The 69,758-nt window shown below is 47.4% G+C and overlaps 21 non-coding genes and 1 pseudogene across 21 annotated transcripts; 11 read left to right on the forward strand and 11 right to left on the reverse strand.

The window, feature by feature from the left end:
* Positions 1-5,547: 5,547 nt before the first annotated feature.
* LOC138231426 (U4 spliceosomal RNA) lies at positions 5,548-5,696 on the reverse strand (annotated as a pseudogene).
* Positions 5,697-6,346: 650 nt separating this feature from the next.
* Positions 6,347-6,418, forward strand: trnag-ucc (transfer RNA glycine (anticodon UCC)). Its single transcript has one exon. It is a non-coding gene; the product is annotated as a tRNA-Gly (tRNA).
* An 822-nt stretch (positions 6,419-7,240) lies between these two features.
* Positions 7,241-7,382, reverse strand: LOC138231408 (U4 spliceosomal RNA). The gene has a single exon (XR_011186660.1). It is a non-coding gene; the product is annotated as a U4 spliceosomal RNA (small nuclear RNA).
* A 650-nt stretch (positions 7,383-8,032) lies between these two features.
* Positions 8,033-8,104, forward strand: trnag-ucc (transfer RNA glycine (anticodon UCC)). The gene has a single exon. It is a non-coding gene; the product is annotated as a tRNA-Gly (tRNA).
* Positions 8,105-8,926: 822 nt separating this feature from the next.
* On the reverse strand, positions 8,927-9,068 carry LOC138231423 (U4 spliceosomal RNA). The gene has a single exon (XR_011186676.1). It is a non-coding gene; the product is annotated as a U4 spliceosomal RNA (small nuclear RNA).
* A 4,294-nt stretch (positions 9,069-13,362) lies between these two features.
* Positions 13,363-13,434, forward strand: trnae-uuc (transfer RNA glutamic acid (anticodon UUC)). Its single transcript has one exon. It is a non-coding gene; the product is annotated as a tRNA-Glu (tRNA).
* A 3,986-nt stretch (positions 13,435-17,420) lies between these two features.
* On the reverse strand, positions 17,421-17,493 carry trnar-acg (transfer RNA arginine (anticodon ACG)). Its single transcript has one exon. It is a non-coding gene; the product is annotated as a tRNA-Arg (tRNA).
* A 1,624-nt stretch (positions 17,494-19,117) lies between these two features.
* trnas-gcu (transfer RNA serine (anticodon GCU)) lies at positions 19,118-19,199 on the forward strand. Its single transcript has one exon. It is a non-coding gene; the product is annotated as a tRNA-Ser (tRNA).
* Positions 19,200-23,080: 3,881 nt separating this feature from the next.
* On the reverse strand, positions 23,081-23,153 carry trnav-aac (transfer RNA valine (anticodon AAC)). Its single transcript has one exon. It is a non-coding gene; the product is annotated as a tRNA-Val (tRNA).
* A 6,820-nt stretch (positions 23,154-29,973) lies between these two features.
* On the forward strand, positions 29,974-30,115 carry LOC138231447 (U4 spliceosomal RNA). The gene has a single exon (XR_011186698.1). It is a non-coding gene; the product is annotated as a U4 spliceosomal RNA (small nuclear RNA).
* A 1,948-nt stretch (positions 30,116-32,063) lies between these two features.
* On the reverse strand, positions 32,064-32,137 carry trnan-guu (transfer RNA asparagine (anticodon GUU)). Its single transcript has one exon. It is a non-coding gene; the product is annotated as a tRNA-Asn (tRNA).
* Positions 32,138-33,297: 1,160 nt separating this feature from the next.
* Positions 33,298-33,370, forward strand: trnar-ucg (transfer RNA arginine (anticodon UCG)). The gene has a single exon. It is a non-coding gene; the product is annotated as a tRNA-Arg (tRNA).
* Positions 33,371-43,787: 10,417 nt separating this feature from the next.
* Positions 43,788-43,869, reverse strand: trnas-uga (transfer RNA serine (anticodon UGA)). The gene has a single exon. It is a non-coding gene; the product is annotated as a tRNA-Ser (tRNA).
* Positions 43,870-45,404: 1,535 nt separating this feature from the next.
* On the reverse strand, positions 45,405-45,478 carry trnan-guu (transfer RNA asparagine (anticodon GUU)). The gene has a single exon. It is a non-coding gene; the product is annotated as a tRNA-Asn (tRNA).
* An 889-nt stretch (positions 45,479-46,367) lies between these two features.
* Positions 46,368-46,439, reverse strand: trnag-ucc (transfer RNA glycine (anticodon UCC)). Its single transcript has one exon. It is a non-coding gene; the product is annotated as a tRNA-Gly (tRNA).
* Positions 46,440-47,092: 653 nt separating this feature from the next.
* On the forward strand, positions 47,093-47,234 carry LOC138231418 (U4 spliceosomal RNA). Its single transcript, XR_011186671.1, has one exon. It is a non-coding gene; the product is annotated as a U4 spliceosomal RNA (small nuclear RNA).
* An 833-nt stretch (positions 47,235-48,067) lies between these two features.
* On the reverse strand, positions 48,068-48,139 carry trnag-ucc (transfer RNA glycine (anticodon UCC)). Its single transcript has one exon. It is a non-coding gene; the product is annotated as a tRNA-Gly (tRNA).
* Positions 48,140-48,792: 653 nt separating this feature from the next.
* On the forward strand, positions 48,793-48,934 carry LOC138231419 (U4 spliceosomal RNA). The gene has a single exon (XR_011186672.1). It is a non-coding gene; the product is annotated as a U4 spliceosomal RNA (small nuclear RNA).
* Positions 48,935-49,767: 833 nt separating this feature from the next.
* Positions 49,768-49,839, reverse strand: trnag-ucc (transfer RNA glycine (anticodon UCC)). The gene has a single exon. It is a non-coding gene; the product is annotated as a tRNA-Gly (tRNA).
* An 8,150-nt stretch (positions 49,840-57,989) lies between these two features.
* On the forward strand, positions 57,990-58,103 carry LOC138231494 (U5 spliceosomal RNA). The gene has a single exon (XR_011186745.1). It is a non-coding gene; the product is annotated as a U5 spliceosomal RNA (small nuclear RNA).
* A 394-nt stretch (positions 58,104-58,497) lies between these two features.
* On the forward strand, positions 58,498-58,614 carry LOC138231469 (U5 spliceosomal RNA). The gene has a single exon (XR_011186720.1). It is a non-coding gene; the product is annotated as a U5 spliceosomal RNA (small nuclear RNA).
* A 6,866-nt stretch (positions 58,615-65,480) lies between these two features.
* Positions 65,481-65,553, forward strand: trnar-ucg (transfer RNA arginine (anticodon UCG)). The gene has a single exon. It is a non-coding gene; the product is annotated as a tRNA-Arg (tRNA).
* The last annotated feature ends 4,205 nt before the right edge of the window (positions 65,554-69,758 follow it).

Consider the following 69,758-nt stretch of genomic DNA (forward strand, 5'->3'; position numbering starts at 1 on the left):
ATCAGTTAACCCCCCTTTCCTGCCATAAACCCCAGCTTGTGACTTGAAAGTCTAAACCCCCTACAGAAAGGATTAAATTCAAACCCCCGTCTCCACATCTTTCTTCAGTATCTTAATAAAGTGAAGGAGCTGCCCCTTCGCCAAGGCGGCGTGGGGCAGAATGGACAACATAATGCAACTCCTGGAAACGAATGCGGTGCTCAGCTACCAGTACATTCTGCTGGGGCTGGCACCTACCGGACTGGACAGGGGGACGCAGTTCCTGATGTGGCTGCTGCTGTCCCTCACAAAGAAAGGCCTGTGGGACGCGAGGAACAATCTCATCCGGCACAACAACAAGTGGGGAGCGAGGGAGCTGGAAGAGAGGATCCTGGCGGACCTCAGGAGGAGGATGAAGCGCGACGTTGCTAAATGGGGTTTCCCCACGGCAAAGGAGCGCTGGAAAGGCCTATGGACCCTGTACAGGGATTAATGGTTTACAGCAAGCGGTAGGGTTTGGAGGGACTCTCATAATAGCGCAAATACGCCCACCCTTGCAAGGATTGATAACGGACAATCACCGCCGTTCCGCCGATGTTTTAATTTTGTGGAGTGTTATCGTGTGAGATGTTTCCTTTTGAGATGTGTTTTTTTTCGGAATAAAGTATATTTTATAAGAAAAAAAAAAGATTGTACCATAAAGATTTCCATGGAGAGGACTATGGTTTCCTGCAGGACTATGCCGGTAGGAGGACCAGGTTCCACAACTTCAAGGGGCTGTGTCGAGGCGATCCACAGTACTGTCAGGACCAGCCGTGGCAGTTTTAGGATTCCCATTCTGGAACATAGATGAGGCACATGGTACAGTTCCACTATAATTTTGAATATATTTTCCTAGCAGGACCTACAGTACAGTACCTAACTGCCTGCAGCTACAAAGGGGCACCCCCCTCTTTGATCGGGTTTGGACGTTTAACCCTATTCTGTGTTCTCCGGCGCCATTTGAGGTGGGCGATACAACCGGAGGTGGTTGCGATGCACCCACTTGTAGACCAGAGATTGCCTTCCCTTCTCAATCTGAATTCGATAAGCTACCGGTGATACCTTATCGACAATCTCGTGGGGTCCTGTCCAACTGGGTAAGTACTTCCGGGCCACCCCTGTGGGTTTGGCAAATTGGAAGTACAGGACCTTGTCTCCTACTTGGAGTTCCTGGTTAACTGCCTTTCAGTCATAGTATGCTTTCCTACCCTCTGCACTCCTTCCCAGATTGTTCTGGGCAAAAGCAAAGGTTGCCTGCAGATGTGCTCGCAGGTCTGACACATACTGATGGGCCGTAGCAGCCCCCGTCGTGCTCAGGTCCTCCACCCCATAAAGACAGTGTAGGGGAAGAGTCATCTTCCGACTTGTCATCATCTCAAAAGGTGGGACCCCCGTAGAGCAATGGGGCGTAGCTCGGATGGCCATCAGAACCAGGGGCAGCTTAATGTCTCAGTCCCTACTGCTGTTGGAGACAAACTTTTTGAGCATACTAACCACCGTTCGGTTTGCCCTTTCTGCCTGGTCCGAGGATTGAGGGTGGTAGGAGATATGCAACTGGGTCTTGACCCCAAGCATATTCCACAGGGTTGCCATTACTGTAGCTGTGAAATGGGTTCCCCGATCCGAGACCATGGTCAGGGGGAATCCCCATCGACTGAACACATGGTTCACCAACAGCACTGCAGTTGTCTCTGCCGTGTCGTTGGGTGCTGGGAGGCACTCAATCCATTTTGTGAATGCACACGTAACAGTGAGGAAATATTTGTTCCCTCTGGATGACCTCACCAGCGGCCCCACCCAATCCATTTGAAGATTGGACCAGGTGAATGTCATGCCCTTTTTCTGGAGTGGTGCACGGTGCAAGGGCCGTGATGGTTGGAACTGGCTACACGTCAGACACCCCTTTACATACGCGGCGATGTCTTGGCCCATGTGAGGCCAGAATGCCACCTGCTGGATAGTGTCGTATGTAGCCTTGATTCCCCGGTGACCCCCACAGGGTTCGTCATGAGCGTGTTGGATCATGACCCCCCGATGACAGTGGGGAACTACCCACTTTGGGACACCTTGTGCAACTGGTACACAAACCAACAACCCCTTTATAATTTTTAGGTTGTCTTTCACCTCTGCCAGCTCCTTCAGCTCCAGAGACTGGCTCAGCACCTGCTCCGAAAGAGGTTGACGCACTGGGTCAGCGATATGCTGATACATTTGCCCAATTGCTGGGTCCTGTTTCTGCATTTCCGCAAGATCGGTGTTAAAACCCTGTGACCCAAGCACTACAGATTGAGGGTCAGCTCCGACATCCTGTCTAGCCCTGCTTCGGGTGACCGCCTTGACCTCAGCCACGAATTCTGGGGGTAGCCATTCCTGCTGGAACTGCCAGGGTTCACCCTCTAAGGCGCCAGATTTGGCCAACCGGTCGGCCTCATCATTCCCGTCTTTGTCGGGTCCCTTCACCTGGGAGTGTCCCTTCACCTTCCTCCAGTAAACCATCATTCCAGCCTCGGTCGTGAGCTTGTCACTGGCCAGGAACAACTCTTTGTTCTTTACTTCCTTGCCCCGGGCATTTTTCATGCCGTTACCCTTCCAATACGGAACGTGAGACACGAAGCTATGTCGGGCGTAGTTCGAGTCACTACAGATGACAAACTGTTTAAGGCCATGTGTCAGGGCCTGCTGGAGGGTGATCAGCACCCCAGCTACTTCCGCATACTGACTAGTCTTTGGTCCTAGCTTATAGCGGGTCGGCCCACAGGGAGTATTGTCTTGCCAGACTACTCCTACCCCTGCTAGCACCTGCTGTTCGTGGCGAAAAGAGCAACCGTCAACATAGGCCATGGGTAAGCCCTGGCCCACGTTCTCATCATAGTACCGATGATTGTTCGGTAGCTCAGCAGCGGGAATTGTTTCTGGAGCTTCCATGTCAGTGTCACAGCCGTGACACACTTGGCCCAAAGCCAGGCCCTGTCCCAGGTACATTTTCTTGCTCTGTGCATAACGTACCTCTATCTCATAGCCTTGTAGGGCCATCATTCATGCCACAATCCTGCTATTTGACACCCTGCCCGCTTTCAGTCTCTGGCTATGCAGGAATGTCACAGGTTGGTGGCAGGTTTCGATGATGATCTTTTGTCCCCCAACATAACTACGGAAGTGTTCTACCGACCAGACCGTAGACAACAGGGCCTTCTCGCAGTCCAAGAACTTTTGCTCCACTGGGCTCAGGGCTCGACTGGCATATGCCACCACCCTTCACTCTTGGTTATATTCCTGACTCAGAGCAGCCCCAAGGCAGTGCTCTGAGAACCCTGCTTCAAGGTAGAAGACCTTATTTTTGTCAGGGTAGGCCAAGCTCGGCGCACTACCGAGTCTGCGCTTCAGCTCCATCACAGCCTGTTCTGGGGAAGGCCCCCACTCAAAGGGCACGTCTTTCTGCAACAGCTTGTGGAGGGGCCTTGCTATTTCAGCGTAATCCTCAATGGACTGCTGGGAATAATTACATACTCCCAGAAAGCTGCGCAGTTCAGACAGGTTAGTGGGCGACTTCATATTCTGGATAGCTTGGACTCTGCTGGACTGTGGCTGTATGCCTTGGGCTCCAACCAACAGTCCCACGTACTCCACTTGGGTCCTACACCACTGTCCCTTAGCCAGGGACAGTTTGGCCCCTGCACAGGAGAGCTGGGTCAACACATGCCTGATCTCGGCCATGTGTTCTTCCCAGGTCTGACTCCTCATCAGAATATCGTCCACATAGACCAGGTTGCCCCTGGCGGCTGCATCACTCATGGCTTTGTGCAGAAATATGTTGAACTCCGCTGGGGAGTTGGAATACCCAAAGGGGCATCGATTCCAGGTGAACTGCCTGTTTCCAAAGGAAAAGGCCAGTTTGTACTGGTCTGTTGGTTCTACCTTAAGGGTCCAGAACCCATTGGCCACATCCACTGTGGTGAAATATTTCGCTGTTGTCACCTTGGCTAACTCCTGATCTAGGTAGATCATTGGCCATCGTGACAAAGGAACCTGTTTATTCAGCTGCCGGTAGTCAATGGTCAGACGCCATTTACCATTGGGTTTCAGCACCGGCCACAGTGGGGAGTTATAAGTGGAGTTACACTCCCTTATGATCTGACGCTCTAGTAGAGCATCCAACGTCTGCTTTATGGACTCGTATGCCGTGAGGGGAATGCGATACTGCCTGACATAGGTTGGGCGGGCGCCAGGGGCCGTTGGAATGCGCACTGTGTTCAAATCCGTCACCCCGCAGTCATAGGCGTCCCGTGCAAACACTTCCCGGAAATCCTGGAAATTCTGACGCAGCTGCTGACGCTGGCTTTCCGTTTCCAGGGCATCTGCCTTGCCAACCTGTTCCTGTACCTGCTCTAGGAACCCCGCTTTTGACGGCATGGCGGTATCCCGGGTCGTACTCTCGGCTGAGTGGTCCATCGGAACACCTGCGTGTACTGTGTACACAACCATCTCATCCTTATCGCTAAGGTCCACCCTGCACACCTCCTGGTTGCAGAATCCCTCTATTGGCATAATTGCAATCATCCGCCGGGGGTAGGTGTAGTACACCTGCTCGGTTCCCCCCTCCCTGGCCAAGGGACCAGGGAGCTGCCCCAGTACTGGGATGGCTAGTTCGAAATCATAGAAACCATTGTCAATTACCAGTCCCATGTCAGTGCGAGCAGGGATTTTGACATCTTGTTTTGCTATGTTCTGCACCAACAGGCAGGTGGCTCGGCCATTCCGTTCCAGTCTGGGGGTACAACAGACTGCTAGGTTCAGTCTGATAAACTGAGCTGATGGTTGGAAGAAAACCATCTCAGCGTCCATTCTCTGTCCCTTCTTTAGGACAAGGCGTACTGGAAACCCTGCTGTTGACGCAGGAACGATCAGGTCCGATTCGTTTACTACCTGGCAGGCCTGAGGAATCGTCTGACCTGACCGAATGTTCTCGGGGTCACCGCTTAGAGAGTGGGCATCTGGGTCCACCCGTGTCCACAGCACACTGTTTACTGTGTCCAGCTGGGCGCCCAGTCGAACCAATAGGTACTTCCAATAGGAAGTAGTGAGCAAACTTCCTTTTTCCGATGGAGATGGAAGCTACACAGCTTCCTTTGCTCCAAATGGACCTATGAGATGGGGGTGCCCACCACAGAACCTGTGACTGCGTCACCAGGGTCACTTGACAGCTTGGCGACAGGTCCTCGAACAGACCTTCACTGATTATGGACTTCTCAGAGCTGAGGCTAAGAATTACATCATCAACCTGCACTTCTGCCACCTGGACCCCCTCCCACCACCATGGGGTGGTATTCCTGGACCCCCTGAGGTACCAGGGTGCACAGAAAGGACTCCCATTCATTACCGGACAGGGAGATCCACTCTTCTTCAGGGATGAAAAGGGGGTGTGCTTTACCTGGCGGGTCAAGCAGCTGCTTGGAGCACTGCTCCTGTAGTTGGGAGACCGTGGGAGTGCTGGCCTGGGCAGGACTTCCCTGTAGTTTTTGCCTTTCCTCTCATAAGACTTATGAGACTGTCAAAAATTGCTTTCGCCGATTGTATTGCAAACCGGCGGAAGCGGGGTATTGGGAAAAGTTTTCAACTAGCAATAATCGCGCCTCGGCTAAACCTCACAGGCTACGATACTGCCACTGCGCAAAGCTGACGGTTGCCAGGCAACCGCGGGGATCCTATGGAAATCGTTATCGATCGTCTCATGGCATGTCGTTGCGGTAACGCTTCATATTTGTCGTCTTCTTCTTCTAGCTTGAGGTTTTGAAGAATTTCATGACAGACAAGGGCTCCGTTGGGAACAAAGGGCGTTGTGAGAAAACCGTTGCTTATTTTCAGCAGCAGAAATACAACCCTTTAAATACAAGATGACAGAACAATGACGAAGGGCGTGCCGGGAGGAACTCATGCACTACAGAGGAAAGGGGGCGGGCACGTACAGTTCACATTCAAGCCACAAGTACTCTTCTCGGATGTTACACAAACAAATCCTAACGTCTTGAAAGCATTGCAGCATGTTTGTGTCCCACTTCCCGTGGCTGCAGGACGACTGACACGAACGGACAAACACAATCTGTGGCGTTTAGCGTGACATAGTCTTGCAGGCATCGTGCTGTCTCACTGCAATACTATACCGCTGGAGGAAACAGTCCATCTGGCCATGAAACTCATTTGAACGTCTAGCTACAGCAACTAACAATATCATGATTTATTCAGGATGTGTGGAATCAGCACGTCCCGGAGACAGCTTCCGAAATCGTGAGCATTCTCTGGTGGTGTCCTGCAGGGCGCCTGTGGGCGTGCGTTGGTGGTATAGTGGTGAGCATAGCTGCCTTCCAAGCAGTTGACCCGGGTTCGATTCCCGGCCAACGCAGTGCCGATTGGTTCCAAATGCTGTCATGAGCCTTGGATTGTGACTAGCAAAGCGAAGCCTTTTGAAAGAGCAAAACGGAATTGAAGGAGAATCTTACAGGGGATTCTGAGCGGTGTCTGCATACACGCAGTCCGATACGGGTGCTGAAAGCTTGAGCTACTCTCAATGTCATGCTGCCTTTCCCCGGAGTAAATCTGTTACATTGAAAGAATGCTTCTGGCAGGTTCAAAAAGGGACCCTTGTTAATAGGAGAAATCAATGATTTCGAATGAATTCTGTATGCGTTAAAAGACAGCTATACACAGAAAACATGCCGGACACTGCTCATGATGTCTCAGTGCGTTTTTCCAAGCCATCTGACAAAGCCCGCCCACTGAAAACTGCAGCACATCGTGTAAAGACGTTCAACTTTGTAACTACTGCACGCACAGGAAGCAGAATAAATTCCTCTTTTCAAACTGTCAAAGGTTTGCTTTGCGAACGCTGCAGGACATCGCACAATCTCTTTTGAACGGGGACAAACCATTTCTTATGGGGCGCAGTAAGTACAGACGTTTAAAAAGCTCCACTCATGCCGACGATGCAGCATGAAGAAGCGCAACCTAACGTTTGACAGACAAAAGCCGGGCGCCGCTACGAGCAATATGAAATCAAACTGACAGCACACGGCGTTTCGCGCTGACTCAAAAGTGATCTCGACAGACGCTGTTCTCTGCATAACGCTGAAAGAGCTAAAGAGCGTTTCTGTTGAGACGTAACAAGCTCGTTTCTTTCTACCATGATGTCACCATGACCAAATCTGTCTTTAAACACCTTGCTCAGTCTCTGACGAGACTGTCAAAAATTGCTTTCGCCGATTGTATTGCAAACCGGCGGAAGCGGGGTATTGGGAAAAGTTTTCAACTAGCAATAATCGCGCCTCGGCTAAACCTCACAGGCTACGATACTGCCACTGCGCAAAGCTGACGGTTGCCAGGCAACCGCGGGGATCCTATGGAAATCGTTATCGATCGTCTCATGGCATGTCGTTGCGGTAACGCTTCATATTTGTCGTCTTCTTCTTCTAGCTTGAGGTTTTGAAGAATTTCATGACAGACAAGGGCTCCGTTGGGAACAAAGGGCGTTGTGAGAAAACCGTTGCTTATTTTCAGCAGCAGAAATACAAGCCTTTAAATACAAGATGACAGAACAATGACGAAGGGCGTGCCGGGAGGAACTCATGCACTACAGAGGAAAGGGGGCGGGCACGTACAGTTCACATTCAAGCCACAAGTACTCTTCTCGGATGTTACACAAACAAATCCTAACGTCTTGAAAGCATTGCAGCATGTTTGTGTCCCACTTCCCGTGGCTGCAGGACGACTGACACGAACGGACAAACACAATCTGTGGCGTTTAGCGTGACATAGTCTTGCAGGCATCGTGCTGTCTCACTGCAATACTATACCGCTGGAGGAAACAGTCCATCTGGCCATGAAACTCATTTGAACGTCTAGCTACAGCAACTAACAATATCATGATTTATTCAGGATGTGTGGAATCAGCACGTCCCGGAGACAGCTTCCGAAATCGTGAGCATTCTCTGGTGGTGTCCTGCAGGGCGCCTGTGGGCGTGCGTTGGTGGTATAGTGGTGAGCATAGCTGCCTTCCAAGCAGTTGACCCGGGTTCGATTCCCGGCCAACGCAGTGCCGATTGGTTCCAAATGCTGTCATGAGCCTTGGATTGTGACTAGCAAAGCGAAGCCTTTTGAAAGAGCAAAACGGAATTGAAGGAGAATCTTACAGGGGATTCTGAGCGGTGTCTGCATACACGCAGTCCGATACGGGTGCTGAAAGCTTGAGCTACTTTCAATGTCATGCTGCCTTTCCCCGGAGTAAATCTGTTACATTGAAAGAATGCTTCTGGCAGGTTCAAAAAGGGACCCTTGTTAATAGGAGAAATCAATGATTTCGAATGAATTCTGTATGCGTTAAAAGACAGCTATACACAGAAAACATGCCGGACACTGCTCGTGATGTCTCAGTGCGTTTTTCCAAGCCATCTGACAAAGCCCGCCCACTGAAAACTGCAGCACATCGTGTAAAGACGTTCAACTTTGTAACTACTGCACGCACAGGAAGCAGAATAAATTCCTCTTTTCAAACTGTCAAAGGTTTGCTTTGCGAACGCTGCAGGACATCGCACAATCTCTTTTGAACGGGGACAAACCATTTCTTATGGGGCGCAGTAAGTACAGACGTTTAAAAAGCTCCACTCATGCCGACGATGCAGCATGAAGAAGCGCAACCTAACGTTTGACAGACAAAAGCCGGGCGCCGCTACGAGCAATATGAAATCAAACTGACAGCACACGGCGTTTCGCGCTGACTCAAAAGTGATCTCGACAGACGCTGTTCTCTGCATAACGCTGAAAGAGCTAAGGAGCGTTTCTGTTGAGACGTAACAAGCTCGTTTCTTTCTACCATGATGTCACCATGACCAAATCTGTCTTTAAACACCTTGCTCAGTCTCTGACGAAACTGTCAAAAATTGCTTTCGCCGATTGTATTGCAAACCGGCGGAAGCGGGGTATTGGGAAAAGTTTTCAACTAGCAATAATCGCGCCTCGGCTAAACCTCACAGGCTACGATACTGCCACTGCGCAAAGCTGACGGTTGCCAGGCAACCGCGGGGATCCTATGGAAATCGTTATCGATCGTCTCATGGCATGTCGTTGCGGTAACGCTTCATATTTGTCGTCTTCTTCTAGTTTGAGGTTTTGAAGAATTTCATGACAGACAAGGGCTCCGTCGGAAACAAAGGGCGTTGTGAGAAAACCGTTGCTTATTTTCAGCAGCAGAAATACAAGCCTTTAAATACAAGATGACAGAACAATGACGAAGGGCGTGCCGGGAGGAACTCATGCACTACAGAGGAAAGGGGGCGGGCACGTACAGTTCACATTCAAGCCACAAGTACTCTTCTCGGATGTTACACAAACAAATCCTAACGTCTTGAAAGCATTGCAGCATGTTTGTGTCCCACTTCCCGTGGTTGCAGGACGACTGACACGAACGGACAAACACAATCTGTGGCGTTTAGCGTGACATAGTCTTGCAGGCATCTTGCTGTCTCACTGCAATACTATACCGCTGGAGGAAACAGCCCGGGTTCGATGAGCCTTGGAATGTGACTAGGAAAGTGAAACCTTTTGAAAGAGGTAAAACACTGCTCAAAGGAACTGAGGGAGAATCTTACAGGGGATTCTGAGCGGTGTCTAAATAAATAAATTCTTCAGCGTCCGCGGATGGCATTTTGCAGCTGGAAACAGATGTCGACGCTTTTTGAACAGAGCACCAAAAAAGCGTCTTTTTTGAAGGTACAGGTATTGAGCATTGGTGGTTCAGTGGAAGAATTCTTGCCTGCCAAGTAAGAGGCTCGGGTTCGATTCCTGACCAATGCAGTGGCTTTTGCATGCTCACCACTATACCACCAACACACGCCCACAGGATCCCAGCAGGACACCACCAGAGAATGCTCACGATTTCGGAAGCTGTCTCCGGGACGTGCTGATTCCACACATCCTGAATAAATCATGATATTGCTGTAGCTAGACGTTCAAATGAGTTTCATGGCCAGATGGACTGTTTCCTCCAGCGGTATAGTATTGCAGTGAGACAGCACGATGCCTGCAAGACTATGTCACGCTAAACGCCACAGATTGTGTTTGTCCAAATTTGAACTTTCACAAAAGCATGCTAGCAGACAAATGCGCCTCAGAGGACTTAAGGCTGGCTTCAAGTTGGAATGATAAAGTCTCCCCGTCCGGTTAGGAAAAGGGAACTTTGTTAGACAGAAAGAAGGAAGTAACAATAACGGAGAATTGTGTGCAAGGATTTTAGAAGCTGCGCAGCCCTGCAGTTTCAATAGCCCTTTTATTCGTGTTAGATGCTGGAATTGCCTTTTTTGACGCTCTTACGAATGCGATGTCAACGAAAACAGAACAAAGCACAAAAAACCCTCAAGTCCTGCAGTTGGATAGTTGGATAGAATGCCGTTACGCGTCCAAGCCGTATTTTCAAGACGTGATTCCCTGAGTCCAAAAAATTTGTAAGTTCTTTGGATGACCTGTGGACCGATCTTTCACGATGAAGAATTCCTTAAGAAGAATAGATCTCGGCCCACCATCCCAATGCCTCCATCTCAAAACAGCAACCTCCCACTGCCCTTAGTCTGCAAGGCAGTCCTTTCAAGTGCGATGATGACGCCGGGACCTTCGTTGCCTATTGTACGAGCTGAACTTTTGTGCTCATCAATTCAACGCTCTTTCCATCAACTCATCTTGTCTTTTGACGCTTCGTGTTTTGTGCTCCTTTGACTATCGGCATATCGGGTGACTGCAAACACTGAAGTTCTTGCTTACGGAGTGTGGAACAGTGTTTTCAAGTGATCGCTTTTCTGTCATGTTGACGCCGAGTGAATCTTTCTTTGGCAACATGGGCAGGCTGACAGCAAAAGTAATGGCAAATTTCTTGACTTATTTCTGAATATGAATGTTCTTTAGAAAAGGGATGCGGCATTGCTTCTCCCCCGTGTAAAGGTCACGCATTCCAGACGTGGTTATGAGCGAACAGTTGCCGCAAGTGTTTGAAAAGAGCAAGCAGCCATGCCCCGTGTGAGGATCAAACTCAGGACCTTCAGATAAAGAGACTGACGCGCTACCAACTACGCCAACGAGGCCAGCTGCAGTGCACAGCCGGAAAGTTTGCCTCATATGGATTTCAGTCGCCCGTTCCCTAATCTTCAGACGCCCTCTGCTGGATGTTGCATTTGCCTTTTGATCTCACCGATACTTTTTTGGTCTGTTTCTGTTGCGAGTCCGTTTTTCAGATCTCACCTAGCACAAGTCTCTCTGGCTGAAGTGGCCTCTCTGCTTCAGCATCGTGCCCTCACTCAGCCATTAAAAACGTCACTCGGACTTCTGACATGCTGACATGAAATGTCAAGAGAGAGTGGCGGAGACGCTTAAGGCAGAGAGAAGATGAAGAGGGGGCGTGGCTGCGAAATGATTGACAGCTGCATGACGCTCTCCATGCAAGGTGTGACCACAGGCTAAAGGACACCTTTCAGCACATCAAGCTCTAAGCACACACCTGGAGGACGTGGGAAACGATCCCGCTACCTCTCGCATGCAAAGCGAGCGCTGTACCATGCAAGCTAAAGGTCTGACTGGACGAGCGAATGACGCCTCTCCCCCGTCCTCAAGCTCGCTGACAGGATAAAATAGAAAGTGCTGCCGTGGCTCATTGGTTTAGGGGTATGATTCTCGCTTAGGGTGTGGGAGGTCCCGGGTTCAACTCCCGGCTGAGCCCTTGTGTGCTCTTTTTGTCCTCGTCCACAAGACTGAGAACTGATATCCACATCACCTTGCAGCATCTGCTTATAGCAAACGATGGAATGTGACTAATGACTGAACGAGCCTGGTGAATACTCATCACGTGGCACAATGAGAGCGTGCAGTCAGCTGTCCAAGGCAGCAACCTCATTGCTCGTTCAAAAGAACACGTACTGAAAACTCATCACCACTATGTCGTAAATGAGCACCGCAATCGCTTGTTGTCATGCGTCCTTACTTGGGAAATGCAGAAGCAAAAACTGCCCTCTCTCAGCCACCGAAACGTGTGCGGCTCGCCTTGCACTCTCTGCGCCTCGCATATTTATGGAGCTGTCTGCTCTTCTTTCTGTTGAAGTACGCAAGTTACGGGGCGTACTGCAGACTATGATGTGCTCAATGACAGCTTTCAAGATTTGAAAACTATGAGCTTGATGGCTCAAGTCGAACGAATGTGGTTGTTACGCAATTGATGATCAAACGCACATATTCTAACGATTCGTGAGAGTATGTTCTAAAGGTCCCTGGCTCGATCCCGGGTTTCGGCATTTTGTTTCATCGCTCCCTTTGTTCCTCTCTCCAGCGCCCCCTGCCTAAAATGACGCGTCCCTTTCTCAGCCCGAAACGCAAGCGATACACCAGCAACAAACCGTACAGGTTTCCGTAGTGTAGTGGTTATCATGTTTGCCTAACATGCGAAAGGTCCCAGGTTCGAGACTGGATGCAAACAGCCTCTTCTTGCACGCTCCTGCACTTCACAGAGGTCTTGAACCACCAGTCATTTGTTCCCAATGTACTTCCGGTGCGTTCATGCACTCTTGTACCAAACGCACGTTTTTTCTGTACCTGGAGCCGATCATTTGCAATTGGGCTGTCCCGACAGAACAAGACGAGCTGTCGGCTCAAAAGCAGCGCAACACCTGCGAGAACAACAGAAAGATTAGTACCCAGCGGGGGCCTCTTAGTGAGCCCAAAATCTAATCAAGAATCGACTCCAGCAACAGGGCTGGGCGCATTGTTCCATACTCCGACCACTCTTGGTGTAAACAGGTCCCTCCTGGTCTCTGCATGAAATGCACTTTCCTGCGTTTGCTTTGGTGTAACTGGCTTCCCCTGCATGGGCGAATGTGAAGAAGATCCTTAGTAAGTCATTGAAGAAACCCGAGAAGAGGTCGGAGTGGCCTCTGTCGTTCATCAACGATCCAGTCAGGCAGTACTCCTCTGTAAAGCGCCGTTCGTTCACATCGATTGGCTTTTTTTTGCCTTCATTCATGCAAGTAGTAAAAGCAGACGCCCCTATTCTGCCGTGACCCAGATTTGAACCAGGGTTGTTGCGGCCACAACGCAAAGTACTGACCACTATACGATCACGGCGAGTTACCGATACACACGTGGCAGGGCGGAAAAGGCTGTGCTCTCTTCGTGTGACATAAACGGAAAAGTCCTGACGTTGCATTTCAACTGAGTCCCAGTATACATCGACCCTTCGACACTTTGAGTGACAACTCTCTTGCGTTTTCTCATATTTATGTAGTTTGCTTGCATGATGCCGGGAACAGGAGGGTTGTTCGCTGCCATATGGTCTAGTGGTTAGGATTCCTGGTTTTCACCCAGGCGGCCCTGGTTCGACTCCCGGTATGGGAACGTGTCAGTTTTGCCTCCTGCTTTCCAAAAGATCAGCACCGTGTACGAAGGAGCCGCATTAAAACTACTCGAACGTGCAAAACGTGCGAGAAGAGGGGGCGCTTGTTTCCAGCCGAAACTTCTCGCGTGTGAGACCAGCTGACCATCGCTGCAGGAGGTGGGAGGGTTACTCTGGTAGACAGGGCTGACCTTCGGCAATAGGATCTATACTCTCCAAGATGATATTTGCACTTTCTGGAGAGGCGATTTTCTCCACGTCAGCAGCCCGATTTCGTCGATTGCGTGGAGAGGGCTGTAGAATGTGACGCCGCCTTTCCTGCTCCGTCCATGACAGGCGTGCTGGTCTCTGGAGAGAGAGCACGGTCCATCAGCGCACTCCAATAAAGGCACTGGAAGCAGCTGAATCGCATTGGCGAAGCTCAGCACTGGGCCGCTGGGCATGTCTTACCACCGTTTCCGTAGTGTAGTGGTTATCACGTTCGCCTCACACGCGAAAGGTCCCCGGTTTGAAACCGGGCGAAAACAGACTTCTTTTGTCGCCACGCACAAAAGGGGATTGGGGATTCGCCTAGCGCTGTGATCGAACAGACCCACTCACCTCTTAGTGTGGCGGGATCTGCACAGTGCATGTCGCAGCGCATCCTTCTTTCACTTCAATGCGCGTCCTGATGTACCCCGGTCTCCCGCGTGACAGGTGGGGACAGGTGACAGGTCCTATAATAACGAGGAAGACATCGCTCTCTCCGACCCCCCGGCATCGTGTCCCGACCCACCGTGCTGGAAGCCGACGCGTGCTGTGATTCCTTTACGGAGCAGAAATGACAACCGAGGAGCCGAGAGATCATTTCAGCATTTCGCGTCTGAACGGAAAACACAAACGACCAACTCAGAATGACTTGCCTTTGACGCTTTTCAAAGCGTTCTTTGTGCACGACGACTGCGCCGCCTAGCAGATACAAATGGGTTGTACAACTTTGAACTAGTAAATGGAAGAGGGCTAAGCCCCCTCTCTTTTAGCCCAGGTTCGATCTGTCTCCCAGAATCACCAGGGCGCACACACACACACCCGTGCCGTTGAAGTGCTCTGCTTCATTTCTAAGGGCAACTCAACATTCACTCCTACCCCGAGTGCAGAAAAGACAGCGTCCGCAGCAACAACAGCTCAGGTCTCTGCACAGGAGCTAAGCTGCCCCCATCTCCTCTGCTCTGCGGCTCCTGCAGAGCGGAGTCCTGCCTGGAGCCGTGTTTGCAGGCGGCGGCTCCCCACGCTCTGTCTGTGCGTCGTGAAATTAATTAATAACGTTAATAAATTTATAAAGTTAATAAAGTTATAAATTAGAAATTAATAACGATATAATTATATTCATGTACCGCAACACAAGAATAGTACACGCTGTACATTGTCTGTCGATAATGTTTCTGTAGTGCTTTAGTGGGTTAGGTTCCTGACTTCCATGTCACACGGTCTATGATTGAATCCCATGGAACTATGACTTTATTTTTTAACAAACATTTCTTTGAAAAAATGAAACGTTTCCCTTGGTCAGAGATTAAATAAAACCTCACTTTTTTAGGTTTTACTGTGCAGAGTGAGGTTTTACCTCACTTTTTTTGAGCAGAAGGTTTACTGTGACCTGAGAAGGGCCGGCATCCAATCACGGTGGTAAATACACACAAGCTCTCACTCATCTGAGCTACACGGCTACCAAGATGATCTCGGGTGCGCCGAGCTGGTACGGAACATATTGAACTGATCGATGGCGAATTGTCTCTCAGACAGGCTTTTCACCTCTAAGCTCCCTGACTGACAGTGATCAGCTAGGTAGTGAAACAGTCAGCTGCTTCTAAGCCTTAAACAGCTGCATCTCGGCGCTTCCACGGAGAGATGATTTTAAAGCCGAACATCACCCATTGGGAACACCTTACTATCACTAGTTTAAGAGACTCTTAAGGTCTTGCAGAGGTGCCTGTCTAATAGCATGCGCTTTGCAAGCTATAGGTGTTTAGGCTGAGGCAGAATGCCTGTTAACAAAATGTTTTTCTAAAGGGGCCTCGCACTCTTTTCCAAGCAATGGTCACCATCCCCACAATGTAGTCATGTCCTAGGACGTCACCTGTTAGTCTCCATTTGTCTGCCACCAACATTTTAGGTTACGGGGTCACAACCGCACCCCGGAGAGCATAGGAGCCGTTGGCGTTCTGGCTGCGCAGATTGGGCTGAAGGTGGGGCGCTTGAATCTCGCTGTTGGAGGCCGTCTGAAACTGACCCAAGCCTTTCCCTTGAATTAAATGTAAATAAGAAATGAACCCCAGATGCACATGGAATCAATCACGTGTTTCCTTTGAGCCGTTTCAAAGACTGCTCCAGAGTTTACCTTGCACAGATGCGCAAAGATTAATGATGGGGGTGCACGCTTCCAGGCGCCTTACAACTGTAGGGACTGATTAGAGACAATTCGTAGCGTGTACTCATTTCTCTCTATTCCCCGTGTTGCAGTGGTAGGATGACATAAATTCCTGCTTCGACACGTAACGGCAATATAATCAAGTGCAGGAGCTGAGGGCTTTAGTTTTGTTTCGTTTTCCATGGCGTTCGTAAGCGCGCAAATCAAAGGCAATTCCTGCGTCTAACACGAATGTAAATGCTTTTGAAAGTGCAGTGTGGTGCAGCTTGTAAAAACCATTTGTGGTTTGTTGATGTTTTTTCTGTCTGCCAAAGTTGCATTTTGACATCCGGACTGGGGGACTTTATCATTTGAACGTGAAGCCAGCCTTAAACCCTCTGAGGCGTGTCTGTCTGCCGGCACGAATCTTGTGAAAGGTATTTTTTTTTTTAACGGAGAGCGACTTTAAAAAGGTTTCCGCAGCCACCTCGCACTCCGTGTTAGATTATAGGAGGAATGCGGCGGCAGCGAGCTCGCTTTTGTCGTGGCCGAGTGGTTAAGTGCGTTGGGGCTTCCCCGCGCAGGTTCGGAATTTACCGACTCCGGCGTCTGCCGCACGTCGCCTTGTGCCTGCGCGGCAAAGGCAAAGTGCCGTTTCTCCTTTCCCGGTACTATAAAAACGCTAAATCGCTTGGACCCGCTGCCATTGAAAGCAATTCTTCAGATAACCACACATTTTGCGTTCGCACCTCTGGTGGCTTATGCCTTTGAAAACCTAATGAATAAAGCTGAAAGAACCGACACGATATGTAGGTGCTCGTAAACCACGCAGTAAAGAACTGTTAACAGCAAGGGTTTCAGTGGGTTAACTGAGGAGAAGGCGTGATCGCTAATTGTTGACTTTTTATTTGGTGTTAGAAACACTCTTACTGTGCATGACGTGCAACAAATGTAGCCACAGAAATTGCATCACGCTTTCATGTATGCTATTGCAGACACCAACGTTGCCTAGATAGAAAACCGAAATAGCCGTGGGTTTGCTTGCTGGTCTGAAGGATCTCTCTTCGAATCTCTATCATTTGTCAATGGAAGTAAAAGGCGCTGAAATCTCATACGTTCAGAATCAAACCCGCAGCTGTTGTTCGACTTTATTTCTTGACTAATTACAACTGAGTGTCGCATGAGCAGTTACGTAAACTTGTCTGATATATTTGAACACAAATGCCGTTCTTCAATTAAAACTAACAGTACATTGTCAGGGACATTCAGTTCTATACAAACAAGAGACAGACAAGAGAACATTTAGTATATAATAGACAGAAAGAGGTTCGAATCCTGCCGACTACGTTGTCCACCTCCTGTCGTTGTGTTTCGGCGCAAGCAAAGAAGCGCCCCTGTTCGGTGTTCCTGGTGGTTTTAAAATGCCAAATTGCTTGTACCCGCTCCCTTGCAAATAAGTTCTTCAGCGTCCGCGAATGGCATTTTACAGCTGGAAGCAGATGTCGACGCTTTTTGCACAGAGCACCAAAAAAGCGTCTTTTTTGAAGGCCCGTAAGTAGCACAGACTGCTTAGGGAGTAGCCCGATGCGTTTAAAAACGACCCGAGCCAGGCAGGAGTCGAACCTGCAATCTCCTGAGCCGTAGTCAGACGCGTTATCCATTGCGCCACTGGCCCTGGTGTGACATTGCAGGACTGTAACCCAGTGAGATCAGCACTGCAACTAGTAAAATATTACCCCCGGTTCATTCTTTTCTAAAAGTGAGAAACACCTGTTTTCTTCATTTTGTCTGTTTTAAAACCATATCTCTTTAAACCAAACCAAGAGTTTGTCTTTTGCACTGATATTCTGATTCATTTCGATTTCAAAGAAAAAAAAACATTATCTTCCAAAGCATCATAAAATTGTCCCTTCTTCCAGACTCTACTTCTCTCTTGTAGTAGTACAGCAGACCTTTCCAGGTGAGCAGATCACAGAGTCCGAAATGAGCTTCCTCCATCAAGCAAAGTACCTGAACATGACTCTGTCTTCATAAAAGCGCCCCTGTAATAAAGACATTAAATCCGAAACCAAGAGGGCAGTTGCCTACTGAAGTTCAAGAAGTCATCAATTTTAACCTAGCAACACATTAAAGGCTGCATCTATACAAGTACGATTCTAGAAATGCTCACCAGATTACATTTTAAGAAGGAACTGCGCTTCAGGTTCCGCCGAGATCTTAACTCGGATGGCAGGATTCAGAGTCCGGAGTGCGGACTGATGGCGCACGGAGGGTCCACATACTGTGGATCCCTCAGTGATCTTCCGCGTGTTCAAACAGCCAGCGTGTGACTCCCCTGTCCCCGTGACCTCATTGCTCTGCTCTCGCCTCTGTGCAGCCGAGCCGGACTCATGGTAAAGTGGAAAAAAATATGCCCTCAACGTGAGATTTACTCTGGAGCGAGGATAGACGTTACCTTTTTATCGTTGAACAGGATGTATGTGATGTGGCGACTAGGTTCAATTTTGTATCCTCTTTAAAAGATTAAGGACTGGGGTGAGCGTGATTTACCACCCTTTCAGCTAAGAACCCGACGTGCGGACCGTTTAAGCTGCATAGACTCGGTCGTTTAACTCTTCTCCATTAGCAGGGTTAAGGTTAAAGAAAAAAACATTGCTGACTTCTTTTTTTTTTTTGCTAGCCGCAAGCGCTGATTAGGAAGGTTTGTATTTCATGTTTTGCAAGTTGCATCCATTTTAAGAAAATCAAGTCGTTCAAGACAGGAAATGAATGCTTGCATTTAATTAAGTCTAGCCGAAGGCAGTTGTCCATAATGACCAGTTCTGTTCGAGAAGACAGAACAAAAAAGGCACCGCTGGGATTCTGAACTAGGGTTTCCTGTTTACTAGACAGGCGCCTTAAGCAACTAAGCCACGGCGTCCCAGGAAAGCTGTCCTTTTGCAGCCACTTGGACACACCACTCAGACACATCTGCATTCGGTGTGTGCTCCGCCTGCTCGCTGAGCAAGTTGCCACCTTTACATACAATAGCAACATCAACACCAAGAGAAAGGGTGACAAATGGCTTTTATCTGGAACTTTTCATGTCCAAGGAGCTCAATGTGCTTTCTGTGTACAACAGGGCCACTGAACTCCACACTGGCCACTGAACCACAGCAGTGGCTTGCTGGCTTGACATCTCCCAAGGAAAATGTTGAAATCGCATGTGGAACATGAAAATGACCCTCGAGTATGAGGGAAAAAAAAGAAAAAGATCATTTGGAGTGCGCCAACCCATGTCCGGACAGCCCAGTGTCGTTGACGAGGTGGCCGAGTGGTTAAGGCGATGGACTGCTAATCCATTGTGCTCTGCACGCATGGGTTCGAATCCCATCCTCGTCGTTCTCCATGTCTGACACGTGTGCCCGTTCAGCGTTGGCACTCCTGTCGTTTGCTCAGGTTCTAGAGCCGTACATTTTCTAGCGGTGGCTGAACATGGTATAGTAGGCTAACGTCAGTCTCAAGCAGTAACAGTAACGGTATTTACGTGCCGCTGCTGCCAAGTGGCTCTGGGTTGAGACTGCGGTTTCACTTACTCGCAACGCAAACGGAGAAAGCGGTTTTTGACAGTCTCTTGAGAGACTGCACTAGGTGTTTAGGGATAGACTTTGTCAGTTCCCCCTGGGATGGTGGCCTCTCAAATAGTTTGTGATTCCTCTAGACGTTTCTACAGTAGAAGCCTGCTTCGTGGCTTAAATCCAAGCTAAGGAAACGAGTTAGAGGTCTGATGCAGAACTGCGAATTCAATGAAGGGGAACAATACAGTACATTGCACTGTATGTGTGAGGAAAGCTGCCCCCTTCAGTCCCTTGTTGACCGAACAGAGGACTGTAAAGGATACCGCCAAGAAACTTAAGGTTGCTGGTTGGAATCCAGCTCCAAAGAAGCCCCTTTGGGTGTTATGTCATCAAAAAGTAAGAACAGCGAATCTCCCTTTGATCAAAAGCGCAACAGAGCTGTTTTCCGTGGAGCAGGTTTCAGAGCCGTAGACCTGTTTTATTTGTAGGGCAGGGCGCATTCCCAAACGCGAATCTCCTGTTTTAGAAATGCTTTGGGCGGCGTGAAGTGAAAATAAGAAGTGGGCTCCAGATGCACATGGAAGCAATCAAGTGTTTCATCCGAGCTGTTTCAAAGACTGCCCAAGAGCTTTCCTTTCACAGAGGCGCAACGATTAATGATGGGGGTGCACCCTTCAATGCGCCTTACGACTCTAGGGAGTGATTGAGACGATTCGTAGCGTGTGCTCATTTCTTTCTATTCCCCGTGTTGCAGTGGTAGGATGACGTAAATTACTGCTTTGACACGTATCGGCATTATAATCAAGTGCAGGAGCTGAGCCACGGCGCCCCAGGAGTGTTGTCCTTTTGCAGCCACTTGGACACACCTTTAGAAAAACATTTTGTTAACAGGCATTCTGCCTCAGCCTAAACACCTATAGCTTGCAAAGTGCATGCTATTAGACAGGCACCTCTGCAAGACCTTAAGAGTCTCTTAAACTAGTGATAGTAAGGTGTTCCCAATGGGCGATGTTCGGCTTTCAAATCATCTCTCCGTGGAAGCGCCGAGATGCAGCTGTTTAAGGCTTAGAAGCAGCTGACTGTTTCACTACCTAGCTGATCACTGTCAGTCAGGGAGCTTAGAGGTGAAAAGCCTGTCTGAGAGACAATTCGCCGTCGATCAGTTCAATATGTTCCGTACCAGCTCGGCGCACCCGAGATCATCTTGGTAGCCGTGTAGCTCATATGAGTGAGAGCGTGTGTGTGTACCACCGTGATTGGATGCCGGCCCTTCTCAGGTAACAGTAAACCTTCTGCTAAAAAAAAGTGAGGTAAAACCTCACTCTGCACAGTAAAACCTCAAAAAAAGTGAGGTTTTATTTAATCTCTGACCAAGGGAAATTGTTTCATTTTTTCAAAGAAATGTTTGTTAAAAAATAAAGTCATAGTTCCATGGGATTCAATCATAGACCATGTGACATAGAAGTCAGGAACCTAACCCACAGCGCCACCAGCACAGTCACATGCTGAGTGCTGAAAAAGCACTACAGAAACATTATCGACAGACAATGTACAGTGTGTACTATTCTTGTGTTGCGGTACATGAATATAATTATATCGTTATTAATTTCTAATTTATAACTTTATTAACTTTATAAATTAACTTTATAAATTTATTAATTAATTTCACGACGCACAGACAGGGCGCGGGGAGCCGCCGCCTGCAAACACAGCTCCAGGCAGGACTCCACTCCGCAGGAGCCGCAGAGCAGAGGAGATGGGGGCAGCTTAGCTCCTGTGCAGAGACCTGAGCTGCTGTTGCTGCAGACACTGTCTTTTCTGCACGGGGTAGGAGTGAATGTTGAGTTGCCCTTAGAAATGAAGCAGAGCACTTCAACGGCACGGGTGTGTGTGTGTGCGCCCTGGTGATTCTGGGAGACAGATCGAACCTGGGCTAAAAGAGAGGGGGCTTAGCCCCTCTTCCATTTGCTAGTTCAAAGTTGTACAACCCATTTGTATCTGCTAGGCGGCGCAGTCGTCGTGCACAAAGAACGCTTTGAAAAGCGTCAAAGGCAAGTCATTCTGAGTTGGTCATTTGTGTTTTCCGTTCAGACGCGAAATGCTGAAATGATCTCTCGGCTCCTCGGTTGTCATTTCTGCTCCGTAAAGGAATCACAGCACACATCGTTTTCCAGCACGGTGGGTCGGGACACGATGCCGGGGGTCGGAGAGAGCGATGTCTTCCTCGTTAGTATAGGACCTGTCACCTGTCCCCACCTGTCACGCGGGAGACCGGGGTACATCAGGACGCGCATTGAAGTGAAAGCAGGATGCGCTGCGACATGCACTGTGCAGATCCCGCCACACTAAGAGGTGAGTGGGTCTGTTCGATCACAGCACTAGGCGAATCCCCAATCCCCTTTTGTGCGTGGCGACAAAAGAAGTCTGAAGTCTGTTTCCACCCGGGGACCTTTCGCGTGTGAGGCAAACGTGATAACCACTACACTACGGAAACGGTGGTAAGATGTGCCCAGCGGCCCAGCGCTGAGCTTCGCCAATGCGATTCAGCTGCTTCCAGTGCCTTTATTGGTGTGCGCTGATGGACCGTGCTCTCTCTCCAGAGTCCAGCACGCCTGTCATGGACGGTGCAGGAAAGGCGGCGCCACATTCTACAGCCCTCTCCACGCAATCGACGAAATCGGGCTACTGAAGTGGAGAAAATCGCCTCTCCAGAAAGTGCAAATATCATCTTGGAGAGTATAAATCCTATTGCCAAAGGTCAGCCCTGTCTACCAGAGTAACTCTCCCACCTCCTGCAGCGATGGTCAGCTCTGGCCGCCTGGGTGAAAACCAGGAATCCTAACCGCTAGGATATAGGAGCGCACAACCCTGCTGTTCCGGGCATCATGCAAGCAAACTACAGAAATATTAGAAAACACGCAAGAGAGTTGTCACTCAGAGTGTCGAAGGGTCGATGTATACTGGGGCTCAGTTGAAATGCAACGTCAGGACTTTTCCGAATTATGTCACATGAAGAAAGCACAGCCTTTTCCGCCCTGCCACGTGTGTATCGGTAACTCGCCGTGATCGTATAGTGGTCAGTACTTTGCGTTGTGGCCGCAACAACCCCGGTTCGAATCGGGGTCACGGCAGAATAGGGGCGTCTGCTTTTACTACTTGCACGAATGAAGGCAAAAAAAAGCCAATCGATGTGAACGAACGGCGCTTTACAGAGGAGTACTGCCTGACTGGATCGTTGATGAACGACAGAGGCCACTCCGACCTCTTCTCGGGTTTCTTCAATGACTTACTAAGGATCTTCTTCACATTCGCCCATGCAGGGGAAGCCAGTTACACCAAAGCAAACGCAGGAAAGTGCAATTCAAGCAGAGACCAGGAGGGACTTGTTTACACCGAGAGTGGTCGGAGAATGGAACAATGCGCCCAGCCCTGTTGCTGGAGCCGATTCTTGATGAGATCTTGGGCTCACTAAGAAGCCCCCGCTGGATGCTAATCTTTCTGTTGTTCTTGCAGGTCCTGCGCTGCTTTTGAGCCGACAGAGCTCGTCCTGGTCTGTCGGCACAGCCCAATTGCAAATGATCGGCTCCGCGTACAGAAGGAACGTGCGTTTGGTACAAGAGTGCATGAAGGCACCGGAAATACATTGGGAACAAATGACCGGTCGCTCAATACCTCTGTGAAGTACAGGAGCGTGCAAATCGAGGCTGTTTCCGCCCGGTCTCGAACCGGGGACCTTTCGCGTGTTAGGCAAACGTGATAACCACTACACTACGGAAACCTGTAGTGTTTGCTGCTGGTGTATCGCTTGCGTTTCGGGCTGAGAAAGGGACGCGTCATTTTAGGCAGGGGGCGCTGGAGAGAGGAACAAAGGGAGCGATGAAACAAAATGCCGAAACCCGGGATTGAGCCAAGGATCTTTAGAACATACTCTCACGAATCGTTAGAATATGTGCGTTTGATCATCAATTGCGTAACAACCACATTCGTTCGACTTGAGCCATCAAGCTCATAGTTTTCAAATCTTGAAAGCTGTCATTGAGCACATCATAGTCTGCAGTACGCCACGTAACTTGCGTACTTCAACAGAAAGAAGAGCAGACAGCTCCATAAATATGCGAGGCGCAGAGAGTGCAAGGCGAGCCGCACACGTTTCGGTGGCTGAGAGAGGGCAGTTTTTGCTTCTGCATTTCCCAAGTAAGGACGCATGACAACAAGCGATTGCGGTGCTCATTTACGACATAGTGGTGATGAGTTTTCAGTACGTGTTCTTTTGAACGAGCAATGAGGTTGCTGCCTTGGACAGCTGACTGCACGCTCTCATTGTGCCACGTGATGAGTATTCACCAGGCTCGTTCAGTCATTAGTCACATTCCATCGTTTGCCATAAGCAGATGCTGCAAGGTGATGTGGATATCAGTTCCCAGTCTTGTGGACGAGGACAAAAAGAACACACAAGGGCTCATCCACGAGTTGAACCCAGGACCTCCCACACCTTAAGCGAGAATCATACCCCTAAACCAATGAGCCACGGCAGCACTTTCCATTTTATTCTGTCAGCCAGCTTGAGGACGGGGGAGAGGCGTCATTCGCTCGTCCAGTCAGACCTTCATCAATAAGTCAAGAAAGCCGCAATTACACGACTGCCTTGCAGACGAAGGGCAGTGAACTGCACCCGGTAAGAGGGGAACAAGCGGCACTAGGCGACACCGAGGCATGAGCCCCAGCGAGGGGGGTTAGCTTGCATGGTACGGCGCTCGCTTTGCATGCGAGAGGTAGCGGGATCGTTTCCCACGTCCTCCAGGTGTGTGCTTAGAGCTTGATGTGCCGAAAGGTGTCCTTTAGCCTGTGGTCACACCTTGCATGGAGAGCGTCATGCAGCTGTCAATCATTTCACAGCCACGCCCCCTCTTCATCTTCTCTCTGCCTTAAGCGTCTCCGCCACTCTCTCTTGACATTTCATGTCAGCATGTCAGAAGTCCGAGTGACGTTTTTAATGGCTGAGTGAGGGCACGATGCTGAAGCAGAGAGGCCACTTCAGCCAGAGAGACTTGTGCTAGGTGAGATCTGAAAAACAGACTCGCAACAGAAACAGACCAAAAAAGTATCGGTGAGATCAAAAGGCAAATGCAACATCCAGCAGAGGGCGTCTGAAGATTAGGGAACGGGCGACTGAAATCCATATGAGGCAAACTTTCCGGCTGTGCACTGCAGCTGGCCTCGTTGGCGTAGTTGGTAGCGCATCAGTCTCTTTATCTGAAGGTCCTGAGTTTGATCCTCACACGGGGCATGGCTGCTTGCTCTTTTCAAACACTTGCGGCAACTGTTCGCTCATAACCACGTCTGGAATGCGTGACCTTTACACGGGGGAGAAGCAACGCCGCATCCCTTTTCTAAAGAACATTCATATTCAGAAATAAGTCAAGAAATTTGCCATTACTTTTGCTGTCAGCCTGCCCATGTTGCCAAAGAAAGATTCACTCGGCGTCAACATGACAGAACAGCGATCACTTGAAAACACTGTTCCACACTCCGTAAGCAAGAACTTCAGTGTTTGCAGTCACCCGATATGCCGATAGTCAAAGGAGCACAAAACACGAAGCGTCAAAAGACAAGATGAGTTGATGGAAAGAGCGTTGAATTGATGAGCACAAAAGTTCAGCTCGTACAATAGGCAACGAAGGTCCCGGCGTCATCATCGCACTTGAAAGGACTGCCTTGCAGACTAAGGGCAGTGGGAGGTTGCTGTTTTGAGATGGAGGCATTGGGATGGTGGGCCGAGATCTATTCTTCTTAAGGAATTCTTCATCGTGAAAGATCGGTCCACAGATCATCCAAAGAACTTACAAATTTTTGGGACTCAGGGAATCACGTCTTGAAAATACGGCTTGGACGCGTAACGGCATTCTATCCAACTATCCAACTGCAGGACTTGAGGGTTTTTTGTGCTTTGTTCTGTTTTCGTTGACATCGCATTCGTAAGAGCGTCAAAAAAAGGCAATTCCAGCATCTAACACGAATAAAAGGGCTATTGAAACTGCAGGGCTGCGCAGCTTCTAAAATCCTTGCACACAATTCTCCGTTATTGTTACTTCCTTCTTTCTGTCTAACAAAGTTCCCTTTTCCTGACCGGACGGGGAGACTATCATTCCAACTTGAAGCCAGCCTTAAGTTCTCCGAGGCGCATTTGTCTGCTAGCATGCATTTTGTGAAATTTTTTTTTGTTGTTGTTAAACCAAAAGCGACTTTGAAAAAGGTTTCCACCGCCGCCCGGCACTCTATGTTAGACTGTATCAAGAAAGCAGCGCGCGCTGCAGCCGTGGCCGAGTGGTTAGGGCGATGGATTAGAAAGCCGTCGGGGTCTCCCTGCGAAGCTTCGAGTCCTGCCGCCTACGGTGTCGTCGTGTGTCTGCGCAACAAAGGAAAAGCACCCGTTTCGCTTTTCCCGCGACTTTTAAAACACGAATGATCTGGATTTCTACATGAATGGCTCTTAAAATGTGATCTGATCTTCATCTGACGCATAATAATAAATAAAGACAGTCCTGTTTAACAAACAACAAACAACATTTTACATTGTCAATTGTACAATTGTTTTTTTTCTTATTATCCTACCTAGCAGCAGCATGTAGAGAGAGAGAGCAATATTGGTCCCGGCACTGATCCGTCTGGTACCCCAAATTGAACTGGTGACGTTGATGAAGCAGTACAATTATTAGATATTTGAACATAATGAAAACGATGAGTAAAATGTGAAGTAAACCACTGAAGGACGGTTCCAGATAAGCCAACCTCAAACTCAAGCCTGTGTAACAAAACAGAGAGGTCAACCGTGTCAAAGGCAGCTCTAAGATCTAGAAGCACAAGCACTGTTGCATTCCCCGCATCAGTAGCTAAGAGAATATCATTTACGACTCTCGTTAATGCAGTTTCAGAAACCAGACTGAAATTTCTCAATTATATTATTTGAATCCAGATACGATTGACGTTGGGCAACAACTATTCTTTCAAGACTTTTAGATTGAAATGGGACCTTTGAGACAGGCCTGTAGTTGTTAAGAACTTGTGGATCCAAATTTGACTTCTTAAGGAGCGGTCTAACAACTGCTACCTTAAATTGATCAGGTACAACGCCTGACGCAAGCGATGCATTCATCATACTAATTATAGGTCCTGCCAGTCCTTCGAGGGAATCTTTGACTAGCTGAGTGGGGATGGGATCTAGCGAACAGGTGGTTGACTTTGTCTTACGTCTGTGTTCATGAGTCCACCATAAGAAGAAATCTGAACAGGAGTGGTGATCATCCGAGGTCACCACGGAGGAAACCACTGCTCTCCCCAACAAAAAAACCACCACTGCCCCTCTCAAGTTTGCTAAAGACCACATGGATGTTCCACAGCAACTCCTGGAACAATGTTCTGTGGACAGACGTGACAAAAGTTGAACTTGTTGGTAAATGTGCACAGCGTTATGTTTGGAGATAACAAAACACTGCATACCAACTCCAAAACCTCATCCCACCTGGGAAGCATGGCGGAGGCTGTACGGCTTGCAATCATCGAGGGACCGATGAATTCCAAGATGTATCAGGAAATTCTACAGCAGAATGTCAGGGTGTCTGCCTGTGATCTAAAACTCGAAAGACGCTGGGTCATGCAGCATGACAAAAATAAAGGAGTACATCAACAACAGAGTGGCTGAAACAGAAGAAATTCCGTATTTTGGGATGGCCAAGTAAGAGTCCTGACCCCAATCCCATTGAAGTGCTGTGGCATGATCTGAAGCAGGCCGTTCAGCGCAAGACATCCCAAAAATATACATGAACTGAAACAGTTTTGCATAGAGGAATAGGCCAAAATACCTCCTAACCGCTGCTCAGGTCTGACCAGCCGCTACAGAAAGTGGGGGTTGAGGTTTTTGTCAATAAAGGAGGTTCCACTAGCTCCTTAATATAAGGGTTCACGTACTTTTTCCATCAATGACCTTGATTGTTTAAAACATTTGTTAAAACAGCAATGTCAAATGTTGGGCGTGTGTTGTTTGTTAAATCAGACTCTCTTTATTGATTATTATGACTTAGATAAAGATAAGATCACATGTTAGGAGCCATTCATGCAGAAATCCACATCATTCCGAAGGGCTGTTTACAAAAGTTTTTCTTCCAACTGTATGTGAGAGAAAAGCAGAGCCGCTCACTGAGTAAGGTGGGGTTGTAGCTTCGCAAATTGCAAGGACATTTGTACTCTCAAAAGGGGACAGGAGCACCCCAGATGGGACTCGAACCCACAATCCCTGGCTTAGAGTGCCAGTGCCTTAGCCATTAGGCCACTGCGCCACACTGGGTGAGGTTGATCACGCTGATGAAGAGCCAGTTTTTTTTTCCTTTGCTTTTTCAAAGGGATCCCCAAAAATAAGGGAAGTTAGGCAGCAGAAGGTTTACTGTGACCTGAGAAGGACCGGCATCCAATCACGGTGGTACACACACACACGCTCTCAATCATCTGAGCTACATGGCTACCAAGATGATCTCAGGTGCGCCGAGCTGGTACGGAACATATTGAACTGATCGACGGCGAATTGTCTCTCAGACAGGCTTTTCACCTCTGAGCTCCCTGACTGACAGTGATCAGCTAGGTAGTGAAACAGTCAGGTGCTTCTAAGCCTTAAACAGCTGCATCTCGGCGCTTCCAAGGAGAGATGATTTGAAAGCCGAACATCGCCCATTGGGAACACCTTACTATCACTAGTTTAAGAGACTCTTAAGGTCTTGCAGAGGTGCCTGTCTAATAGCATGCGCTTTTCAAGCTATAGGTGTTTAGGCTGAGGCAGAATGCCTGTTAACAAAATGTTTTTCTAAAGGGGCCTCGCACTCTTTTCCAAGCAATGGTCACCATCCCCACCGAGTGTCACAATGTAGTCATGTCCTAGGACGTCACCTGTTAGTCTCCATTTGTCTGCCACCAACACTTTAGGTTACGGGGTCACAACCGCACCCCGGAGCGCAGAGGAGCCGTTGGCGTTCTGGTGGCGCAGATTGGGCTGAAGGTGGGGCGCTTGAATCTCGCTGTTGGAGGCCGTCTGAAACTGACCCAAGCCTTTCCCTTGAATTAAATGTAAATAAGATATGAACCCCAGATGCACATGGAATCAATCACGTGTTTCCTTTGAGCCGTTTCAAAGACTGCTCCAGAGTTTACCTTGCACAGATGCGCAAAGATTAATGATGGGGGTGCATGCTTCCAGGCGCCTTACAACTGTAGGGACTGATTAGAGACAATTCGTAGCGTGTGTTCGTTTCCATATACGCCCCGTGTTGCAATGGTAGGATGAAGTCAAATACGGCTTGGACGTGTAACGGCATTCTATCCAACTGCAGGACTTGAGGGTTTTTTTGTGCTTTGTTCTGTTTTCGTTGACATCGCATTCGTAAGAGCGTCAAAAAAAGGTAATTCCAGCATATAACAGCCAGCCTTAAGTCCTCTGAGGCGCATTTGTCTGCTAGCATGCTTTTGTGAAAGTTCAAATTTGGACAAACACAATCTGTGGCGTTTAGCGTGACATAGTCTTGCAGGCATCGTGCTGTCTCACTGCAATACTATACCACTGGAGGAAACAGTCCATCTGGCCATGAAACTCATTTGAACGTCTAGCTACAGCAACTAACAATATCATGATTTATTCAGGATGTGTGGAATCAGAACATCCCGGAGACAGCTTCCGAAATCGTGAGCATTCTCTGGTGGTGTCCTGCTGGGATCCTGTGGGCGTGTGTTGGTGGTATAGTGGTGAGCATGCAAAAGCCACTGCATTGGCCAGGAATCGAACCCGAGCCTCTTACTTGGCAGGCAAGAATTCTTCCACTGAACCACCAATGCTCAATGCCTGTACCTTCAAAAAAGACGCTTTTTTGGTGCTCTGTTCAAAAAGCGTCGACATCTGTTTCCAGCTGCAAAATGCCATCCGCAGACACTGAAGAATTTATTTATTTAGACACCGCTCAGAATCCCCTGTAAGATTCTCCCTCAGTTCCTTTGAGCAGTGTTTTACCTCTTTCAAAAGGCTTCACTTTCCTAGTCACATTCCAAGGCTCATCGAATCCGGGCTGTTTCCTCCAGCGGTATAGTATTGCAGTGAGACAGCACGATGCCTGCAAGACTATGTCACGCTAAACGCCACAGATTGTGTTTGTCCGTTCGTGTCAGTCGTCCTGCAACCACGGGAAGTGGGACACAAACATGCTGCAATGCTTTCAGGACGTTAGGATTTGTTTATGCAACATCCGAGAAGAGTACTTGTGGCTTGAATGTGAACTGTACGTGCCCGCCCCCTTTCCTCTGTAGTGCATGAGTTCCTCCCGGCATGCCCTTCGTCATTGTTCTGTCATCTTGTATTTAAAGGGTTGTATTTCTGCTGCTGAAAATAAGCAACGGTTTTCTCACAACGCCCTTTGTTTCCGACGGAGCCCTTGTCTGTCATGAAATTCTTCAAAACCTCAAGCTAGAAGAAGAAGACGACAAATATGAAGCGTTACAGCAACGACATGCCATGAGACGATTGATAACGATTTCCGTAGGATCCCCGCGGTTGCCTGGCAACCGTCAGCTTTGCGCAGTGGCAGTATCGTAGCCTGTGAGGTTTAGCCGAGGCGCGATTATTACTAGTTGAAAAATTTTCCCAATATCCCCCTTCCGCCGGTTTGCAATACAATCGGCGAAAGCAATTTTTGACAGTCTCGTCAGAGACTGAGCAAGGTGTTTAAAGACAGATTTTGTCATGGTGACATCATGATAGAAAGAAACAAGCTTGTTACGTTTCCACAGAAACGCTTTTTATCTCTTTCAGCGTTATGCAGAGAACAGCGTCTGTCGAGATCACTTTTGAGTCAGCGCGAAACGCCGTGTGCTGTCAGTTTGATTTCATATTGCTTGTAGCGGCGCCCGGCTTTTGTCTGTCAAACGTTAGGTTGCGCTTCTTCATGCTGCATCGTCGGCATGAGTGGAGCTTTATAAACGTCTGTACTTACTGCGCCCCATAAGAAATCGTTTGTCCCCGTTCAAAAGAGATTGTGCGATGTCCTGCAGCAAACCTTTGACAGTTTGAAAAGAGGAATTTATTCTGCTTCCTGTGCGTGCAGTAGTTACAAAGTTGAACGCCTTTACACGATCTGCTGCAGTTTTCAGTGGGCGGGCTTTGTCAAATGGCTTGGAAAAACGCACTGTGTTTCGGCTCGGGAAACATCATGAGCAGTGTCCTGCATGTTTTCTGTGTATAGCTGTCTTTTAACGCATACAGAATTCATTCGAAATCATTGATTTCTCCAATTAACAAGGGTCCCTTAAAGGATGAGTCAAAGTAACGTCTAATCGGATTAGTTTCCTTAGAGCTGGTTCAGAGTTTGCTCAAGAGTTTACCTTTCACAGATGCGCAAAGAAGAATGTTGGGGGTGCACGCTTCAAAGCTCCTTACAGCTGTAGGGAGTGATTCGAGACGATTCGTGGCGTGTGCTCGTTCCCATATACCGTACGCCCCGGGGTGCAGTGCTAGGATGACATACAATACCGCTTGGGCACGTAACGGCGTTATATGCAAGTGCGGGACGTGAGGGTTTTCGTTTGTTCGTTTTGTTTTGCTCTGCTTTGCTTTGTTTCGTGGTCAAGAGGTGTAAGGTAAGTCGTAATCCAGGGAGAACACTGGTGGCAAACAGTCCGAGGTGAGAGGCGAGGTCCAAAGTCGAAAAGGCAGAAGGGGAGTCCAATATCCAGAATAAACAAGGTAATGGAAAAACGCCAGGTAGAGCTCTCAAGGAGCAGACTCAATACCGAGCAGCGGGAAGCAGGTAAAGATGGTAAAAATAGCACTGCGTACCGCACGGTGGAGTGTGTGCAGGTGGGTAAACTCGTGCGGCAGCGTTTGTTAATAATCACCCACTGCTGGTGCTGATTAGATCGCTTATGAGTTGGTCTTAACTGCCTGGCGGTCATGACAAGCTCCTCTTTAAGCTGTGGTTTAGTTTTGCATTCATGTGTTTCTAGAGCAGTTATTTATGGGGGTGGGTGGGTCTTTCACAGAGGCTCAGGACAAATCCCCCACATGAAATTTTACTGTGTGCGTTCAGACAGTCACAGGTCAAGAGCCAGGCAGGAGGACAATGGACAGAAGAGCCAACGAACTAAAAATAAAAGAACGAATATGAAAAAGCCACCATCTTTTTCTTTTTGACATTTTCCGACTTTCATGCAAGCCAGGACAAAGTTGCTCGTAGCTACTTGTGGATTCAAATACTCTATCGAGTGCTTTGATGAGTTTTTGCAATTTGATTGTCGTCCTGTCAGCCTGTTTCTGTTTTTTTTTTCAATCTAGTGATGGAAAGTAAGAGGGAAATGATGGAGCAATCAATAACCGCTCCGGAAAAATGGCAGAAAGAAATGGCCCGTCACTAAGGACATTTGTGAAGCAGAGGAGTGACATCACCACAAAGGCGACTTATTCTGCTGATCGTTTTGGTGAATAATGATTGAGGTGCGTTAAGAGAAAGGTAGCTGCGTCAGCATGCTTAGGCTGCAAAGGATCAAGCAAAGGTTTACTCCATGCTGAAAAGAGAAGAAAAGAAGCACAACGTTTCGACTGTGGAGCCTTCTGCGCCATCTTCTTTAGCGGTGATGATGTTTACATTGGAAAAACGGAGACATGCGTCCCTGGGTGGGCTTGAACCACCAACCTTTCGGTTAACAGCCGAACGCGCTAACCGATTGCGCCACAGAGACTGACGGCCGCTTGTGCTCCCTACATTTGCAGGTTTATGGTCAAAGAAAACAATCACTTGCGCTTCTTGCAGCCGGCAATCTTTTTCCACTGACAACCAAGAAATGGATTTCATCTTTCACAAGCTGTATGGATTTCTTCAAAAACAAGTTATTCCAGAAAGGAAATGAATTCTTGCATTAAACTGAACCAAGCTGTACATGTTTGTCTGAAATGATACATTCGGCACAACAAGACACGGAGAGAGGCACCGCTGGTATTCAGACCCAGGATCGCCTGCTTACTAGGCGGGCACTTTAAGCCACTAGGGAACAGCGCCAGCGGAGCACCGCGCTTTTACAGACACTTGGACACATCTGTGTTCGGTGTGCACTTAACCTGCTCTCTGAGCCCGTTGCCTCCGTCCCATTTAATAGCAGAACTGACGCCAAGAGAAATGATGAGAAATGGCATTTATCGGGCACTTTTCATGTCCAAGCTGTGCATTCTTTGGCGACACCATTTTTTCTTTTGTTTAATTTCTATACTTATTCATAGAATAAAAACGATATGTCATGTACTGTAAGGGAAATGTCTGTTTTTTTTTAATGGGGAAAGCTAGCACCACTAAATGTTGTGTTTAGAAGAAGTGATTTAACATGACACGTGACCTAATTTACCGGAGCAAAAGCTCACCCAGCAAGCCCTGCTTTACTTCTACAGGAGAGAAGTATTGTAGAGTCTGCAAGATGTTCAGCTGGGTAGCTACGTCAGCATGCCTCGGCTGCAAAGGAACAAGCAATAGGTTTATTGCATGCTGAAAAGAGAAGAACGGAAACACAGCGTTTCGACTGTGAGGTCTTCTCACACCTGAAGAAGCCTCACACCTGTAAAAGGCTCCATGGTTTTCTTTCTTCTCTTTTCAACATGGAATACACCTATTGTCTGCAAGATGTGACAATTTCATGGTGTTTTGGAAGAAAACCTTTTTTCTTTGAATTCAAAATCAATCGGAATTTCAGCACGACACATCAACACTTTTTCTGTTTTAAGGAGATGATATTTTAAACCTGATAAAAATAGTAGGAAACGCAAGTTTCTTGCTGTGAAAATTTAGATGGGGAAGTGTACTACTAGTAGCGGTGTAGAGCTCTCTGTGGTGGAGTGCAAGCGCATGTTCTATGGGCCAGTGGCGTAATGGATAACGCGTCTGACTTCGGATCAGAAGATTGTGGGTTCGAGTCCTGCCTGGCTCGTGAGGCTTTTAAACCTCTCAGGTTCCTCGGTAACAGGTTGCCGTCATGTATATGAACTATAGAAAAGCATTTGCCACAACCCGTAAATTAGCACGCAAGTGCGGGCTAGTGAACACAGAACTGTATGGAGATCATCTCCAGCTCCGAGCTCAATTGCAATGAAAAAACATGCAGAACAGAACTGGAGAGCAGCTGAATTTGTGCTCGGTAGGGTGGGGAGGACTCAGCATTGCTATTGTTCTAATTGGCATGAACTGCAGGGGATCTGAATCAGAACATGTCAGTTAGTTCGATCATTGCGTTGTAGTGGAAATCTAATGAGTTAATTGATTCTTAAAAATGTAGAGAGCTTTGCAAAAAAATATATTGGTGCTTTTAGATAATATTTCAAGGATATAACTGCTATGCTACAGTATGTGCAGAATTTTAGAAAACAGTTCGTCAACAAAGTACACTGTTTGGGTTAGTTTAGAAGACAATGTACCAAAACAATATATGCTGTCTGGGTCATTAGAATTAGCTGAAAGTAACAGATAAACTTTGAATAACAAATCTAGTGTTTTTCTCTCGCTCTATGAGGTAATTTGTTTTCTTTTAGAGAAAGGGGAAGTTTTAGAAGGGACCAAGTGCTGAACTTTTTTTTACAGCGCAACGTCTTATAAAACCCTGTACTGCTTGTAACTAACTGAGTCTCTGATGCACTTTGCGAAGTGGCAGCAGGGCTCCCAATATTGCAATATTGAAATAAAGACCTTACTCAGGTGAGAACTCTCTCTTGTGGCTTCCTTGATAGTTAAATTTCCACGACAGTTTGGGGGCTCGTCCGGGATCACAAACCTGAACGCGGACGGCTGCTGAAACTCCATCCGGGCCCGGACAATTTTAGAAAATTGGACGAACCTCGGAGGATAAACTGTTTGTCCTTCCTGAGACGCGTCTGGAGAATTCACGGCTGTCTGACGTCAGTAAGTGATCCTTTTAACGAAATTTTGTTTTGAAACGATTTATAAGATTAATTTCTGCGGTTTTATAGCAGAGAAAGAGGAGGCCGGTGAGGGTGTTGTCACGCGGGCGGTTTGATGAGTCCGGGACTCATAAAGAACTTATCTTAACACAGACGTGTGGTTTTTGCTCTGCGGAGTAGTTAATGTGATAAGGTTCTAAAGTAAGGCACCGATCGGTAAAAATGGGAAATGAAAATTCGAAGACGAAAACAGGACCGAGCGGTCCAGCGAAGTACATGTACAGGGAATTTGGAGAAAGGGGAATAAAGTGTCTTCCGTTGTGGAGTAAGTTAGGTTTTCCAGAAAATGGTAGTTTTAGTACCAAGCAGATACAACAACTAGAAGAACAGTTAAAAGAAAAAGAGAAGAAGGGAAATAAGAAAGTCGATTGGAAGTGTTTTGAGTTGTGGAAAATTGAGGCGCAAGTTAGAGAAAGACAAAGTACGTCAGGCAATAGTGGAAAGAAAACTGAAACGCCCATGAATATAGTGGGAAGAGAATATGGGTTAATATACTGTCAACCTTTTTCCGACAATATGTCAGTATGGACAAATGAGAGATGGCCCCGTGTAGGTAGTTTTCAGCCATGGGCCATACAATTATTACACGAAATGACAGATTCACCTAACCCAGAGGGAGATCCCGGGTGGGATTTTAAATATATGTGCAGATGTGTATGTGTATGGGAGGAGTGTGCTAGGAAGCATGGATCAGGATGGGGTCAAAAACCTGAACAGATGATGTTGAGCACTACTAAAGTGTATCCCGAATTGGATTGTCTTGCAGTAGCTATTGCTCCTGAGACTACCCCTCCGTCGCCTCCACCATATGGGGAGGGCCGGCCGGCTTCTCCGTATAATAGGCGACGGGATGAGAAAAAGGGTGACGCGGAGGGGATGCTCTCGCCTTCCCGCACAAGGAGAGGAGTGCGGTATGGAGGGGGTCGCTCTGCAGATACTTCTGCCATTCCGCGTCCCCAGTCTATGGAGGAGGGAGAGGGGGTGCTCCACATGCCAATGATTGAATGTCCTAATCCCCGCACCGGTGAAAATGAGGAACCTACTGTCCTCGTTTATCGCCCATGGAAATTAAGTGAGTTGGCGGCAGTTATAGGGGAGCTGCCAAACCCCAAAACCAATGGGCGTAAGTACACAACAGCCCTGAGACGGCTAGTAGCACAAAGCAGACCCACGAGTGGAGAGCTAGAGACTGTTTTTATAAAAACTTTGAAGCTTGAGTATAGTGACGTAAGAGGAGAGGGTCAAGATGAGTTTAGCCCTGACCACCCATACAGCAGCGACGCTGGCAGTATCTATCAGACCCAGCTTAATGCCATATGTCGCAGAATAGAGGCTAAATATACGGGGAAAGTGGATTGGGTAGTGCTAAGACAATGTAACCAGAAACCTGAGGAAACCTGTAATGACTACTTGGAGAGATTGACTCCTCTCTTCAGTAATCTAAGTGGCCTGTCTGAACCCTCAGCAGGAGAGGCAGGATCAGTTTATGAAACCCAACTCACTAACCTTTTTGTAGAGGGACTGCTTCCAGAAATAAGTGGCATGGTAAAAGCTACCTGTATAGGCTGGGACACTGCCCGATTAGCAGAAGTATGTCGCCATGCTTATCATGCTGAAAGACAGCTCACAGACAAGAGAGAGCGAAAAGCCCGAAAGGATTATTATCAGCTTCACCAGCTGCAAATGGCTCAGTTACAATTTTACCAGGGTGACCAGAACAGAGGGAGAGGACAGCGCGCCCGGCGTGGCCGAAGAGGAAGAAGCAAAAGCCCGAGAGGGGACTTCCAGACTTGCTTCAAGTGTGGACAGACGGGACACTGGGCTCGTGACTGCCCTGAACACAACACAGCGAAACGGAGAAGCGGCGGCGACAACTGGGACCTACCACCACCACCTCCACCTGAGGTAACCGTGAGCTCACCCTGGCAGGAGGGAAAAAGGGATTGACGTTCATCGCAAGCTGAGGTAGGGCCTGAGGGCACCGAGACTTTTATCCTACCTGCCCTCTCTTCCCCTTCCCAGCTACCCAAGATCACTTTATACATAAATGGAGATCCTTATGAGTTTTTAGTGGATACTGGAGCCACGCATTCGTTACTCAGAGACAATATCTATAGATTCGACCCCTCCTCAAAATCCATTTTAACAATAGGGGTAACGGGTAATCCCACAAAGTCTTATTTTACTGCACCCCTGACAGTGGAATGCCAGCAGCATGGGTTTGGGCCTGGTAACCACTCCTTCCTCCTTTCCAAAGAGTGCCCTGTTAATCTGTGTGGCAGAGATTTGCTCTGCAAAATGGGCCTCACCATTGTCTGTTCAGAAAAAGGGCTTGAGCTAACCCGCAATGAAAATTGCTTGCCACGCACCATGTTAATGCAACACTCACCCACGGTCCCTGATTACTACTACAGCTGGGACTTAGTGCAGGATGAGGAACAAACACCACAGCTTCTTTTACAAGAAATAAAAAGACTGTGGTCAGGCCAAGGTGATTTTCAAGACGTGAACAATTTGCATTGTACAGCAAGGGTTAGTTTTGCAGGTCCAGATGAAGAATTTGAGGCAGCGTGGTCCAGGAATGGACAGTGTAGTGACAGGATAAAAAGCAATGGGTATTTAATTTCGACAGACTTTGCAGCGTTAGCTATTACCTTAACAGAGGAGCAGAAGACACTTTATCGAGCGGGAACGCACCCTCATGTTTCCCTTGCTAAAGCATCAGGTTTTCGCTGGCAGGACGTGGGCAGTTTTGTCCAACGGTGTGTTGAGAGCTGTTCGTGGTCAGCTCCAGACTGGAGGGGAGTTAAATATAATGCCACCCTCCAGGCCAGTTGGTGCCCATACTCAGCAATCCTTCAGACCTGGAGGACGGTGCATCTCACGGCTCCAGATGATCAGATGGGTGCATTGTTTGTGTCCACCTCTGTTGACACCTCCCATCCCGCACTAGAGGGGGTGCCCAGCTCCCTCTGGGCGGCTCACAAATATGATGTGGGATTAATGGAGGGGGCTTCCCCGCTCGAAGTAAAACCCAAGTCCACCTATAGGCCGAGTAAGCCCCAGTATCCGCTCAGGCCAGACGCTGAGGTTGGGCTTAAACCTGTGATCGAACAGCTGGTCGCCACAGGAATTTTGATTCCCTGCCCAACATCTCCCTGTAACACTCCGCTGTTCCCCGTGAAAAAGGCTGATGGGGAATCCTGGCGCCCTGTACAAGATTTAAGAGCAGTAAATGATGCCATATATGCTCGAGCTCCTGTTGTTCCAAATCCAACCACTATTTTGTCATCTATCCCCGGGGACTCAAAGGTTTTTTCTGTAATAGATTTGGCAAATGCATTTTTTAGTATCCCAGTACACTCTGAGTCCCAGTTCTGGTTTGCTTTCACGTTTCAAGGAAAAAAGTATACTTGGACTCGTATGCCTCAGGGGTATGCCGAGGCTCCTACTATATTTTCCTCTGCATTGCAGGACTGTCTCTCAGGGTTTGGGTTTAAAAACGGTAGTACACTAGTGCAATATGTTGATGATTTGTTGATTTGCTCTCCGAGTGAAAGCGCTTGCGTTCAGGATACTAAAGATCTTTTAAATTATCTTGCCAGTACTGGAAATAAAGTTTCACTATCAAAGCTGCAGCTTGTAAAAAAGAATGTACGATATTTAGGTCATGACATTTCTGAAAATTCACGCTCCATTGGCACAGAGCGAATAACTGCGATCCAAAAAATTCCAAAACCCCGCACCAAGAAGGAGATGATGTCCTTCTTAGGCTGCACAGGTTACTGTAGGGCGTGGATACCCGGGTATGCAAAACTAGCACAGCCATTGTCTGACATGGCACACACCTCAGGCCTGAATATGACTGACAGACTGACTTGGACTGAAGAAAAGGAAAACGCTTTTGTTGAACTCAAGACTGCACTGATGTCTGCCCCTGCTTTGGGCATTCCTGATATGACAAAGGGGTTCACTTTATGTGTTGACGAGAAGGCTGGTTTCTACAGTGCTGTCCTTTTACAGGAGCACGGAGACCGGCTTAAACCAGTTGCTTATTATTCTCAGCGACTGACCTCTGTAACCAGAGGCCTCCCAGCCTGTCTACAAGCTGTAGCAGCAGCAGCTGCAGCTGTCATGGCCTCTGCCTCTTTGGTTTGTTATCGTCCGCTGAAGCTTTTGGTTCCACATGCTGTGGCTTCTATCCTCCTTCAGAGTAAAACTTCACATTTCTCTTCCGCGTCTACTCTTCACTACCATCATGTCCTTTTATCTTTGCCACATGTTACTATCGAGCGATGCACAGTGTTAAACCCTGCAACCTTGTTGCCCACTCAGGACGAGGGGGAGCCACATGATTGCCTGGCGGCCATCACCTCTCAGGTAACGCCCAGGCAGGATCTCTCTTCTTCTCCCCTTCCTAACTCTGAGTTGCTTTTCTATGTTGATGGGTCAGCTCGTAAGGACCCGACTACTGGATTGAGTCATGTGGGGTATGCAGTGGTCTCCGACCACTCCACTGTCGAAGCTGCTAGCCTCCCTTCGCATTTATCTGCCCAGGCAGCTGAACTTTTGGCTTTAACAAGGGCCTGTGTCCTGGCAACCGGAAAGTCAGTTACTATTTACACTGATAGTAGATACGCTTTTGGGGTTGTGCATGACTTCGGTACTCTCTGGAAGAATAGGGGGTTTCTCACCTCACAGGGCATGCCGATCCAACACTCCCTCCTGGTAAGCAATTTGCTCGAGGCTATTTTGTTACCTAGCTCTATTGCTGTGTGCAAGTGTGCAGCACACACCCACTTGCCGGATGAGATTTCAAGAGGCAACTCCAGAGCCGATGCTGCAGCAAAGGCGGCTGCAGTATCCCCTTTTTCTTCTGCACTTTTACTTCCCCTTCTCAGCCCTGAGCCCGCAATGGCTTCACTATCTGACATGCAGGCCCTGGCCACTCCGGCTGAAAAGGCAGTCTGGAAAAAGTCAGGCTTGTTTTCTGATGGGGTCTGGCTAGGCCCAACGGGGAAACCATGTCTTCCCCGTCATTTCTTCCCCTACATTGCTAAAATGGCACATGGGCGAGACCATGTGTCGAAAGGAGGGATGGTAAGTATGGTAAGTATGCATTGGGACACGAGGGGATTCACAACTTTTGCAGAGAAATTTTGCAATAAATGTCTCATTTGTGCCCAAAACAATGTAGGACGAGGCACTAAAACTCAGGCCTCAGCGCACCTCGTCCCAGATGATCCGTTTGATCACCTTATGATGGATTTTATTGAATTAACACCATGTAACGGATATAAGTACTGCCTGGTAATCGTAGACATGTTTTCTAGATGGGTAGAAGTTTTTCCCTGTAAACACGCTGATGCTAAAAGTGTGGCTAAGCACTTGCTCCAAGATGTCATTCCCAGATGGGGAATTCCAGGAAAACTTAGTTCAGATAACGGTACCCACTTTGTGAACAATGTCATTGCCTTTCTCGCCAATCGCCTAGGCATTGATTTAAAACAGCATTGTTCGTACCACCCTCAGAGTAGTGGAGCAGTGGAACGTATAAATGGGACCATAAAGAATAAACTAACAAAAATGATGGCTGAGACAGGAATTAATTGGTTAACGTGCCTCCCATTGGTCTTGATGTATTTAAGGGCCAGGCCACATTCCACCATAGGACTCTCGCCACACGAGATTCTTACTGGACGCCACATGAGAATAGGGCTTCCAGAGGTAAAGGGGGAGGCCACAGACCTCACCCACTTAGACGAGTGTTTGGTAGCATATTGCCGGAAAATGTCTAAACTTGTTAGTGATATTCATAAACAGGTTAAAGCTGCGCTGCCTGCACCAGACCAGGACCTCTGCCACACCCTCCAGCCAGGAGACTGGATTCTGGTGAAAGACTTCAGGAGAAAGAAGTGGTGTTCACTCAGGTGGAGGGGACCGTACCAGGTGCTGCTGACCACTGCCACTGCTGTGAAAGTCGCGGAAAGGGTTCCCTGGATTCATGCTTCCCACTGCAAAAAGGTCACAAACGAACTGAGCAAAGTGCAGGAGTGATGTCTCCACAAGGACAGATGGGGACCTGCTTGGGACTGATGTGCACAGCTTTTTTTCTTCTTATGTGGCCTGTCACCACCGAGAAAGAAGAGGAATCTAAACGCGAAGCCTCTTTGTATACAAACTGGCTGAATGAAACTGATAATGAGGGGGATATGAGTAATTTGTGGTACAAATTTATAAATCATACTGTACAGTTAAAGAAATTTAATGCATCTTGTTATGTATGTGCTTTGATGCCTCATTCTACAGCCTCACCCATGCAACTTTTCCCCCGACCAGTTGATAGTCACATTTCTGAATGCATAAGTCTAGTGGCAGGATTTCCAAAGCCAGATCCTAGATCTTTTCCCACCTTCACCATAACGTATTTGACCTACTCAAAGGGGCATCCATATGCAGCCGGCCTGAAGATAAATAAGTCTACTACAGTAGCATTAGGCTTTGTTTCTCCCAGAGACCCAGCAGTGCATTTTGCTATTCACTTCAATGTTACCAGTAAAAAAGCAGAATGTCCTCCTTTGTGGGATTACCTAAAGAATCACATTACCTGGACTGATTCTCCTGTTAAAGTAGCAGTTTACCTGCCTTCTAAGGTTAATCACTCTTATTGCTATGAGAATAAAGGTCGTGGCCCCTCAGTAGGAATAACAGGAGGCTGTAGCGCCACGGTTACTAACCATACTTTATCTAATGGAACTATGGTTTTGATGGATTGGTATTGGCAATGTGGTGCAAAAGTTTATGATAGCCTTCCTCCCCAGTGGAGAGGAGTGTGTGCTCTAGTCACGCTCCACCACTCCATTCTCATTGTCCCAGTAAACTCTTACTTGTTAAATTCAATGAAGCCCCTTCAGAGGGAGTCAAGGGTTAAACGCGCTCTCAGTTGGGCTGACAGATATGGTCCAGATATTTCTAAAGTACCAGAAGACCATAGACTATTTACTGCAGCTGAAATGATTTTTTCCTCAGGACTGAGTATTCAGGCAGTAGCTAATGCCCGCTGGTTACAAATTACTCGCTATGAAATGTACTCGTTTATTAACATCACGTTAGAAGGCTTAGACGCTATCAAACAAGAATTAAGGGGAGTTAGATTAATGGCACTTCAGAACAGGTTCGTGCTGGATCTACAAAATGCAGCATCTGGAGGAGTCTGTGCTTTAATAGGAGACTCCTGTTGCACATTTATTCCAGCAAATGACAATGATTACGGAAATCTTACGCTTGCTATTCAACATTTGAAAGAACTGAGAGACAAGGTGGACAAAGAAAGAGGCATTAAAGATATACCTGCTTTTCTCTCTTGGTTAGAATCACTGTTTGGGCCGGGGGGAATGTTTTTTTTCAAGTTACTAACACCAATTATAGTAGCTGTGATACTTGTCTTCCTGTTTTTGTGTTGCTGTTCGACTTGTATTATTCCAATGCTTCGCAATATGATAATGAATATGTTTGCGCATCAGTATATTCTGATAAAAACGGAAGAATCTGAAGTATGGGAGCCTCCTGGGAGTCCATATGAAGAATCTAATTTTTAATCATTTTCAAGAATAAAAGGAGGGAATTGTAGTGGAAATCTAATGAGTTAATTGATTCTTAAAAATGTAGAGAGCTTTGCAAAAAAATATATTGGTGCTTTTAGATAATATTTCAAGGATATAACTGCTATGCTACAGTATGTGCAGAATTTTAGAAAACAGTTCGTCAACAAAGTACACTGTTTGGGTTAGTTTAGAAGACAATGTACCAAAACAATATATGCTGTCTGGGTCATTAGAATTAGCTGAAAGTAACAGATAAACTTTGAATAACAAATCTAGTGTTTTTCTCTCGCTCTATGAGGTAATTTGTTTTCTTTTAGAGAAAGGGGAAGTTTTAGAAGGGACCAAGTGCTGAACTTTTTTTTACAGCGCAACGTCTTATAAAACCCTGAACTGCTTGTAACTAACTGAGTCTCTGATGCACTTTGCGAAGTGGCAGCAGGGCTCCCAATATTGCAATATTGAAATAAAGACCTTACTCAGGTGAGAACTCTCTCTTGTGGCTTCCTTGATAGTTAAATTTCCACGACAGCGTCAATATGTAGGCCATGTTAATACAGAATTATTACTTTGTCTGTCTCGTCTTTGTATATAGCTGAATGTCCCTGACAATTTCATGTTAGTTTTTAAGAACAACATTGGTGCTAATATATACACATATAGCATATAAGGAACACGTAAAAGTTTAGTCCATGCTGAAAAGATAAGAAAACTGCCACAATGTTTCATCTTGGAATAAATCTTTACTTGTTGTTTTGCAGCCTACCCATTCTGACCTAACTCCTCCCTTGAAATTCCCTAACAGATAAGGGTACGTAACGGCTCATGCGATGCTCAGTTGCAATTTGTCCCAAAACAAACAAGAACAGCAGCTGAGGGTTTGAGTTTGAACATGCACTGTATTAAAGCAGCTTTTATTTCCATTGATAAATGCTAGATATTCCTACAGAGATTCTCCAGGTGAGTAAGCGATTCCTGTTTCTGTTTCTATTTCTGTTTCATATATATATACAGTATATATATATATGTTACATGTGTCTCTGCAATAGTATAAATGTGTTATACGCTATCAGGGGCTGCTTTTTTGTGCACCTCATCTACATCAAGGGTTTTTTTTTTCATTTATGTTTGTGGACCTTCACCATTTGAGGAAGTGAGTTAGATAATAAAGTTACAGGTATGGTGAGCAATGACTGACAAAGGCACGTACTGCGTATTCCTTACAGAAGTGTAAGCAATTTGTTCTAAAAAACACCGGCTAAAGTCCAAAATAATTTGCAATCTTATTACTTAAACAGAATTAACATCAATAAACTGTAAGGTGCTGGTACATGCGAGTAGATTTGATCTTCTATTAAACAAAAATGCAATTACAGCTCTAAAAAGGTCAACCTAGATTTCTGTAAAAGATCTGTTCAGGTCATCGCTGTTCCTCTGACCTTGTGAGTCTTTGGAATTTTAAAAGTGTATTTTGCTTGCCTTTCATGTGGTCTGTGTACAAGTCACTGTGGCGTATGCGGTCCTACACAGCCTTGCTATAGACGTGACGAGCCTCCGCTATGTTGCAATGGAGAACAGGTTCAGTACGGAGCTGCCGAGAAAATTCAGCTGGAAAGCTCGTTGCAGAAAAGCATCGGTATCTGTGTCCAGCGGCAAAGCGTCCTTCGTGGGTGCTGAAGAATCGATTTCACAGGCTGCGGGTCCAGGCGATTTAGAGTGTTAAAGGTCCCAGCGAAAACGAAATGGCGCTGGTCCTTTTACACGCACGCACGCAACCAAATGCAAAGGACGCCGTAGTCAGCAGGATTTGAACCTGCGCGGGGAGACCGCAACGGATTTCAAGTCCGTCACCTTAACCACTCGGCCACGACTACAGCAAGCGCCGCGGTCGCTGCCTTTTTGCTACAATCGAACAGGGAGTACGAGGCGGCGGCGGCAGCGGAGGCAACTTTTTTCAAGTTCGCTCTCCGTTTAAGAAACCTTTTACGCCATACGTGCAAGCACACACACACACACCTCAGAGGACTTAAGGGTGGCTTCAAGTTGGAATGATAAAGTCTCCCCGTTCGGACATGAAAACAGAACGTTCTTAGACAGAAAGCAATCAACAACGGAGACATGTGGACGACGATTTTAGTCACTGCACTTTGAATAGCATTTTTGCTCCAGTTACAGGAGATGCACCAATGGCCCTTGACCTACGTTCTTACCAATGCCTTGAACATTCAAACAAAACAGCCCTCAAGTCCTGCGGTTTAATATAACGCTGTTACGTGTCGAGGCAGTATTTGACTCTGTCCTACCGTTGAGACACGGGGCGTATATGGAAACGAACACATGCTACGGATCGTCTCTAATCGGTCCCTACAGTTGGAAGGCTCCTTGAAGCGTGCACCCCCATCATTCATCTTTGCGCATCTGTGAAAGGTAGACTCTTGAGCAATGTTTGAGCCAGCTCTAAGGCAACTAGTGCTATTGGACAGAGACCTCTGGAAGATCCTAAGAGTCTCTTAACACCACTTCCAGCAGCAAGCTTAATTGTTCGCTGGAGGTCTCCCACCCAGGTACTGACCAGGCAAAGAATCACCACTACATTGAATGAGGAAGTTAATCCTGAAATCCAATTACATATCTCAAGGTAAGACAAATCCATAAGAACATGTCTTAGTATTACTTCGTTTACATTAGTATGGCACTGAGTTGGAGCTCCTCTTTAAGCTGTGGTTTAGTTTTGCATTCATGTGTTTCTAGAGCAGTTATTTATGGGGGTGGGTGGGTCTTTCACAGAGGCTCAGGACAAATCCCCTGCCTGAAAGTCTAATGTGTGCGTTCAGACAGTCACAGGTCAAGAGCCAGGCAGGAGGACAATGGACAGAAGAGCCAACGAACTAAAAATGAAAGAACAAATATGAAAAAGCCACCATCTTTTTCTTTTTGACATTTTCCGACTTTCATGCAAGCCAGGACAAAGTTGCTCGTAGCTACTTGTGGATTCAAATACTCTATTGAGTGCTTTGATGAGTTTTTGCAATTTGATTGTCGTCCTGTCAGCCTGTTTCTGTTTTTTTTTTCAATCTAGGGATGGAAAGTATGAGGGAAATGATGGAGCAATCAATAACCGCTCCGGAAAAATGGCAGAAAGAAATGGTCCGTCACTAAGGACATTTGTGAAGCAGAGGAGTGACATCACCACAAAGGCGACACATTCTGCTGATGGTTTTGGTGAATAATGATTGAGGCGCGTTAAGAGAAAGGCAGCTGTGTCAGCATGCGTAGGCTGCAAAGGATCAAGCAAAGGTTTACTCCATGCTGAAAAAAGAAGAAAAGAAGCACAACGTTTCGACTGTGGAGCCTTCTGCGCCATCATCTTTAGCGGTGATGATGTTTACATTGGAAAAACTGAGACACGCGTCCCTGGGTGGGCTTGAACCACCAACCTTTCGGTTAACAGCCGAACGCGCTAACCGATTGCGCCACAGAGACTGACAGCTGCTTGTGCTCCCTACATTTGCAGGTTTCTGGTCAAAGAAAACAATCACTTGCGCTTCTTGCAGCCGGCAATCTTTTTCCACTGACAACCAAGAAATGGATTTCATCTTTCACAAGCTGTATGGATTTCTTCAAAAACAAGTTATTCCAGAAAGGAAATGAATTCTTGCATTAAACTGAACCAAGCTGTACATGTTTGTCTGAAATGAGACATTCGGCACAACAAGACACGGAGAGAGGCACCGCTGGTATTCAGACCCAGGATCGCCTGCTTACTAGGCGGGCACTTTAAGCCACTAGGGAACAGCGCCAGCGGAGCACCGCGCTTTTACAGACACTTGGACACATCTGCGTTCGGTGTGCACTTAACCTGCTCTCTGAGCCCGTTGCCTCCGTCCCATTTGATAGCAGAACTGATGCCAAGAGAAATGATGAGAAATGGCATTTATCGTGCACTTTTCATGTCCAACTGCTGCAGTTTCCAGTGGGCAATCTTTGTCAGATGGCTTGGAAAAACGCACTGTGTTTCGGCTCGGGAAACATCATGAGCAGTGTCCTGCATGTTTTCTGTGTATAGCTGTCTTTTAACGCATACAGAATTCATTCGAAATCATTGATTTCTCCAATTAACAAGGGTCCCTTTTTGAACCTGCCAGAAGCATTCTTTCAATGTAACAGATTTACTCCGGGGAAAGGCAGCATGACATTGAGAGTAGCTCAAGCTTTCAGCACCCGTATCGGACTGCGTGTATGCAGACACCGCTCAGAATCTCCTGTAAGATTCTCCTTCAATTCCGTTTTGCACTTCTTTAGCTCTTTCAAAAGGCTTCGCTTTGCTAGTCACAATCCAAGGCTCATGACAACATTTGGAACCAATCGCAACTGCGTTGGCCAGGAATCGAACCCAGGTCAACTGCTTGGAAGGCAGCTATGCTCACCACTATACCACCAACACACACCTGCAAAAGCCCTGCAGGACACCACCAGAGAATGCTCACGATTTCGGAAGCTGTCTCCGGGACGTGCTGATTCCACACATCCTGAATAAATCATGATATTGTTAGTTGCTGTAGCTAGACGTTTAAATGAGTTTCACGGCCAGATGGACTGTTTCCTCCAGCGGTATAGTATTGCAGTGAGACAGCACGATGCCTGCAAGACTATGTCACGCTAAACGCCACAGATTGTGTTTGTCCGTTCGTGTCAGTCGTCCTGCAGCCACGGGAAGTGGGACACAAACATGCTGCAATGCTTTCAAGACGTTAGGATTTGTTTGTGTAACATCCGAGAAGAGTACTTGTGGCTTGAATGTGAACTGTACGTGCCCGCCCCCTTTCCTCTGTAGTGCATGAGTTCCTCCCGGCACGCCCTTCGTCATTGTTCTGTCATCTTGTATTTAAAGGGTTGAATTTCTGCTGCTGAAAATAAGCAACGGTTTTCTCACAACGCCCTTTGTTCCCAACGGAGCCCTTGTCTGTCATGAAATTCTTCAAAACCTCAAGCTAGAAGAAGAAGAAGACGACAAATATGAAGCGTTACCGCAACGACATGCCATGAGACGATCGATAACGATTTCCATAGGATCCCCGCGGTTGCCTGGCAACCGTCAGCTTTGCGCAGTGGCAGTATCGTAGCCTGTGAGGTTTAGCCGAGGCGCGATTATTGCTAGTTGAAAACTTTTCCCAATACCCCGCTTCCGCCGGTTTGCAATACAATCGGCGAAAGCAATTTTTGATAGTCTCGTCAGAGACTGAGCAAGGTGTTTAAAGACAGATTTGGTCATGGTGACATCATGGTAGAAAGAAACGAGCTTGTTACGTCTCAACAGAAACGCTCTTTAGCTCTTTCAGCGTTATGCAGAGAACAGCGTCTGTCGAGATCACTTTTGAGTTAGCGCGAAACGCCGTGTGCTGTCAGTTTGATTTCATATTGCTCGTAGCGGCGCCCGGCTTTTGTCTGTCAAAATTTAGGTTGCGCTTCTTCATGCTGCATCGTCGGCATGAGTGGAGCTTTTTAAACGTCTGTACTTACTGCGCCCCATAAGAAATGGTTTGTCCCCGTTCAAAAGAGATTGTGCGATGTCCTGCAGCGTTCGCAAAGCAAACCTTTGACAGTTTGAAAAGAGGAATTTATTCTGCTTCCTGTGCGTGCAGTAGTTACAAAGTTGAACGTCTTTACACGATCTGCTGCAGTTTTCAGTGGGCGGGCTTTGTCAGATGGCTTGGAAAAACGCACTGAGACATCATGAGCAGTGTCCTGCATGTTTTCTGTGTATAGCTGTCTTTTAACGCATACAGAATTCATTCGAAATCATTGATTTCTCCAATTAACAAGGGTCCCTTTTTGAACCTGCCAGAAGCATTCTTTCAATGTAACAGATTTACTCCGGGGAAAGGCAGCATGACATTGAGAGTAGCTCAAGCTTTCAGCACCCGTATCGGACTGCGTGTATGCAGACACCGCTCAGAATCTCCTGTAAGATTCTCCTTCAATTCCGTTTTGCACTTCTTTAGCTCTTTCAAAAGGCTTCGCTTTGCTAGTCACAATCCAAGGCTCATGACAACATTTGGAACCAATCGCAACTGCGTTGGCCAGGAATCGAACCCAGGTCAACTGCTTGGAAGGCAGCTATGCTCACCACTATACCACCAACACACACCTGCAAAAGCCCTGCAGGACACCACCAGAGAATGCTCACGATTTCGGAAGCTGTCTCCGGGACGTGCTGATTCCACACATCCTGAATAAATCATGATATTGTTAGTTGCTGTAGCTAGACGTTTAAATGAGTTTCACGGCCAGATGGACTGTTTCCTCCAGCGGTATAGTATTGCAGTGAGACAGCACGATGCCTGCAAGACTATGTCACGCTAAACGCCACAGATTGTGTTTGTCCGTTCGTGTCAGTCGTCCTGCAGCCACGGGAAGTGGGACACAAACATGCTGCAATGCTTTCAAGACGTTAGGATTTGTTTGTGTAACATCCGAGAAGAGTACTTGTGGCTTGAATGTGAACTGTACGTGCCCGCCCCCTTTCCTCTGTAGTGCATGAGTTCCTCCCGGCACGCCCTTCGTCATTGTTCTGTCATCTTGTATTTAAAGGGTTGAATTTCTGCTGCTGAAAATAAGCAACGGTTTTCTCACAACGCCCTTTGTTCCCAACGGAGCCCTTGTCTGTCATGAAATTCTTCAAAACCTCAAGCTAGAAGAAGAAGAAGACGACAAATATGAAGCGTTACCGCAACGACATGCCATGAGACGATCGATAACGATTTCCATAGGATCCCCGCGGTTGCCTGGCAACCGTCAGCTTTGCGCAGTGGCAGTATCGTAGCCTGTGAGGTTTAGCCGAGGCGCGATTATTGCTAGTTGAAAACTTTTCCCAATACCCCGCTTCCGCCGGTTTGCAATACAATCGGCGAAAGCAATTTTTGATAGTCTCGTCAGAGACTGAGCAAGGTGTTTAAAGACAGATTTGGTCATGGTGACATCATGGTAGAAAGAAACGAGCTTGTTACGTCTCAACAGAAACGCTCTTTAGCTCTTTCAGCGTTATGCAGAGAACAGCGTCTGTCGAGATCACTTTTGAGTTAGCGCGAAACGCCGTGTGCTGTCAGTTTGATTTCATATTGCTCGTAGCGGCGCCCGGCTTTTGTCTGTCAAAATTTAGGTTGCGCTTCTTCATGCTGCATCGTCGGCATGAGTGGAGCTTTTTAAACGTCTGTACTTACTGCGCCCCATAAGAAATGGTTTGTCCCCGTTCAAAAGAGATTGTGCGATGTCCTGCAGCGTTCGCAAAGCAAACCTTTGACAGTTTGAAAAGAGGAATTTATTCTGCTTCCTGTGCGTGCAGTAGTTACAAAGTTGAACGTCTTTACACGATCTGCTGCAGTTTTCAGTGGGCGGGCTTTGTCAGATGGCTTGGAAAAACGCACTGAGACATCATGAGCAGTGTCCTGCATGTTTTCTGTGTATAGCTGTCTTTTAACGCATACAGAATTCATTCGAAATCATTGATTTCTCCAATTAACAAGGGTCCCTTTTTGAACCTGCCAGAAGCATTCTTTCAATGTAACAGATTTACTCCGGGGAAAGGCAGCATGACATTGAGAGTAGCTCAAGCTTTCAGCACCCGTATCGGACTGCGTGTATGCAGACACCGCTCAGAATCCCCTTTAAGATTCTCCTTCAATTCCGTTTTGCAGTGCTTTGGCTCTTTCAAAAGGCTTCGCTTTGCTATTCACAATCCAAGGCTCATGACAGCATTTAAAACCAATCGCCACTGCGTTGGCCGGGAATCGAACCCAGGTCAACTGCTTGGAAGGCAGCTATGCTCACCACTATACCACCAACACACACACACAAAAAGCCCTGCAGGACACCACCAGAGAATGCTCACGATTTCGGAAGCTGTCTCCGGGACGTGCTGATTCCACAAATCCTGAATAAATCATGATATTGTTAGTTGCTGTAGCTAGACGTTCAAATGAGTTTCATGGCCAGATGGACTGTTTCCTCCAGCGGTATAGTATTGCAGTGAGACAGCACGATGCCTGCAAGACTATGTCACGCTAAACGCTACAGATTGTGTTTGTGTTGGACAGTTGGACCCTACAGCTGGACCCTCATAGACAACCTGAATAGCTTATTCAGAAGCAGTGCTGGACCGGGAACGAACCAGCTTCTTCCCAGGCACAAGAGTGACTTGTGAGGACTCGCGGTCCCACTCTGTGCATAGAGACTTTCTACCAGCCAGCCGGACTGCTGGTAGATCCCCTCGGAGCAACGACTGCCCTGCGTGGATGTCTAGACAAGGACCGGAGGTCTGTAATAGCTTTGAGGAGCTGTGTCAGGCAATGATCGGAGAATTTTCGGCTTTTATCGATCCCATAGCTGCCGTGGCCGCTGTGCACCATATTAAGCACGAAAAAGCTGAAGCCCCTCGCGACTATTATCAGAGGCTTAGGCGCACTTATTTTGCAGGGCGGAATGAAGAGGGTTGCGAAGAGAACGTGAATTTCAAAGGTTTATTCATTGCTAATCTGCATCCCTCAGTCAGGAAAATGATTGTGATGCACACTGATGCAAAAGCGATGAAAATGGCTGACATTAGAAGGTTGGCTCAAAAAGCCTGGGGAGCTGAAGTCTCTGCTTCCTCAGAGCGAAAACCTGCTAAAACGGCCGTGTTCGCCACTAAAGCCAGCAGGGTTGACGACTCGCCTCAGCTCGAGGCAGCTGAGGTTCCTGAGCTCGCTAAGCCCCGGCGCAAAATAGGCAGGCAGGACCGCACTAAGCGTCAGAGCCGCCGTGAGCGCTACGGGGAAGGCAAGGGCTCAGGCAGAGTCTATCATAAGACTGGACGAAGGGAGTCGACTGCAGCCCGCCTGGCCAGGCTTGAACAAGCCCTGCCTGAGAGATCAGGACAGGGTAAACCTTCCGCACCGAATGCCGGAAGTGTGAATGAGCTTAGGGGGACCACGCCCCTTCTCACTGGAGGAGGCGGGGATCCGTCCCAAGCCCCTCCCTCAGTCTATCTGATTGGGTGGGAGGGTTCCTGCCTGGAAGAAGGCTGTGACTCTGAGTTGGGCGCTGACCCCGCCCCTGAAGTCAAAGAAAAGGCAGGCTTCCAACAATTCTTAGGGAATCTCAGCCAGAAAGGCAAAGCAAGGCGTATTTATATCAAGGTTTCTCTTGAAAACGTCTTAGATAGAGAAGCACTGATTGACACTGGGGCTGAAATTAGTTTGATGTCAGCCGATCTACTCAGCGAGCTCAAACGAGTAGCGAAAGGAAAAGGCATCAGACTTAAGGTAGAACCGTGTAAGATAGATATTTCCAGCTATACCCAGGATCATGCCAGGAGTGTGGGTGGCACTTAGGTTCGGGCCAATGAACGTGGTGCATCCTGTTTACATCTCTAGGTTTAAAACAGAGCCACTACTCATTGGCCAAGACCTGCTTGACAGGCTGGAGCCTCTGGTGGACTGCCAGCGTGGAAAATTGTGGGCTCAGGTCAAAAACCCTAAGCCTGTTGCACAGCAAAAAGGGGGATTCAGTGGTTATGCTGTGATCACACAGTGCCCACTGAACACTATAGCTGAGTTGGAGGTTCCTCCTGGTTCCTCTGGACGAGAATAAATGTCTCTTCTTGCTTTCCAAAACTACAGGGAAGTCCTGCCCAGGCCAGCACTCCCACGGTCTCCCAACTACAGGAGCAGTGCTCCAAGCAGCTGCTTGACCCGCCAGGTAAAGCACACCCCCTTTTCATCCCTGAAGAAGAGTGGATCTCCCTGTCCGGTAATGAATGGGAGTCCTTTCTGTGCACCCTGGTACCTCAGGGGGTCCAGGAATACCACCCCATGGTGGTGGGAGGGGGTCCAGGTGGCAGAAGTGCAGGTTGATGATGTAATTCTTAGCCTCAGCTCTGAGAAGTCCATAATCAGTGAAGGTCTGTTCGAGGACCTGTCGCCAAGCTGTCAAGTGACCCTGGTGACGCAGTCACAGGTTCTGTGGTGGGCACCCCCATCTCATAGGTCCATTTGGAGCAAAGGAAGCTGTGTAGCTTCCATCTCCATCGGAAAAAGGAAGTTTGCTCACTACTTCCTATTGGAAGTACCTATTGGTTCGACTGGGCGCCCAGCTGGACACAGTAAACAGTGTGCTGTGGACACGGGTGGACCCAGATGCCCACTCTCTAAGCGGTGACCCCGAGAACATTCGGTCAGGTCAGACGATTCCTCAGGCCTGCCAGGTAGTAAACGAATCGGACCTGATCGTTCCTGCGTCAACAGCAGGGTTTCCAGTACGCCTTGTCCTAAAGAAGGGACAGAGAATGGACGCTGAGATGGTTTTCTTCCAACCATCAGCTCAGTTTATCAGACTGAACCTAGCAGTCTGTTGTACCCCCAGACTGGAACGGAATGGCCGAGCCACCTGCCTGTTGGTGCAGAACATAGCAAAACAAGATGTCAAAATCCCTGCTCGCACTGACATGGGACTGGTAATTGACAATGGTTTCTATGATTTCGAACTAGCCATCCCAGTACTGGGGCAGCTCCCTGGTCCCTTGGCCAGGGAGGGGGGAACCGAGCAGGTGTACTACACCTACCCCCGGCGGATGATTGCAATTATGCCAATAGAGGGATTCTGCAACCAGGAGGTGTGCAGGGTGGACCTTAGCGATAAGGATGAGATGGTTGTGTACACAGTACACGCAGGTGTTCCGATGGACCACTCAGCCGAGAGTACGACCCGGGATACCGCCATGCCGTCAAAAGCGGGGTTCCTAGAGCAGGTACAGGAACAGGTTGGCAAGGCAGATGCCCTGGAAACGGAAAGCCAGCGTCAGCAGCTGCGTCAGAATTTCCAGGATTTCCGGGAAGTGTTTGCACGGGACGCCTATGACTGCGGGGTGACGGATTTGAACACAGTGCGCATTCCAACGGCCCCTGGCGCCCGCCCAACCTATGTCAGGCAGTATCGCATTCCCCTCACGGCATACGAGTCCATAAAGCAGACGTTGGATGCTCTACTAGAGCGTCAGATCATAAGGGAGTGTAACTCCACTTATAACTCCCCACTGTGGCCGGTGCTGAAACCCAATGGTAAATGGCGTCTGACCATTGACTACCGGCAGCTGAATAAACAGGTTCCTTTGTCACGATGGCCAATGATCTACCTAGATCAGGAGTTAGCCAAGGTGACAACAGCGAAATATTTCACCACAGTGGATGTGGCCAATGGGTTCTGGACCCTTAAGGTAGAACCAACAGACCAGTACAAACTGGCCTTTTCCTTTGGAAACAGGCAGTTCACCTGGAATCGATGCCCCTTTGGGTATTCCAACTCCCCAGCGGAGTTCAACATATTTCTGCACAAAGCCATGAGTGATGCAGCCGCCAGGGGCAACCTGGTCTATGTGGACGATATTCTGATGAGGAGTCAGACCTGGGAAGAACACATGGCCGAGATCAGGCATGTGTTGACCCAGCTCTCCTGTGCAGGGGCCAAACTGTCCCTGGCTAAGGGACAGTGGTGTAGGACCCAAGTGGAGTACGTGGGACTGTTGGTTGGAGCCCAAGGCATACAGCCACAGTCCAGCAGAGTCCAAGCTATCCAGAATATGAAGTCGCCCACTAACCTGTCTGAACTGCGCAGCTTTCTGGGAGTATGTAATTATTCCCAGCAGTCCATTGAGGATTACGCTGAAATAGCAAGGCCCCTCCACAAGCTGTTGCAGAAAGACGTGCCCTTTGAGTGGGGGCCTTCCCCAGAACAGGCTGTGATGGAGCTGAAGCGCAGACTCGGTAGTGCGCCGAGCTTGGCCTACCCTGACAAAAATAAGGTCTTCTACCTTGAAGCAGGGTTCTCAGAGCACTGCCTTGGGGCTGCTCTGAGTCAGGAATATAACCAAGAGTGAAGGGTGGTGGCATATGCCAGTCGAGCCCTGAGCCCAGTGGAGCAAAAGTTCTTGGACTGCGAGAAGGCCCTGTTGTCTACGGTCTGGTCGGTAGAACACTTCCGTAGTTATGTTGGGGGACAAAAGATCATCATCGAAACCTGCCACCAACCTGTGACATTCCTGCATAGCCAGAGACTGAAAGCGGGCAGGGTGTCAAATAGCAGGATTGTGGCATGAATGATGGCCCTACAAGGCTATGAGATAGAGGTACGTTATGCACAGAGCAAGAAAATGTACCTGGGACAGGGCCTGGCTTTGGGCCAAGTGTGTCACGGCTGTGACACTGACATGGAAGCTCCAGAAACAATTCCCGCTGCTGAGCTACCGAACAATCATCGGTACTATGATGAGAACGTGGGCCAGGGCTTACCCATGGCCTATGTTGACGGTTGCTCTTTTCGCCACGAACAGCAGGTGCTAGCAGGGGTAGGAGTAGTCTGGCAAGACAATACTCCCTGTGGGCCGACCCGCTATAAGCTAGGACCAAAGACTAGTCAGTATGCGGAAGTAGCTGGGGTGCTGATCACCCTCCAGCAGGCCCTGACACATGGCCTTAAACAGTTTGTCATCTGTAGTGACTCGAACTACGCCCGACATAGCTTCGTGTCTCACGTTCCGTATTGGAAGGGTAACGGCATGAAAAATGCCCGGGGCAAGGAAGTAAAGAACAAAGAGTTGTTCCTGGCCAGTGACAAGCTCACGACCGAGGCTGGAATGATGGTTTACTGGAGGAAGGTGAAGGGACACTCCCAGGTGAAGGGACCCGACAAAGACGGGAATGATGAGGCCGACCGGTTGGCCAAATCTGGCGCCTTAGAGGGTGAACCCTGGCAGTTCCAGCAGGAATGGCTACCCCCAGAATTCGTGGCTGAGGTCAAGGCGGTCACCCGAAGCAGGGCTAGACAGGATGTCGGAGCTGACCCTCAATCTGTAGTGCTTGGGTCACAGGGTTTTAACACCGATCTTGCGGAAATGCAGAAACAGGACCCAGCAATTGGGCAAATGTATCAGCATATCGCTGACCCAGTGCGTCAACCTCTTTCGGAGCAGGTGCTGAGCCAGTCTCTGGAGCTGAAGGAGCTGGCAGAGGTGAAAGACAACCTAAAAATTATAAAGGGGTTGTTGGTTTGTGTACCAGTTGCACAAGGTGTCCCAAAGTGGGTAGTTCCCCACTGTCATCGGGGGGTCATGATCCAACACGCTCATGACGAACCCTGTGGGGGTCACCGGGGAATCAAGGCTACATACGACACTATCCAGCAGGTGGCATTCTGGCCTCACATGGGCCAAGACATCGCCGCGTATGTAAAGGGGTGTCTGACGTGTAGCCAGTTCCAACCATCACGGCCCTTGCACCGTGCACCACTCCAGAAAAAGGGCATGACATTCACCTGGTCCAATCTTCAAATGGATTGGGTGGGGCCGCTGGTGAGGTCATCCAGAGGGAACAAATATTTCCTCACTGTTACGTGTGCATTCACAAAATGGATTGAGTGCCTCCCAGCACCCAACGACACGGCAGAGACAACTGCAGTGCTGTTGGTGAACCATGTGTTCAGTCGATGGGGATTCCCCCTGACCATGGTCTCGGATCGGGGAACCCATTTCACAGCTACAGTAATGGCAACCCTGTGGAATATGCTTGGGGTCAAGACCCAGTTGCATATCTCCTACCACCCTCAATCCTCGGACCAGGCAGAAAGGGCAAACCGAACGGTGGTTAGTATGCTCAAAAAGTTTGTCTCCAACAGCAGTAGGGACTGAGACATTAAGCTGCCCCTGGTTCTGATGGCCATCCGAGCTACGCCCCATTGCTCTACGGGGGTCCCACCTTTTGAGATGATGACAAGTCGGAAGATGACTCTTCCCCTACACTGTCTTTATGGGGTGGAGGACCTGAGCACGACGGGGGCTGCTACGGCCCATCAGTATGTGTCAGACCTGCGAGCACATCTGCAGGCAACCTTTGCTTTTGCCCAGAACAATCTGGGAAGGAGTGCAGAGGGTAGGAAAGCATACTATGACTGAAAGGCAGTTAACCAGGAACTCCAAGTAGGAGACAAGGTCCTGTACTTCCAATTTGCCAAACCCACAGGGGTGGCCCGGAAGTACTTACCCAGTTGGACAGGACCCCACGAGATTGTCGATAAGGTATCACCGGTAGCTTATCGAATTCAGATTGAGAAGGGAAGGCAATCTCTGGTCTACAAGTGGGTGCATCGCAACCACCTCCGGTTGTATCGCCCACCTCAAATGGCGCCGGAGAACACAGAATAGGGTTAAACGTCCAAACCCGATCAAAGAGGGGGGTGCCCCTTTGTAGCTGCAGGCAGTTAGGTACTGTACTGTAGGTCCTGCTAGGAAAATATATTCAAAATTATAGTGGAACTGTACCATGTGCCTCATCTATGTTCCAGAATGGGAATCCTAAAACTGCCAGGGCTGGTCCTGACAGTACTGTGGATCGCCTCGACACAGCCCCTTGAAGTTGTGGAACCTGGTCCTCCTACCGGCATAGTCCTGCAGGAAACCGTAGTCCTCTCCATGGAAATCTTTATGGTACAATCTTTTTTTTTTCTTATAAAATATACTTTATTCCGAAAAAAAACACATCTCAAAGGGAAACGTCTCACACGATAACACTCCACAAAATTAAAACATCGGCGGAACGGCGGTGATTGTCCGTTATCAATCCTTGCAAGGGTGGGCGGATTTGCGCTATTATGAGAGTCCCTCCAAACCCTACCGCTTGCTGTAAACCATTAATCCCTGTACAGGGTCCATAGGCCTTTCCAGTGCTCCTTTGCCGTGGGGAAACCCCATTTAGCAACGTCGCGCTTCATCCTCCTCCTGAGGTCCGCCAGGATCCTCTCTTCCAGCTCCCTCGCTCCCCACTTGTTGTTGTGCCGGATGAGATTGTTTCTCGCGTCCCACAGGCCTTTCTTTGTGAGGGACAGCAGCAGCCACATCAGGAACTGCGTCCCCCTGTCCAGTCCGGTAGGTGCCAGCCCCAGCAGAATGTACTGGTAGCTGAGCACCGCATTCGTTTCCAGGAGTTGCATTATGTTGTCCATTCTGCCCCACACCGCCTTGGCGAAGGGGCAGCTCCTTCACTTTATTAAGATACTGAAGAAAGATGTGGAGACGGGGGTTTGAATTTAATCCTTTCTGTAGGGGGTTTAGACTTTCAAGTCACAAACTGGGGTTTATGGCAGGAAAGGGGGGTTAACTGATAAGGATTGCAGATGCAAGCTAGGAACCCCCCTGGGTGTAATGTTAAACTGACCATTTGTCCAGAACATCGTAAACTGGCCAAATACCATGAACCCCCCTCTTTACCATCAGACCGAGTGACGTCAGAAACGGAGAAGAAAACACTATATAACCCAAAAGTTTGTAACAGTACGGGGAACAATACTTCGGTTTTGTTGTTTCTTGCGGGAAACAAGACTTTGGCTTTATTGTTCCTTGCATGCAATAAACTCATCTGTTTTACTTCATCTCGGGATCAAGAACCTTATTTCTTCTGTTACAACAAATTTGGCGTAGTCGGCGGATGCTCCAGAAGGCGCAGAACTTCCCATCGGCAGGAGAGATGGTCAGCGCGCACATAACTAAGAGGTAAGGACTCCTCTTTTATTTAAAAGTCCCGACTCTCTCTGACCGATTGGGAAATCTCTGCTCCCTGCGAGAATCGCCCGAGATGACGGAGTAAACGTGAGTTTCTGAATTCCTCTGGCCCGGGGAAGACACCGGTGTATGTAATGGGTTGTTTGCTGTAAGCCCAGAATTTGGTCTGGCAGGGGTTCCGCGGTATTGTGTACAGGCGTTCGAAGCTGGTTTATGCCTTAATTGCGCGTGGAGTTTTTGAACGGGTTTTGGACCCTTACCGTGAAGTTCAGGACTGGTGTGGGCCTTAATTGCGCCCGGAGTTCTGAAGGTCAGAACTGGTTTGGGCCTTAATTGCGCCCGGAGTTCTGAGGCTCAGGATCGGTGTGGGCCTTAATTGCCAGATTAAGGCCTTAAATGGCCTTAATCAGCCATGCACTCTGGTTTCTTTTCATCTCGTACAAATCTTTCGCCTTTTACTAAAGATTTCCGTGGAGAGGAGCATGAATGAGTTCCATGCAATTTTTGTGCTTCCCTGCCTTCGGGTGGGTCGCAGCTGGGTTGGTCAAAGAGAGAAAACAAGCACGTTCGCAATCGCTCTTGTAATGGTGATTGTGGCCGTCTGCTCCGCGAGTTCTCGGTCTCCGGCCGTCTGATTGGCGTTCTTTTCTTTGGGGGGCGGGAAGTGTCCGGCCGCAGGGGATCTTGGGACCTCGCTTTGCATAGAGGCTTCCCAGAGTGCGTCGTTTCCGGCACAGTGTGGCCGGGTGTTTTCCGAGTTATCGCACGGATTGGGCACGGCCGCAAGCTGAGAGCCGCAGGCGATGAGCCCGGAGCTGAACGGGCCCCACTGGCTAGTTTGTAAGGCCAGGTGCATTGCCAACCACGACCGGCAGCGCAGAGGCTTTGAAGGCGGCCTGGGCTCCTGCAGCTGTGCAGCCACGCACTCTGGTTTCTCTTCATCTCGTACAAATCTTTCGCCTTTTACTAAAGATTTCCGTGGAGAGGAGCATGAATGAGTTCTATGCAATTTTTGCGCTTCCTTGCTTTCGGGTGGGGTACAGCTGGGCTGGTCAAAGAGAGAAAACAAAAACGTTCACAATTGCTCTTGTTATGGCGATTGTGGCTGTCTGCTCCGCGAGTCCTCGGTCTCTGGCCGTCTGATTGGCGCTCTTTTCTTTGGGGGGCGGGAAGTGTCCGGCCGCAGGGGATCTTGGGACCTTGCCTGCATAGCGGCTTCCCAGAGTGCGTCGTTTCCGGCACAGTGTGGCCGGGTGTTTTCCGAGTTATCGCACGGATTGGGCACGCTCGCAAGCCGTGAGCCGCAGGCGATGAGCCCGGAGCTGAACGGGCCCCACTGGCTCGTTTGTAAGGCCAGGTGTATTGCCAACCACGACCGGCAGGGCAGAGGCCTTGAAGGCGGCCTGGGCTTGCGTGATCGGATCAACTAAATGCTGTGGTGTTACTTTTTGTCAATGAAAAAATAAACTCTTTTCGTTTACAAAGACGGTTACAAAGAATGTGGACCAGGGTAATACTTTGAGCTTACAGCTTGTCCAAGGTCATTCATTATTAATACTCTTAGTAATATCTTCAGTAAAGACTTTGATGCATAAAATATTCCTGCATATTTAAAATATTTATGATAAAGGTGGTAGGTTGTGTACTTTTGTCCAACAGAACAATCTTGCTTTTATAAAATATACCGCCTTTTTAATGTTTAATGATTAACATGCTGTAATACACTGTTTAAATTTAAAAGTCTAAAGAGTATACACCTTAAATTCTTAATTGAATAAAGATTGTCCCTCAGCAGTGATCAGGATTCAAAACTGACGTTTTCTGGTGACAGCTCAAATGCTGTACAGGAGAGGTTAACCTTTATTAGCTCCACCTGGCGATTTTACAAGGTGATTCCGGATACTATTAACATAATCTAATTTGCGTCCGGTATGATGCGGTATACTGCGACACTCCCACCGTGTTATACCGCAGCATACCCCGCTTGTTTTGAATGGCTGCATATGTATATAGACTCTATATATACATTTGGTGCATGCCACAATTTTGGATGGTGGTGGAGGAATAGGGATTTTCTCAACACGGCAGGGACTCCAGTTAAGAATGCTGGGTTTATCTCTGAACTATTAGAAGCTTTGCAGCTACTGACTGAAGTAGCTGTGGTAATGTGTAAATCACATAATAAAGAAATGTTTCCAGTAACTCGAGGGAACAACTTTGCAGATGCAACTGTCAGGTGAGCAATACTTGTAGAACAGTAGTCTGAGACCTCTGTGAAGCAGAGAAATGGACATGGTTAGAAAAGATTATGGGGCTGCAGGATGATGGGGTGTGGAGCTGACAGCACACCAGACGCCCTGCATGCCCTCACAGCCTAATGCCCTTTATAGCCCGACAAATGCACTCTGTTGGACACCCAGGTGGGAGTCAAATGGTGTGCCGGTTACCCAAAACTGGGTGAGAACCGGGTTTGAAGCAGTAACCACTTATGTGGTATCTAATGTGGATGTAATGTTTATCAAAGGAACTCAACTACAGTTCAGGTGCGGGTGCAACAGCTCAAAAGGCCTGCTCCTGAGGAACCTTTCAAACCTGGGAAATTGAAAATTGTAAAGGGAAACCTGGGCTCTTATAATCTGTTTTCCCGGTGGGTTGCTGCCACTGCCTCTGTGTCTACCAAACACTTGATAACAGAGATAAGCCCTCGGTGGGCACTGCCCTGCCCCTTGTATTATGATCAAGGAACACACTTCACAGGGAAGGTGTGTCAGGCTGTGGCTGCATTGTTCGGAGTGAGATGGACTGAGATCACCCTCAGTCTGCTGGAACAGTGGAATGAAGGAACAGATCTCTGAAAGATCGACTAGACATCAGACTGAAGGAACGCCATGGGATGCGGGCTGGATCAAACAGAACTGTGTAACAGCCTGTTTGATATCATCACGGGCCAATCAATGAAACTTCCTGGGGGGACGAATTTAGCTGGACGAATGGATTGTTGAATTTGCTAATTCTCTATTGTAGTATTGTAGGTTGCTAGGACTTAGCAAAGCACTATGATGAAGAAAAATATATATCATAATTATAATCCAGATGATTGGGGCATTGGTGCATGGCTACAGTCTGTGCTAGGAACATTGAGAGGGTCTCTGGTTCAATACATATTTGTGGGTCTGGTATTATTCGTTATGATCATATCGTTAATATCCTGTTTGAAAAACATGTGGACTAAAGCTGCTGCTTCTGTGCTAATTGTACGCCCTGAAGGGATCATGAAGGTCAAAAAATGATTTCATGGGAAAGGTTCTCTTATCTAGTGGCAGAACCTGATGGGTAGAACAATATAGCTTTAAGGGGGGTTACCCTTGGGAGTGATTCCCCTAGATGCAAATGATTATTGTGGTTTGTTTGTTCATAATAAGATGTTTTGCAGGAACGGAACAAAGAGAAATTTTACAACTTCAGCTAGAATTGTTCTACAAAACGTCACAGCTGAGGCAGGGGAACAATGTGTAGATTTTTCTAAGAGTTATTACCCAGTTGTTGACCAATCTGTTGACCAATGTTGACCAAAAAAGCCTAGGATTATGCTGGGCTCCAGCCCACAGGGATTTACCTGTGCTGTAAGAACTAATGAGTGAATAAGGAGACTGGATTCTGGTGAAAGACTTCAGGAAAAAGAAATGGTGTTCACTCAGGTGGAGGGGGCTGTACCAGGTGCTGCTGACCACTGCCACTGCTGTGAAGGTCACAGAAATGGTGCCCTGGATTCATGCTTCCCACTGTAAAAAGGTCACAAACGAACTGAACAAAGCGCAGGAGTGATGTCTCCACAAGGACAGATGGGGATAACCTGCTTGGGACTGATGTGCACAGCCTTTTTCCTTTTTATGTAGAAGCCTGTCACCACCCCAAAAGAGGAAGAATCTAAACACGAAGCCTCTTTGTATACAAACTGGCTGAATGAAACTGATAATGAGGGGGATATGAGTAATTTGTGGTATAAATTTATAAATCATACTGTAAAGTTAAAGAAATTTAATGCATCTTGTTATATATGTGCTTTAATGCCTCATTCTACAGCCTCACCCATGCGACTTTTTATGAAATGTACTCTTTTATTAATATCATGTTAGAAGGCTTAGACGCTATCAAACAAGAATTAAGGGGAGTTAGATTAATGGCACTTCAGAACAGGTTCGTGCTGGACCTTCAAAATGCAGCATCTGGAGGAGTCTATGCTTTAGTAGGAGACTCCTGTTGTACATATATTCCAGCTAATGACTATGATTACGGAAATCTTACACTCGCTATTCAGCATTTAAAAGAACTAAAAGACAAGGTGAATAAAGAGAGAGGCATAAAAGATACACCGGCTTTTCTCTCCTGGTTAGAATCACTGTTTGGGCCAGGGGGAATGTTTTTCTTTTAAGTTACTAACACCGATTATAGGGGCTGTGATACTTGTCTTCCTGTTTTTATGTTGCTGTATGACATGTATTATTCCAATGCTTCGAAATATGGAAATATGGTACCTAGGGGGATAAACTGTTCATCCTTCCAGTCTGGAGAATTGGCAGCTGTCTGACGTCGGTAAGTGATCCTTAAAAAATTAATAGTTCCATGACAGTGTGCATCACCAGAAAATCAATTTCAATGCATTAAAACTCTTGTTATCCTTCTGATCATTGAAGTGTCATTGCCCCAGCACTGTATACTCTTACTTTTGACGCCTGTCTGAAGTTGGATCCATTTCTAAGAATGGTGACTCACATATCCTCATGCTCAACTTTGGCTCAACCACACAAACTATGAAGTTAATCATCTGCTTTTGCTCCAAGATTTATGTTACTAGGCTCTCTCCTGGGGATCCTCGTGTTCAAACTTTGCCCTTATTGTGGATGATCCATGACAGAATTCAGGGAATTCAGAATTCTGATACCTCAGCTCAGATTCTGACTGGGCAGACTGTCATTGCCTGGTGTGAATGTGTGCATATCTGTTTTTGTGCATGTTCTGTGGCCTGTTGTACAGTACATCACAAATGAAAGGGAAATGGAAAACTAAAATAAGACTCAAGTGTTTTATCTTTCATTAACAGTGTTTCATTAGTATCTGTGCTAGATCCTGTCATCCACTGCTTACCATGACAGGCTCTAGCACAGGATAGCAGCTAATACATTTAACAATCTCACTGCACAATGTTGTATATTCAAGGGCTGATCTTCTGTACTTTTTCTTTCACTTTTCATTTCCTAGAAACTCAGTCCTGCCAGGAATAATCTGAGAACAAAATCAATCTGAGTGAAAATCTAAGCAGAGGAAGATTGTTTTACAGAGTTAACAAGGTCTAATTCAAGGTCATCAGCACTAACAACATTCTCTCTGGAGACAGGCGATAAGAAAATTGAAAGTGTGTATTGTTACACAACAGCAGAGACTATGAGTTATGCTATCATGAGAGTGGTGATGGATTTTTTTCATTGCTTAGTTTTACAGGTTCTGTACATTTGAACATTCAAAGTGACTAAAGTAAAGGAGTTTTCCCTTTTTACCACATAATTCCCAAAGATCAACACTAATAGAAAGCCTAATTCCAGCCAAGATTCAATTACTGTCTCTCAGGCATCCCAGCAGTGGATTTCATGACTTCAGACAGCCATCTTTATCAGTGGAGAACTCAATGCTCTGAGGTTTACTGGCAGAGTCTCACACTGGGTAATACGTTGGTAAATAATGTCCTATGGAATTCTACTATTGATAAATTCTACTATGGAACTGCGATGTGTCCTGAAAAAATCTTCTATGATAGTGGTACAGTCCATCACACCCCACCTACAGCCTTTAAAAGAGAAAAAAACAAATTCTGATATTATGGTGGAAAAAGAGCCCTGGAATCTTTGTAGAAGGACAAAAGACGGAAAGAACGGGCAGTGTATCCATGGCGAAGAGAAGGGAAATATTGGAGAGAGCTTTTTTCATACACTTTTTATCATTGTTTTTCCAGCCCAACAATGATCAACAAATATGGGCAGGCGTCCTGTGCCAAATCCAATCTACCTTTCTTCCAAGCATACAGGAATGTCAGTGAATTAAATATTGACATATGAAAATTCCCAAAAATATGCAATCACACATATGCAGTTTGAGCAAACATAAGACAATACCCAAGTACCACAAACTACCAGGCATCATTAGCAGTTCAGGTGGGGAGCTGTGTCAGCATGCGTAGGCTGCAAAGGAACAAGTAATAGGTCTATTCCATGCTTAAAAGAGAAGAAAGAAAACACAACATTTCAGCCGTGGAGCCCTCACACCTGAAGAAGGCTCCACGGCCGAAACGTTGTGTTTTCTTTCTTCTCTTTTCATCCAGTGTCATTAGCCAGTTCCTGTCAAAATAAAATAGAAATGGATAACATTCTAGAGAGAGTTTGAAATACCAAGGTACAATTTAAACCATATTTCTTCCACTACAACCACAATATTTTGGAGAGATCGCTGAGCCTAACTGTTCTGGCATGCCCGTTAGCCTCCGTCCTGCTTCAGCAATGAATGCAACGGGGCACATTCTGAGGGAGATGCGGTCAATCAGGTTGCAGGAAAACCACGCTATGCTTTTTTTTGAGATCCTGAAAAGGACAGAGGGGCCATGTATATGTGTGCAGCTGGATATGTAATTGCAGGTGGCGTTGCAAATTCTGCTGAAGCCCCACTGCCTGGTGTGGACGGTAGCTGTGCATGTTGCAGCAGAATTGTGCATGTGAGATCAAGGGGGCATGTCATGTGTTTGAGCACTTCACTCCCTTCCGGAAGCACGTGATTCCCTGAGTCCCAAAAATTTGTAAGTTCTTTGGATGACCTGTGGACCGATCTTTCACGATGAAGAATTCCTTAAGAAGAATAGATCTCGGCCCACCATCCCAATGCCTCCATCTCAAAACAGCAACCTCCCACTGCCCTTAGTCTGCAAGGCAGTCCTTTCAAGTGCGATGATGACGCCGGGACCTTCGTTGCCTATTGTACGAGCTGAACTTTTGTGCTCATCAATTCAACGCTCTTTCCATCAACTCATCTTGTCTTTGACGCTTCGTGTTTTGTGCTCCTTTGACTATCGGCATATCGGGTGACTGCAAACACTGAAGTTCTTGCTTACGGAGTGTGGAACAGTGTTTTCAAGTGATCGCTGTTCTGTCATGTTGACGCCGAGTGAATCTTTCTTTGGCAACATGGGCAGGCTGACAGCAGCGCGAGCTAAAGTAATGGCAAATTTCTTGACTTATTTCTGAATGTGAATGTTCTTTAGAAAAGGGATGCGGCGTTGCTTCTCCCCCGTGTAAAGGTCACGCATTCCAGATGTGGTTATGAGCGAAAAGTTGCCGCAAGTGTTTGAAAAGAGCAAGAGAGGAAGCAGCCCTGCCCCGTGTGAGGATCAAACTCAGGACCTTCAGACGATGAAACTGACGCGCTACCAACTACGCCAACGAGGCCAGCTGCAGTACACAGCCGGAAAGTTTGCCTCATATGGATTTCAGTCGCCCGTTCCCTAATCTTTAGACGCCCTCTGCTGGATGTTGCATTTGCCTTTTGATCTCACCGATACTTTTTTGGTCTGTTTCTGTTGCGAGTCCGTTTTTCAGATCTCACCTAGCACAAGTCTCTCTGGCTGAAGTGGCCTCTCTGCTTCAGCATCGTGCCCTCACTCAGCCATTAAAAACGTCACTCGGACTTCTGACATGCTGACATGAAATGTCAAGAGAGAGTGGCAGAGACGCTTAAGGCAGAGAGAAGATGAAGAGGGGGCGTGGCTGCGAAATGATTGACAGCTGCAATCAGCTTTAGATGGGGAAGTGTACTACTAGTAGCAGTGTAGAGCTCTCTGTGGTGGAGTTCAAGCGCATGTTCTATGGGCCAGTGGCGTAATGGATAACGCGTCTGACTTCGGATCAGAAGATTGTAGGTTCGAGTCCTACCTGGCTTGCGAGGCTTTTAAACCTCTCAGGTTCCTCGGTAACAGGTTGCCGTCATGTATATGAACTATAGAAAAGCATTTGCCACAACCCGTAAATTAGCACGCAAGTGTGGGCTAGTGAACACAGAACTGTATGGAGATCATCTCCAGTTCCGAGCTCAATTGCAATGAAAAAACATGCAGAACAGAACTGGAGAGCAGCTGAATTTGTGCTCAGTAGGGTGGGGAGGACTCAGCATTCCTATTGTTCTAATTGGCATGAACTGCAGGGGATCTGAATCAGAACATGTCAGTTAGTTCGATCATTGCGTCAATATGTAGGCCACGTTAATACAGAATTATTACTTTGTCTGTCTCGTCTTTGTATATAGCTGAATGTCCCTGACAATTTCATGTTAGTTTTTAAGAACGACATTGGTGCTAATATATACATATATAGCATATAAGGAACACGTAAAAGTTTAGTCCATGCTGAAAAGATAAGAAAACCACCACAACGTTTCATCTTGGAATAAATCTTTACTTGTTGTTTTGCAGCCTACCCATTCTGACCTAACTCCTCCCTTGAAATTCCCTAACAGATAAGGGTACGTAACGGCTCATGCGATGCTCAGTTGCAATTTGTCCCAAAACAAACAAGAACAGCAGCTGAGGGTTTGAGTTTGAACATGCACTGTATTAAAGCAGCTTTTATTTCCATTGATAAATGCTAGATATTCCTACAGAGATTCTCCAGGTGAGTAAGCGATTCCTGTTTCTGTTTCTATTTCTGTTTCATATATATATACAGTATATATATGTTACATGTGTCTCTGCAATAGTACAAATGTGTTATACACTATCAGGGGCTGCTTTTTTGTGCACCTCATCTACAACAAGGGTTTTTTTTTTCATTTATGTTTGTGGACCTTCACCATTTGAGGAAGTGAGTTAGATAAGAAAGTTACAGGTATGGTGAGCAATGACTGACAAAGGAACGTACTGCGTATTCCTTACAGAAGTGTAAGCAATTTGTTCTAAAAAACACCGGCTTAAGTCCAACATCGTTAGCAATCTTATTACTTAAACAGAATTAACATCAATAAACTGTAAGGTGCTGGTACATGCGAGTAGATTTGATCTTCTATTAAACAAAAATGCAATTACAGCTCTAAATAGGTCAACCTAGACTTCTGTAACAGATCTGTTCAGGTCATCGCTGTTCCTCTGACCTTGTGATTCTTTGGAATTTTAAAAGTGTATTTCGCTTGCCTTTCATGTGGTCTGTGTACAAGTCACTGTGGCGTATGCGGTCCTACACAGCCTTGCTATAGACGTGATGAGCCTCCGCTATGTTGCAATGGAGAACAGGTTCAGTACGGAGCTGCCGAGAAAATTCAGCTGGAAAGCTCGTTGCAGAAAAGCATCGGTATCTGTGTCCAGCGGCAAAGCGTCCTTCGTGGGTGCTGAAGAACCGATTTCACAGGCTGCGGGTCCAGGCGATTTAGAGTGTTAAAGGTCCCAGCGAAAACGAAACGGCGCTGGTCCTTTTACACGCACGCACGCAAACAAATGCAAAGGACGCCGTAGTCGGCAGGATTTGAACCTGCGCGGGGAGACCCTAACGGATTTCAAGTCCGTCACCTTAACCAATCGGGCACGACTACAGCGAACGCCGGGGCCGCTGCCTTCTTGCTACAATCGAACAGGGAGTGCGAGGCGGCGGCGGCAGCTGAGGCAACTTTTTTCAAGTTCGCTCTCCGTTTAGGAAACCTTTTACGCCATACGTGCAAGCACACACACACACACCTCAGAGGACTTAAGGGTGGCTTCAAGTTGGAATGATAAAATCTCCCCGTTCGGACATGAAAACAGAACGTTCTTAGACAGAAAGCAATCAACAACGGAGACATGTGGACGACGATTTTAGTCACTGCACTTTGAATAGCATTTTTACTCCAGTTACAGGAGATGCATCAATGGCCCTTGACCTACGCTCTTACCAATGCCTTGAACATTCAAACAAAACAGCCCTCAAGTCCTGCGGTTTAATATAACGCTGTTACGTGTCGAGGCAGTATTTGACTCTGTCCTACCGTTGAGACACGGGGCGTATATGGAAACGAACACATGCTACGGATCGTCTCTAATCGGTCCCTACAGCTGGAAGGCTCCTTGAAGCGTGCACCCCCATCATTCATCTTTGCGCATCTGTGAAAGGTAGACTCTTGAGCAATGTTTGAGCCAGCTCTAAGGCAACTAGTGCTATTGGACAGAGACCTCTGGAAGATCCTAAGAGTCTCTTAACACCACTTCCAGCAGCAAGCTTAATTGTTCGCTGGAGGTCTCCCACCCAGGTACTGACCAGGCAAAGAATCACCACTACATTGAATGAGGAAGTTAATCCTGAAATCCAATTACATATCTCAAGGTAAGACAAATCCATAAGAACATGTCTTAGTATTACTTCGTTTACATTAGTATGGCACTGAGTTGGAGCTCCTCTTTAAGCTGTGGTTTAGTTTTGCATTCATGTGTTTCTAGAGCAGTGATTTATGGGGGTGGGTGGGTCTTTCACAGAGGCTCAGGACAAATCCCCCGCCTGAAAGTCTAATGTGTGCGTTCAGACAGTCACAGGTCAAGAGCCAGGCAGGAGGACAATGGACAGAAGAGCCAACGAACTAAAAATAAAAGAACAGATATGAAAAAGCCACCATCTTTTTCTTTTTGACATTTTCCGACTTTCATGCAAGCCAGGACAAAGTTGCTCAGAGCTACTTGTGGATTCAAATACTCTATCGAGTGCTTTGATGAGTTTTTGCAATTTGATTGTCGTCCTGTCAGCCTGTTTCTGTTTTTTTTTTTTCAATCTAGGGATGGAAAGTATGAGGGAAATGATGGAGCAATCAATAACCGCTCCGGAAAAATGGCAGAAAGAAATGGTCCGTCACTAAGGACATTTGTGAAGCAGAGGAGTGACATCACCACAAAGGCGACACATTCTGCTGATGGTTTTGGTGAATAATGATTGAGGCGCGTTAAGAGAAAGGCAGCTGTGTCAGCATGCGTAGGCTGCAAAGGATCAAGCAAAGGTTTACTCCATGCTGAAAAGAGAAGAAAAGAAGCACAACGTTTCGACTGTGGAGCCTTCTGCGCCATCTTCTTTAGCGGTGATGATGTTTACATTGGAAAAACTGAGACATGCATCCCTGGGTGGGCTTGAACCCCCAACCTTTCGGTTAACAGCCTAACACACTAACCGATTGCGCCACAGAGACTGACGGCCGCTTGTGCTCCCTACATTTGCAGGTTTATGGTCAAAGAAAACAATCACTTGCGCTTCTTGCAGCCGGCAATCTTTTTCCACTGACAACCAAGAAATGGATTTCATCTTTCACAAGCTGTATGGATTTCTTCAAAAACAAGTTATTCCAGAAAGGAAATGAATTCTTGCATTAAACTGAACCAAGCTGTACATGTTTGTCTGAAATGAGACATTCGGCACAACAAGACACGGAGAGAGGCACCGCTGGTATTCAGACCCAGGATCGCCTGCTGACTAGGCGGGCACTTTAAGCCACTAGGGAACAGCGCCAGCGGAGCACCGCGCTTTTACAGACACTTGGACACATCTGCGTTCGGTGTGCACTTAACCTGCTCTCTGAGCCCGTTGCCTCCGTCCCATTTAATAGCAGAACTGACGCCAAGAGAAATGATGAGAAATGGCATTTATCGGGCACTTTTCATGTCCAAGGAGCTCAATGCCCTTGACACCTCCCCAAGGCGACAGAGCTGTGCATTCTTTGGCGACACCATTTTTTCTTTTGTTTAATTTCTATACTTATTGATAGAATAAAAACGATATGTCATGTACTGTAAGGGAAATGTCTCTTTTCATGGGGAAAGCTAGCACCAGCAAATGTTGTGTTTAGAAGAAGTGATTTAACATGACACGTGACCTAATTTACCGGAGCAAAAGCTCACCCAGCAAGCCCTGCTTTACTTCTACAGGAGAGAAGTACTGTAGAGTCTGCAAGATGTTCAGCTGGGTAGCTACGTCAGCATGCCTCGGCTGCAAAGGAACAAGTAATAGGTTTATTGCATGCTGAAAAGAGAAGAACGGAAACACAGCGTTTCGACTGTGAGGTCTTCTCACACCTGAAGAAGTCTCACACCTGTAAAAGGCTCCATGGTTTTCTTTCTTCTCTTTTCAACATGGAATACACTTATTGTCT

Source organism: Lepisosteus oculatus, unplaced genomic scaffold (genome assembly GCF_040954835.1).
Source record: "Lepisosteus oculatus isolate fLepOcu1 unplaced genomic scaffold, fLepOcu1.hap2 HAP2_SCAFFOLD_60, whole genome shotgun sequence".
NCBI classification, from domain to species: domain Eukaryota; kingdom Metazoa; phylum Chordata; class Actinopteri; order Semionotiformes; family Lepisosteidae; genus Lepisosteus; species Lepisosteus oculatus.